We start from the raw sequence: 72,089 nt of genomic DNA on the forward strand, positions 1-72,089 counted from the left end.
GCTAGGTTAATTAATGCACATTTATAAAAAATACATAGTGGGGAGATCCCCCCACATACCACTTTGAAGGCTTTACCGCTTGAGAAAGAAAAAACGCAGGTCATGTCAAATACATTCTCAATGACTGATCATCCAAGTATTGTTGAAAACTACTAGAAGACACAAACAGGTACCCAATTCAAGATTATCAACGTTTTACAACACCATGATGAAAAAGTGGTAGGACACATTTCAAGGCTGGGTGGTTCAAATCTGCAGGATTCCTTTTGCTGTGGGTGCACTTTTTCAGGTGATTGTAGATGGCTGAATTAACTGCTGTCAACATTCCCCATTGCTGCCATGAGTGATAACAAAGAATGATCTGTCAAATTCATCAGTGTACTGTATAAACAGGTAGCATTGCACATTTAATTAACCCCCACACACAAACACACAGACCTGTTTTGGAACTCATTTTTCATTAATATTTAGGTAATTGTAACCAAATAATTTTTTAACTTTCAACTCTAGTTTAAATTCCAATTGAAAAAGTATACATAGCAATATGCTTTTTATCCCTTTTGGTAAGGCCTCCATTCAGCCTTAAAAGCAGACCTTTATCCCAGAGGCTATCAGCATGTTATGCTGATAATGTAAACCTTACTGAGAAATGAAAAAGGTTATTAAAGTGAAAATCTTCTATAGGATGGTATCCATGGATGAGTATGATGGTAGGACACATTGTGGTAAAATAAAATATTCACTTGGATGTTTGAAAACATGCAACAGTTTGTCATGCAATAGTTCTTGCTTAAAACATCACATGGGCATGTTACATAACATCAAAATATACACAAAGGTTCTACATTAATATGTACTTTATAACAACTAGGTGAAAAAGAATCAAGATTTGTAGCTGGTAAATTTACTTCTTCTTTCTGCTTTTCCCGGTTAGGGGTCGCCACAGCGGATCATCTGTCCGCTCATGATTGGCAGTGGAGTTTTACAGTGTCGAGTTGCCAGAAGGCGCACACACACTCATGCTTAGGGCCAATTTAGAGTGTCCAATCCACCTACAGCATGTCTTTGGGATGTGGGAGGAAACCAGAGCACCTGGAGGAAACCCACGCGACCACAGGGAGGGTGTGCAGACTCCACACAGAAGGCACCCCAGCCAAGGATCGAATCAGAGAACCTCTTGCTGTGATGCAGCAATGCTAACCACTGCATCACTGCGACCGCCCTAGCTGGTGAATTTATTTATATGGTATTTTATTTTACAATCTCATTTTGGCTGAAGAAAGTTTCTAGGCTTGGAGCTCTGTGACTGACAGCATGCTGTGGCCTGTTGGTAGGAATTAATTTGTATTTTAAGTTAATATGAACCATATTTTGCAAATGATACACTGTTCAGTATAATTCTATGAGAGATCAATCATTGTCTGTATTAAGAGTAGGGGAGATGTTCTGGATAAGTCAAATGGTTTATTGTAAGAAAAAGCATGAATAAATTGGGAAAAACCCCCTCCTAATGAGTTTTATAGGGCCCATACCATTTGTCCAGAAAATCCTATAACCCATGCATAGCTACATTTATGTACTTTGAGAGGTTTGCACAGTGACACATTTGATAAAAGCAATGATAATGTGAGTTGTAGGGTGATGGATGACTTGGAGCAAACCTAGTGGTCACAAATATGGGTGAAATTAAAACATGATTAAATTATGACTAGTATATCGAAAGGTGATTTTTAATGAAGAAGCCAAGCTCATTTTTATGATTGAGTGTTTAGACCTATTAACTGTTTAGTAGAATTGTGGTTGAAAATGAGGCATATGTTAACCTTAAAAATGACGGAATCTACAGAACAACAAGATGACTTTCTAGATGTAAGCAGCAAAAATCTGCATCTTTATTACAAACGTGATAAATATTTTGTTGAAAGGACAGTACAAGCTCATTTCTAAGGTGCTCAGTTCACAGAAAGTATTCCATTTACATCAGGTATAGAGTCATGCTGAAATAATCAAAGTTGCCACTTTTTTCTTGTTATATTCACTAAAAGTGTAATGACCTTATGGAGAAATTGTAAGATTCAAAAGACATGTTAATATCACTCAGGAATCTAACATCAAATTTACTTTAAGAAAATTACTTTATACTTTCTACTATTTTGCACTGTCTGAATAGAAGTGCATACAGTAGCTATTAAATAACAACTTTCTTTCATTCAAGGTGCTGGAGTTAAGCCTTGAAATAGGCTGTAGATTTGTTTTATTTATTATGACAGTTCTATATGAATGAGTAATGATTCATAAATGATTCATGAAGATAGCTGTTAAGGAAAATTAATTTCTGGAGGCTGGCTAGGGCACAGATGTGGTATTGCATCCCATATTGGATCATCAATTGGAAAATTGTTATGATGCATTCAGATTAATAACTTTAGGTAAAGGAGAGAGAAGGGTTTTGTATATAATGGTTTGTGGGTGATATTTTTCTTTTTTCAGTAAGAAACCTAGTGGATGACAGTGATTACAATTAAGATTTTAAATATCAAAGTTGCACTACATAAAGTCATAGGTATGTATAGGACCTTCATGGAGCATGTGACCAGTAAACATGGATTTGAAGTTACGACTACCTGGAAAACTATCTCACTGACTTGTAAAGGGAGATAGTGATGCTGCTGGCCTAAGTCATGTGGGTACCTTGTTCCTTATCTTAACAACCAATGAAGAGAAAATGTATTTCTTCACTTCAGACATTTTGTCCTCAATATAGAGTAAAGTCATGGTTATGAACATTTGTGTCATAGTTCACAAATGGCAGGCTTAACATAGCAACCATGATACTATTAAAAAAAGATGGCGCAGAGAATGGCAGCCTTAGTTCAGTGCTCTCTAGTATTATGTTTGTTTTTCCTGTTGTCTGGTGTTCAACTGTAATTAAGTATACTCATGAAGAATTGTTAAATATTCGGCAATTCATTTCATGCAACTTGACACCAAATGTTTCATAATGAAGAAATTTTCTGAAGATCCTTGCTGGATGAGCAGCTATCAGCAGCAGAAGTAGACATAGGCATCGCAAAAGGGGGAAGTGAGCTGTTGCACTGGTTAGGCCGAGACACAGAGGTTTTCGAAGGGTACTCCCAAGTTTACTTCTGGCAAACATCCGCTCCCTATGCAATAAGGTGGATGAAGTGTTATGTCTCAATGAAACTCACAAGGATTTTTCACTTTCTTCTGTATTGTGTTTCACAGAAACCTGGCTAAATGAATCCATTCTGGACTCTGCATTACATCTGCCTGACTTTGAACTTTACAGAGTGGACAGAGTATTGGAGATATCAGGGAAAAATAAAGGAGGTGGAATCTGCTTTTCTGTCAATGAAGGTTGGTGTAATGATGTGATTAATTTACAGGTGGAAGCAAAAATGGAAAGCTGGGAGAGTTTCAAGTGAAGAAGTTCTGGAATTATTGTATTAAATGCAGAGCTGAAGTCCACACACAGAATCCTTGCATATGTCCCTGGGCTGTCAAGATGTTGCAAGATATAGTGCAGGCCCAAATTAACTGCATCATCCACTTAGCAAACTAAAGGGAGTCCAATGAGAGAGTTGTTTTGATTCAGTGTGTTCCTGTCTCTGGTAGGATACTTTTAAATGCTGTGTAAATTTAGGAAGTTCATGGCTGAGATTTGTTTTATTAAAATCCCCCAGACTAAACATAAGGGAGTTTGGATAATTCTGCTCCAAGCACATTATCTGATCAGACAGCTTTTGTAGTGTCGCCCTCACACAGGCTTGAGGTAGAATGTAAACATTAATCAGAATAAATGAAGAGAACTCCCAAGGTGAATAAAAAGGTATACAATTAACACAAAACATTTCTAAGTCAGGGCAGCACATTTTACTTAACACCGTGACATCATTGGAATATTTTAATCATGTCTCTCTTGCTTTTTTGCATCTAATTTAAATATAGCATTGTTGATTGCACTTTATTCTGAGGAAATTTCTATATTTGTAAGATAGTATCTTGTGTCTTACAGTGTTTGTATTAAGGAATGAAGGACTTTTATAAAAACAATACACTGTTTAAAATTGTTACTAAATAATAAACTGTCATTTTCCTTGATCACATTCACTATTTTGTCCTTTTGTTGTGTTAAGTTGCTTTTAACTACAGAGCATCTGTTATTACATAGGTGTTTAACTTTTATAAACAGCACATTAGACAAGCTGTCACCTCCTAGTAAGATGCTGTCTGGTTCGATTCTCAGCTAGAGTATCTTCTGCGTGGAGACATGCGTGAATGGGCTGGCAACTCGGCACGTAAAAATCAACTGCCAATCATTAGCGGACTGGAGTTCCGCTGTGGCAAGCCCTAACTGGGAAAAGCCGAAAGACACAACAACATTAGGCAAGCTCTAGTTTCAATAAATGCTACCAAGGTTTGGTAAAGCAATTTTCATATCCATACTCTTTTTTTTCTGTAGGTCTCTACTAAAACACCAACACATAATTTTCTTTTCCAAATAACCTTTTAACTACTATGAATGGATGCTTTTATTGCTGCATATAGTCTCTGTAGAGATAAAAGACAACTTTTCTAGTAGATATACCAGTTCCTTAGTACTTACATTCACTATTCAGCACAATGTAGAAGTGCTTCTGGGTTTATATCTGTGCATAATTACTTTTGAAGTGTTTCAGAAGTACCATACCATTGAACATCTAGATTATGATGCACTAGTACTTCTTACACTGTTTTCTTTATAATTTAGAGCATGCAGTGCAGTCATTATTTTTCAGTGGACACATTTCAGAATTCCCTGACTTATTTATCAGAAAGCCAGTGCAGCAATTTTCTTCAGTAGTCCATTGTGTGGAACATAGACTTTGTGCCGCTGTAGAATACGTGTAGTAAACTTCACATCAATTACTGTTTTACTTTCTTCAGGTACACCATGTTTCATTCTTTGCATATGCAAGCAGTGCTTTCTTACAAGTCCTAAGTAATTTGAAATCACAGTTTCACAGTTCATTGGCTTTCATTTTTCATGTATACAGCAGTAGAGCTTCTTTTTCAATTTTGAGAATTTAGCCCAACTTTCCAATATGCTCTAACTGCATATATCCAGCTTCAGCAATTTCAACACATAAGAACAGTTTTAACAATGCATTTTTCTTTCAGCAAATTCAAACACTGTGTATCTCTCTGGTAATCAATACGTCAGCAATCTAAGATGCCATTCTTACAACATTCAGCAGAATCTGTCATTCTATAGCTGTTTCCATGCAGTTCCTTTAAATTTATTAAGCAATTGTCTTACTAACGTTTCTGGTTCTTTACTTGGATTGTAGCAAAATAGACAGTTGTGACTCTGCTTAGCTCAACTTAAGGATTTAAAACCTGCAGATCTTTCTGACGCTAGCGAACGTAGTTCATGGGATGCAAATTCCATAGCTTGCAACCCATAGCAGAAATAAAATTTTGCCAAAAAGTAGTGGTTCTTTAGAAAACATACATTCATTTCTCTACCTCTGTAGATGAATGTGATAACATATGGAGAGCATCATTCCAGTGTTCTTCACATGGGGAACTGATTTGCAGGGTATTAGCTCTTACAGACATTAACACAGAAATGGAAATAATGTAGCTTGATATGTTTTGACCAAACTTTGCCCACCAAACACTATTATGATCTATGAATACCATGTAGAAACTGTTCCATAAAAAAGGTGTGGTTATATTTATAAGTAGCAGCCACAGTTTTGAGGACACTAGTCTTCATACTGGTGATAGAGTACATCAGCAAACAGATTGGGGAGAACAGATCACCACAGCTGTTGTAAGCAGACAATGTCTCACTACAAACGGACTCTAGATAGAGACTTCAGTTTTGCATTCTTGGCCCTATTATTTTGAAAACACATGGGATGACACTGAGAGCAGATAAGATAGTGATCATGGCAGCAAATGGGGAAATTTAAAAAAAGCTAGAAATTGACAAAGAAGGGAAAACAGAGGAAGAGGTTAACAGCTTCAGGCATCACAGAGATGTGGCTGAGAAGAAGGGAAGTCTGAATGAGAAAGTCAAATTTAGAATCAGAGGTGTTGCTGATCACTGGCATGAAATGTCAGTGGAAATGTGTCACAGAAGAATTTTCAAAGAAATTAAAAACTAACATGTGCAAAACAGTGGTGGAATCAGGACTTTTGTATGGCACAGAAACCTATGTAGTGAAGGCAGAGCAGCTGAGAGAGCTTGAGGTGATGGAAATGAAGCATGTGAGATGAGTATCAGGATGCACACTGTTGAATAGATGAAGTAATTTGAGAACCAGAAAAGAAGCCACAGTAGTCTCAATTAGAGAAGACCAGGTTATCACAGAGGAGTCCTATGCAGTAAAGCAGAAAGCAGTGTGCTAAAGCAGATTTGGTAGATACAGAAAAAAGACGAGGAGAGGAGGGCATCCAGCCAAGAGATGGATGGCTTGCATTAGAGACCTGAGACAGGAAGTCATGACTATCAAAGGAAGTAGAAGAGTGACTTTGAATAGAGAAGTGGTGAAAGTTGACATGACAACTCAAGGTAGAGTTTTATTTACAATGAACCCATTTCCCAGAGCATAAAAGTAAACATACATTGTACAGGTCATATTTTAAATGTTTCATTGGCACCTGCATTTCAGTAATTAGAACTCCACTGGTCAGAAACAAGTCAAAGTCTCTTCAATGCACCAGTACAATTAATCAAACAACCACAGGACTCTCTCTCTTAATAATGTACTGACCTCATTTAGGTAAATCCTCAAGATTTTTTCAGGTAATCCACATTCATTCCATGTCACAACAAACTCTGAGTCTGTACTTTCTAGCCCCACATCCCTGCCCTACTTGACTGGCAAATATGTCTGGTGCTCATATACATACACACATCACATGCACACACACACACACACACACGCGCGCACACACGCACACACAGACAACAGTATAACTATTTATTTTTATTTATTTTATTTTATTTTATTTTATTTGAAGTTTGTTTTCCAGGATAGTCCATTGGGCCAGAAGAACCCATTTTCAATGGAGTACTGGGGAGAAAAGCTCCACAGTATACAATGAAAAAACAACAAAATTTCATTAGTATAAAAATAACAATAGTACAGATAAAAATGCTATCTGAAGGTGCAATTTAGTAAGATGTAAAAACAGAATTAAAGGCTAAGTGGATATTACGATATTTACAAATATGTAATTCCATGATTGCAAATGCATACAACTATAAGAAGATATTTATAGAATGAGTACTTCTGCAGAGGAAAATATGAAGGAGGAGGAAGAGATAGAATTGGGTATATGGGGTAAGGGAGAGATGATTTAAGGGAAGAAGGGGAGTAAGGATGAGAGTGGGGAGAAAGACAGATGGGATATTTAGGAATATAAACTACTGAATCAGACTTCATTGACATATATTCATTGAACTATTTCTTGAAATCAAGACTGATACAGTGCAGCATGGTGTGTTCATAGGTTCATAGGTTGGTACTAGGCTATCGGCCCTAGGGCTTATACAAGCCTAGCCATTACAATTCCCTGGCTATTTCTTCCACACTATTTACTTCCCTGGACCCCTGTCTAGCAGGGCGACTGACGTGATCCCCGGGGTGAATTTCCTTTCTCCCATCCAATCTTCAAGGTTCCTTTTGAAGAGGGCCAAAGAGGTGCTCTGCTTGACATGTATGGGCAGCCTATTCCAGAGTCTGGGGAGTCTCTGGGTCAGGAACCTATCCCTCTGGCATGTTTTGTTTATTGTGATGACAAGGTTTAGATCCCTGGAGTGTGTGGCTCTGAGGGATTGGGATTTCTTTTAGTGTAGCATGTCCAACAACTCTGGGTTTGACATGGCCTTGTATGTTAAGCAGAGATCGCCTCTGAGAAGACAATGTGCTACAGAGTATAGCTGGAGTTTTTTAAGGCGGTCACTGTAGGGCATCTGCTTTAGGCTTATAATTCTTTTAGTGAGGTATTTTTGCGGCCTTTCCAGTTGTTGCAGATGTCTTGAGAGGTACATACCAAATGGGGCGTTGTATTCTATAATGGGTCTAATGAGGGATGAGTACAGTGGGACAATAACCTCCATTTATTTGGATGAAAAGCCCTCTGTGATGACGTGTACCACATCGAAGGATTTTCTGACTGTTGTGGTGATGTGGTTATCGAAGGCGAGACCACTGTCCACCTGGTCCTTAAGTCTCTTATCACACTTTTGGTGTTTAATGTACTGCCACCTATGTGGTACTTCACAGGTACATGTTTTTTCCCAAAGGGGATAACTATACATTTCTTGGCATTGAGCTTGAGCCCATGGCTCTGACACCAAGCATCTGTTTCTGTAAGGCCCTTTTGTAGAATATCCACATCGTTTGTGGATTCAATAATGGCTCCTAGTTTGCAGTCATCTGCGAACTTTATTAGCCAGAGTCCCTTAGTGTACTTCAGAGGAGTAGATGCCAAACAAGAGCGGTTCCAGTACTGAACCCTAAGGTACTCCAGTGTCTGGAGCTGGATTTGGAGTCTGCTACTTTTACAGTATGGGCTCAGTCAGTAAGCCAGTTGGCAACCCACTGAGTGATGTAGGGATTAATGCCCAGCTTAGTAAGTCTATCTATGATTCCAGAGGGGGATAGTCTCAAAGGCCTTGGCGAGGTCCAGATAGGCTGTGTGGACTGCCTTACTCTCATTCACGTCTCTGGAGACTGATTCAAAGAAGTCAGTCAAATTCAGGAGACAAGATCGGCCCTTCACGAACTCAAACTGGGTGGGGTCCAGTGTTTGAAGGTTGCCAATGTCTTTGTTTATAAGTTCCACGATAATACGTTGCATGGTCTTGCAGATCAGGCTCATCAGACTGATGTGGCGGTAGTTCCTGGGATCCAAGATGGATCTCCCCTTGTGGAGTGGGATAACTGTAGCTGTGCTCCACTTATTGGGCATGAAGCCTGAGGTGAGGCTATGATTAAACACGACACTTAGGAGAGGTGTAGTACACAGCCCGGGATGTCATCTGGTCCCATGGATGCTGTATTATTAGCTTTGGAGAGTGCATTTTTTACCTGTGTGGCCATTTTTACCTGAATTTGGCAATCTTCCGGTATTGAGATGGGCCATTTAGGGGGTGAGAGGGGGGTGATGTTGGCACTGAATTGATCTGCCAGGATATTGGCAATATCCTTGGGATCAGTATATTTAATGCCATTCTGTTGTAGCTCAGAGCAGATCTGAGCATCACCATTTAGATTCTTGACATAGTTATAGAATGCCTTGTGGTTCCCTTTGGAATCTTTGGCAATTTTATTTTCATAACTAGCTTTGGAGGATTTTATGTGGGATTTCAGCTTCTTACTGAGGCTGGTAAGGGAGTTTTTTGCATCCTGGGATTTTCCTCTTTTCTGCAACAGTTTCTTCCTTTTGTTGTAAAGTTTGTTTACGGCAGGGAACCACCAGATTGGCTTCCTTTTTTGGAGGAGAGCATCTTGGTTCTATTTGGGATGGTATGATTCATGCATGAATGGATGTGCTCTTACAGTGCCTTAGTATAGGATTCAGCAGTCTAACTTTCAGTTCCTGTCTGCATGGGTGTCAAGAAGTTTGTCATTTCTGACTTGAGTAGCATGAAGTTGCCTTTGGAGAAGTTTTTTATGGAGGTTTCCTTACTGGGGGGGGGGGGGGTGAGAGGATGTGGATGTTAAGGGTGATTAGCTTATGGTCAGACCTGACCAATGAGGGGGTGACCATACGTGTGGAGCATCGATTTCCAATGTTGGTAATGGCCAGGTCTAGTATATTGGACCCCCCTGGTGGGACTATGGCTTAGTTGATCCAGGGCATTGAATTTATGAATTCCAAGAACCGTTGGGCAAAGGTGTTGGTACATGAGTAGTTTTCCCAGTTAATGGCAGTGTAGTTGAAATCACCCAGTATTAGGGTGTTTGGTTGTATCTTAATATTTTCCACTATGTTTAGAAAGGTGTAGTGAGAATCATGGGGCATGGTGGGGGATCTTTAGCAAGCTACAATTTGGATTGCAGTCCTACCTAGTGTTAGTTGCACCTGGAGAATTTCAGATGCATTGTGTTGGGCAACTAGCCTGGTGGTGTGAATATCCTTAGTGAATATGGACACTCCTCCACTTTTAGTGTTTCGGTCCTGGTTTGGTGGCCGAAAACTGTGGTAAGAGTTATAGCCTGGTATTGCAGGGGTTCTCTCTGGAGCCTTGAATCCGGTCTCAGTTACGGCACAGATATTGATGTTCTCCATTTTTAGGAGTGCCTCGAGAGAGTACATTTTGAGACTTAGACTTCTAGCATTGAGTATCATTACCTTCAGAATTTGCATGCTTGTACCTGTTAAAGTGGTGGTTTTGTCCTTTGAAATTTTCCTAAAAAAGGCACTATAGGGATGGCAAGAGCCTTAGCCAGTAACCTGAATCCCAGGGGTGACAGGTGCAGACCATCTCTGGAAAAGCATTGTGGTCTGTCGATCATGTCATCCCAGGCAGACAGATACTGGATCCCCTTTGAATGACACCAGAAGCTTAGCCAATTGTTGAAGTCAATCATTTTGTCCTTGTATTGTGGTATCATTCTGGGTGAAGGCAGGATGCTACTCAGGGCTAGGGTCATACCTGCCTGGGCCACATGATCTGAGAGCTCTTTCATGTCTCTTTTCATGTAGTCCACGGAGGTATGTCTCAAGTCATTCACTCCAACATGGACAATGACAGAGTCATATTTGTACTTGTTGTGGAGTGACTTGAGTGCATGCATTATGTGGCAGATCCTGGCATGTGAAAGGCAGCTGACTGTAATTTTCTGCTTGTTCAGCCTGGTGAGTCGGACATCAGTGTGCATGACTATAGAGTCACCTATGACTGAAGTGTTAGGTATGCTGTCTTGCCTTAGGGGCTGTTGCTGGGTGGCACACTGGAGTTGTGAGCTGTGTGACACTTGTGATTGGTGTTTGTTTGCGTTTCACCTTCGGAGGTCCTTGTTGCTTGAGCAGGTTACAGTTAAGGGTCTCCGCATATGTGGATTTAATGTTGCTATGTGTGGGTGTTGGTGGTGTGGGTTTAGAAGGGCAATGTGTTGCTTGAGGTGTAGTTTGGATGTTAACCTTCTTCTCTTGACTGTCTAGCACAGTCTTGGGTGGAGAGAGCTTTGCTTATAGTTTGGCTATGCAAGCGCATCTCTCACAGGTTGTAGTGTTGGGTGGTAGGAGGAGAGAGTTGTCTGTGTACATGAGGCAATTGCTGCATTGCCCCAGTATGCCCAGATTCACCAGGTGGACAGGAGAAATCAATGGAAGCTGACCCTTGGACATGCCTGGTTTGGTGCTTTTTTTGTAAAGTACAGGAGCTGTTTTCCCTTGCCTTAGCAGGGTACTTTGCAATTATAGGCTGTTTAGTGCCTACGATTAATTTGTCCTTATTAACAAGGAGAGTTTGAGTGTTTGTATCAGTAAGGCTTCCTAGTGCTTTCCAGCATGTATTAGAGCAAGTGCTAATCACAGGAATGCTTAAAGGTAAGATGAAAAAAATGGTTTATCCTAAACACTGCAGTGTGCACTAGATAAGTTAGATGTGAAAGTAGGCAACTTAAGTTTTACTTGTCTAAAAAGTTAAGTTTTAGTGGAGAGTCACTATTTTTAAAACAACAAGATAGATTGAAATGGGGTGGTCACTTTTGTATTCTGGTATTATGGAATACAGTAGGATGGCCAATAAATTTAAATAGCTGAAGGTGAGTGATTTCACAAAATAATAATTTTGTGTTTACTCACACAAGCCAGTGAAAGCAGAGAGGAAATGAGATATGTGGCCAAATTAGCATAAAACACAGGCAACTAGAGTGTTTACATCTCCTTTTACCCAACACAACTTAAATACATCAGTTTGAAGGTTATATATACTTCAGGATGTAGGCATACCTTTGATCTCCTGCAGAAACACTTTGTTGTGGTGGTATTGTAAAAGTTTTTGATTATTGCCAAAATGACATTCTAATGATTTTGTTTTAATGAATGGTGATGCATCAGCTCATCTTCCAGTTTATTGCCATGTTGGTGTAGCTAATTTTTTATTTATTTGACATTTGTTGACTGGGAATATCTGACTGAGCTCTTCTGCCCCTTTTTTCAGCAGAGGCCAAGGGGGAAAAAGCTCCACAAAGTATTGCATATACCATAAAAATGTTTGCAAACAGTACAGTATACATGAGGTAATATACATGCATTATAATGCTTGGATTCCCAGTTGTAGCATGAGAGTTTAAAGGTGCTACTTACAAAAAAGCAATAAAACAATATGTTAAAGTCAATCATATACCTCCAATAACTATAAAAATCTAATAACTGTGATAATATTGAAAAGAAATCATGCATTGGTATATATGATAATTGTGGTTATCTATTTCATTACATATGCTTGCAAAGGGGCTAGAGTTGAATATCAGGACAGTGTATAACTGTGTAAGCTACTGCTCTGTTAGAATATACTTTAGCAATGTAAAGAAATGAAACCGCCAATTGCAGGGTTTAGAAGGTAACTTCACTGGTGGAAGTATACCAGTACAGATCTCAGAGCTCTTTTTACAATGCTGGTTAATGTAACAATGTTCTAGTATATTTGCTTTGGAGATCCCAGCACTAACCCTGGCACATTTGGGCATTATTGACAGTGGTCATGAACCTCCCTTTCCTTTAGTTTGAGTATGGGCTGTCAACAACACAGAAGAGAGCAAGCATTCCTGTGCTGCATTATGAGTTAGGTATCCGCTGTCACTCTGGGTTGCAGTGGTGCAGATGTCAGCATGTCTGCATAATTACAACACATAAGAATTTACGGGAAGTGCTTGTAACGGATCATTTTTGCAGGGTGAGCATGAGACAAACTGAATGGCACTCATTGTTCCCCAAGACTCTTACCCAAGTGTTTGGATAATGAAAACGGTAACACAGCAGCCATGCCAGCATGTCGAAAGTGCTAGCATATATAAATTAACATACTCTATGATTTCAGCTATAAAGATCAGGGTAATATTGTGATATGGAACTGTTCACTGATATGTAGGACAAGACACTGTGAATTAGGCATAGAATCTAAGTATAACAGATTGTGGTGAGTAGTGAAAAAGCATATAAATAGGATCATCAGCCTATTTAGTCTAGTAAAGTTATTATCTGCTTCAGTTAAATCTAACCCTCAGTATTTGAATTTCACTATCCTTGATGTGGTACTATCAAAACCTCCTAGAAAATACATCAAAACATGATCTGACCCAACTCTGTGATAGACCAAATGCCTGTTATCAGTGCTTGGTGTTACAAATGGAAAAAGAAATCAAAATACATTAACATGAGGGAATGACGTCTTTCTAAATCAGTAGAAACAAAACTCTTATTTGAATTAGACTCTATCTGGTAAGAACATTTCTCCCAAGAAAGAAATCCAACAAACATCTTTAAACTGTACTGTAGTCTCATCTACCCTGTAATATATTTTCCCAAATAGAGTTAGAGGATGGAATCTATAAAAGGACACTAACAACCAAGGTCATTACCCATCCTTTTACACCTGCACATCCTGGGAAATCAGCATTAATACAGTTAAAGTTAAATAAAAAGTCTTGGCCTCCCAGGCTAGACTGCTCCCAAAAAACATTAAAAACTGTCAAGATTTAAATCTGTTTTCAAAGATGTCAAATATTGTACTCGCAGCACCAGCATTAGAAATATAATTGAAGACCGAGTGTCAACTGCTGTGAGCCTCATCAGCTCTGCCTTTCCCTGTAGCCCTTCCTAAACTAGACACTGCATACAACCCCAACACCAACCAGCTCCTGGACATGCCATCCTTTTAATTTAACTCAGTTTTGACAAACTACATGGGTCTGATAAGTCTTATACTTTAACCTTTCACTTTGTTTCTCTAAAATTAGTAGCACCCATAACTGACATGCCTGTCACCCACATCTTTGTTCTTTTGTTCCTTGGCATACTCATCCCAATTTAAATGTTCACGTGTAGTTCCACTCACTAAAACTACCTCTGCTACTTATTCACATGACTGAAGACCAACTGCCAACCTGTATAATGCAGTTAAATATTTGAACAATTTCTATATGAACAAGTACTAGGCATTGAATGTAAATAAATACAAAATGTTGTCTGAAATCCATCATGTGTTTCAAAGTGTCTACAGCAATTACTTATTTTTATTCTGTTATACATACTGTATTTAAGACCGTCATGAACAATGTCTGTTTTCCATTGGCACCTCACATGAGCATGCATCTGTCAGGTGTTTGTACCTAAAACCCTTTATAGTAGACTATGTTTTTTGGTGCTTTAACCGGTAAACTCAACAAATGTAAAATAAATAAATAAAAATAAATACAAATTGATTTATTTACTGGAGGCCTTTTTATAGACCTAAACAGAGCCTTTGAAACTGTTGTCTATTCTCTTCTCTTCAGAATGAAGCTGTTTAGTTAAGGGATTGTCCACTAGCATAAATCAGTAAATAAATTGTCAGAAGTGATGTTCATTCTGATGTGTGGTGACTGCCACTCAACAGATGTACTTTCAAAGATAAGATTCCTACAGGGATCCATCCTAGGCCCACATATTTATTTTTTTCGATGTTATGCCCTTGATTTTTTAGATGTCCTTCCATTTCACTGTTGCAGTGTCCATTGCATTAGGGATCCCATGCCAAGGGTGGCCTGACATCTAGCCAGTGTACCAGCCTTTAGGTTGCTTTAAGCTACAGTGTACATCACACTTGTGCTCCTCATGTAGCATAGGGCATAAAGGTGATGTCCGGACGTACCATCCTCAGAACTTCTTTCCTGCTAGTCTGAACACCATCTCTTGATCATTGGTCTGAACACTCCTTCTGTTGCTGGTTCACCAAGCCATTGCAAATAAGTACCCCATTGGGATTATTTTTTACTTGTGTTTCTTTTATTGTTGCTTGGGGGGTTTCATGTCATCCAAGAAGGGTAAATGCCAGTGTGGGAGACAGATTCCTCATTAAGACTGCCATGAACAATGTCTGTTTTCCATTGGCATCTCACATGAGCATGCATCCTGTTCGATCTGTCAGGTGTTTGTACCTAAAACACTTTATAGTAGACTATCTTCTTTGGTGGTTTATCTTGAAACCTAGCTCTTTAAGCTTCATGCAAAGGACATGATAGCAGGGACTAACCACTCTGAGGGACAGCTGTCAGTGAAGAAGAAGGGCAAGCAGCCTAGGATGGAATCCTCTGCTGTTCAGCCTCTACTGGACTCTCTTCCTAGGTGAGTGAATGCCCGGAGGATCACTTGACTTTATCGTTGGATTCCTCTGCCATGACAGGTTTGAAGCCTAGAGGTAATCCAACATTTAGCATGTCCGAGGAGGCATTGTAGATGTCTGCTTCAGACGTTCAGGGGGAACCACAGCTGATTTTTCTCTGGGGGACCTAGGGGTGTTCCTCAGATATTAGTCAGAGAAACAGTCCCTGCTATGATCATTGAATGCCATCCTGAGTCAGAGCTTTCCAAATTTTATAAGTTGGATGTTCCTTTGAAAACAAAAAGCAAAAGACTAAACATATTACTCCTTCTCCTAAGGCTAAGGATTAGCTGTATCCAAACAAACTATTTCTTTTTGGATCTCAAAATCTATTTTTTTGTTATTTCTTTCATAGTAAGAGCCTTCCTTATTCTATTAAGGCTCATTCTACTAGAGCTGTGGCTTTTTCTGGTGCTTTTTTCAAGGGTTTGGATACTAACTCTATTCTTGAGGCAGCTACCTGTATTTCTGTGCATACATTTACCAAGCACTACAAGTTGAATGAAATCTCCAGAGCTAGAGCTGGTTTTGCTCAGGCCATCATTCGTGGCTTCCTATAGGGCTGTGCTGGTCCTTCCTCCTCCCAAGTTTCTTCCTGAGTGTTGGGTACTCTCCTCAATGTAATAAATACTGCAACAGTGAAATGGAAGGGCATAGTACAGTTGTGTAAACTCTTACCATAATGGTAGATGCTTTCTCTTCACTGTTGCAGTATTCACTTCCCTTCCCTGCCTCCACCTGGTCCATTGGTCTTCTGGCTGTACTGGTTACCTCATTTTTTCCTTGGACTGGCATTCCTACTGCGGCTGTCTGTTCTGAGGATAGTATGTTCAGATGTCGCCTTTATGCCCTACACTACTCAAAGAGCATAAATATGACAAATGGCATAGCTTAAAGCAATGTAAAGGCTTTGGTGTACTAGCTGAACATTGGGCCGCGGGGATCCCTAATGTAATGAATACTGCAACAGTGAAGAGAAGGGCATCTACTCTTTATGGTAAGATTTTACACAACTGTATTTTATCCTATTAAAATTGGATCATATATAGTTTTTACTTATTGGGATTTATGAGATGGAAACCTATTATTTTTGGGCATCTCTAACTTTAAGCAAGTAACGCACAGTAATATATGTAAAGGCCAGTGAATATGGCAAACATTCCAGAATTTTATATAAAATGTAACTGGTATTTTTTAAAATTCTAAATAGGTATGGTCATCTGCACAGACTGGTCATTTAATTGGTCATAATGTACAAGTCCAGTATTTGAAAGATAAATATGAGTTGGGTCTGTGATTGTTCCACAGATTAGATGTGAATATGATATGACGAAAGCATTTTAATCTGAAACAGAATAGCTCAAATGTTAGTTTGCCAAAATGACATTGTATAATGTGCCTATGAAAGCAATGTAATTTCTGTTACCATGCAACAAGGCATTTCATAATTGTTTTTCTTTCGGCTTTTCCTGGTTAAGAGTCACCACAGCGGAACTCCAGTCTGCTAATGATTGGCAGTAGATTTTTTTTTTTCTACAGTGCCAGCTCGACACCCAACCTTCAACGAAGGCACACCCATTTACGCATGTCTTTCGAACGCCACTCGCCTGTGGGGAGGACATGCAGACTCCACACAGAAGGTGCTCCAGTTGACAATCGAACGGGAGAACCTCTTGCTGTGAGGCGACAGCGCTACCGCTGCACCACCGCAGCTTCAACAAGGCATTTCATAATAACAACTGTAATATAACTAAATTTCAGTTGATGCACACCTTTATACCCTATGATGCAGGGCTCCATCCTCCACAGCCCCAGCTTATTTATTCTGTCTTTGTAATATTCTTTTACTGAAGCAGGGGTAAGCACTGCCAAGAAAGAGATGCTGTGTTTTCCATTGCTTTGAGGTACTCTGACCTCAGAATTAGCATAAACAGGTTTTCTGGATGCATCACACACACACACACACACACACACACACACACACACACACACACACACACCAGACATGAAGAGAAGTTTATATATCCTACTAATAGTAGAAATTTTCACTTTAATTTTGAATTATATTCAGTCATTTTAGTTCCATTTAATTGTATGGGCATTTTAGATAATATGCAGAAAACAGTAGAATGTTTTGTCTGCCCTGCTTCCTGCAAACCGGATTCACAGAGTCATAGCAGAGGTGTGCACTCATCTAACACACTTCAGTGAAAGTGACTGAAAAACAAGGATGACATATGGATCTCAGTGAACAATAAAAACAAATAAAGATTTTCTATATTCCCTCTTGTGCCATGGAACTGGTGGAAAGCTGCTTATTCTAACTTCATGGTCAGACAGTCTTGATGAAATGGGGAAAAATAAGGATTCAATAATTCTAATGTTGTGTAGCCTCTAAATTTAAATAAGTAGCCCAAGAACAACTGTGATCTCTGATTTAATGAAATCTGTTTTTAGAAAATATGCTAGCTGAGCTACCTTTAGGTGAACTGCTTTTAAAACCAAAATAAAGACATTCAGTCTACTGAGTTTTGTATAAAATGTTTTTTTATTGGAGGGCTAGGCAGTGTTACAGTCAATCTGAGTCTTCAGTTCTTAACTTATTTTTCAAATTGCTCCATAAAAGTAATAAAATAACTGAAGAAATTATGGTCTGCCTTGGATCATTTTTATTTGCCTGCCATCCCCCCATTTCTTGAAGTAGATGGAATTACGTATATAAATATAAATTCATCTGCTGGATCTAAGATGGCTACTACTGGGTTGGATTTACAAGAAGCATTTATTGCAATCATGCTGTGTAATCTAAAAACTGGAAACCATCCTGAGATAGATAAATCTTGTCACATCTGCCAGTATAATTGATTTCATACTGTAAAATGTGCTTACATGCAGATCATCAACATAATGCATGTTATGAGCTCAGTTCAATACATTAGTCTTCATTGTCATTGTAATCAGCCTTAGTTATATGACTTATGAAGATCTTTGGGCACACTAAATTTGTGGACTCTTTGAAAGCGGTCCAGCTGGATAGAAGGGCTAGCTCAGTATGTTGTCCCTCAGTTCTCAACAAGAGTCAACAAACTCACCTTACTTTTCCTCATCAGTACTACAGAAATATTTTAAAGCACCTCAGACCTGGATCCGTGGAGTAGTGAGAGAAAAAGGCCCTGACTAGGATCCAAATAACCTGGGTTTGTACTTGCTAGAGCACTGATCTATCGAGGTAGGGGGGTTGAGATTGAAGTAATTCATCTTGGGGGTGGCGGTCTGTCCCATTGCAGTGCTGATCCCGACATGAGTATGGAGGTCTAGCAAGCAGGACTGCTGAGAGGGCTACTGATTACAATGCACATTGTAGCTAGGGATGTTTAGAGGTGAGTGCATACATGCATTTTTCTAAGAGTGCAATGACTGGAGAAGCAACAAGTCACTGAGGGGAGGAGGTAGAACTGGGGTCAAGGACTAATCTCATCCTCCTCCCAATGCCTGTATCTTACCTTTAGAAAGAACAATGAGGCCTGTGGGTTGTTGCCCTAGCTAGTGAATGGATGGGCTATGGGGCTCTCACTGTGGTCAGAGAATGAGCTGGCTGGCTATCTCTTTGGGGAGAAATGAATGGCTCAATAGAGTTTGTTGGATGGTACTACAGAAGTGAGAGGTATTGCTACTATGAGTAGATCTTATACTGTGGCAGCCCTGTGTCAAGGAGTTTACTAAAAGCCGCACTATACTCTCGCTGCGGTCATCTTACTGTTGCAGATTTTACAGTAGCATTTTCTACTTACTGATGCACCTTTTTACAATTTCTTTGCTTTGCCGTTAATTTCATACTCCATTTCGAACATGTTTTTTGTGGTCTCTGTTTCATATTCATGTATTAGTAGACAATGTTTTGTATTAAAGTATGCTGTATGGAAAAAGTGTAGGCAGCTTGAGTAAATGAGAGATGGCACCTTTTTTTCAGTTTTGCACATTGTCAAAGTGGCAGTATGTTATTAAAGTTGCTGTAGTGACTTCTCTACCCTATTCATTTAGTGTCGAAAGATATCATGGCAGTTCAATATTTTTTGTGGTGCAATTCTTCAAAAAAAAAAAAAACTTGATAGCTAAACTAGAACTTTAGTTAAACAACAGCTTCCCGTTGCATGCAAATTGTGACAGTTCTCTGATTTATTCTTGTATATTTCAGAAAAATAGCTACACATTATTTACTTTGTAAATTACTCATTTGGAGAAAGTTTTTACTTTGATCTCTAACATGCATCCAGATGGATTTCATTATAACTCAGAAATGACAGCATCATTTCTGAATTTTCTGAGTCGCAGTGTTTGAGACATTCCAGTTTTGCTAAAGGACTGCATGGTTTCATCATACCCCCTTGCCACTATTTCCATATGCCTCGTTACTTAGAAAAAATGTATTGTGACGTTTAAAGATGTCTGATCTTTGGTGGTCTTCATGCACTGTAATTCAATATCTAATGTAGACTGACATGTAAAAAAAAACAAGTGCTATTTGAAACATGCTTATAGATGTAAAAGTTTTGGATTATGCAAGCTGCATTCTGTTGATAGTGTCCAGAAGTCGGATATTTTATTTACTCACCAGATTTTTGTGAAAATGGATAGCTTTGCTTACATGCGTTTCGCCTCAAGACGGAGTCCTCTGTGGAGTATCATACAATTATGTACCGTGCAGTGGCCTTAGCAGCATGTATCTATTGTTAGGTTTTGCTGTCTATGTCATTAGTTATATATGCATTATCACTGAAGAGAAAAATTGTGGTATAAAAAAAATGCATGTTAATTGTGCATCCTTTGTTACTTCACATTGTGATGCTTAGTAAGTGCTGCCTTCGTGCATACTCTGTACTGTACTTTGTTGCGCACACTTAAGTGTGGGTCTGTAAAACACCTGTCAGTAACTGTCTGTTACTTTAAAGGCTGTAAAGAACAGGATGATTTAAATATTGTATATAAAATATGGGTATCGCTCTCTTTTTTCTTTTTGTTCCAGAGATCTTATGAAAGGGTATCAAGTGCATAATCAGTTCCAGGATTGACAGGAAAATATAATTTGCCAAATGGAACATACCATTTATTTTCTCTGTGGATTGTATTCAGAACTTTGTTCTTGACATTTGGGCAACACTCTGCTTATGACTAAAGGACATTTAATTGCTAGCTACATGCTGATTGTGCAATGTTTTGTGATACATGTATGAATTATTTAAAAACACAAGATTTGGAAGCAGTTATTTAAGTGTATGGAATGTAAGTGATATTAAAATTGATGCTGTGTACCTTCGTTGAAGGTTGTGCGTCAGGGCCGGCAACTCGGCACGTAAAAATTTACTGCCAATCATTAGCGGACCGGAGTTCCGCTGTGGCGACCCCTAACCGGGAAAAGCCGAAAGATACAACAACGTCATTAAAATTGATGCTGTGATGATATTAAAATCCATTTAACTTTTGGAAACATTCTTTGTTCATTTCTAACGAAGATGAAGGATGCTGCAAGAGGTTTGGTTCATAGGCATATACTAGGCTAATGACCACCAGAGCCTTTATGAGCCTAGCTGTGCAACCCAATTGTGTTCCTACATATCATGGGCATTTATTAGGAGGGAGATTGTTAGTTAGGAAGTTTCTACAGTTATGCGGAGGTATGTTAGTATGAGCGTTACTGTCTGCCTATGTCTATCAGAGACACAGGGGACAGACCCTGGGGTAAATTTCTGATTTCCTGTCTATTGGTCAATATTACACTTAAATAGGGTTAGAGATGGACTCTGCTTCACATGGATGGGGAACCTGTTCCAGAGGACAGGGATCTTCTGAGACATGTATCTGTCTCACTAACATGTCTTATTTATGTCACAAGCAAAATTTAAATCCTTGGATCTAATGGTTTTGATGCTGTTCATTTTGTGGATATGCAAAAGGTCCACCAGCGCTGGATATGAGGATGTCTTGTATGTCAGGCATAGATTACATCATGTGGTTCATAGGTTCATAGGTTCATACTAGGCTATCTGTCCTAGGGCATTTACAAGCCTAGCCAGAGTGTGTTTGGCTTTCGCCACCCTTCTTAGATTAGTTGAGTGTGCCTCTGTATAGTAGGTCACAGAAGATAGCCCATTTAAGGTTAGTTTACCGTGCCTCTGTCTAGCAGTGACACAGAAGAGATCCCAGGGGTAAATTTACGATCTCCCATCCAAACGTCAAGATTCTTCTTGAAGGGGGTCATTGAGGGGCTCTGTCTGACATGGATTGGAATTTTGTTCCAGAGTGAGGGGAGCATGTGGGATATGAATCTGTCCCACCAGCATGTTCTATTTATTTCTGTGCTGAGGTTTAAGTCACTGGAGCATGTAGTTCTGAAGGATTTGGATTTCTTGAGGTGGAGCATGTCCATTAATTCTGGGTTGGACATGGCTTTATACGTCAGGCACAGATCGCCTCTGAGTAGGCAGTAAGCAACTGAGTAGAGCTGGAGTTTCTTTAGCCTAACTGCCTAGGGAATCTGTTTGAGTCCCTTGCTCCTCTTGGTTAGGTACTTTTGGGGTCTTTCTAGTTGTAGCAGGTGTCGGGAAAGGTACATCCCAAATGGGGCATTGTATTCAATTATGGGCCTGATGAGTGATGAGTAGAGGGGCACAATGACCTCTCTTGATCTAGATTTGAACCCCTTCGTGATAAGGTGGGCTATATAGAATGTCTTTCTAACCACTTTGGCAATGTGATTGTCAAAGGAGAGACTGCAATCTACTTGGGTCCCCAAATCCCAAATTACTTCTTCCATACTTAATGGATTACCACCTATGTGGTAATTTGTGGGCACTTTGTTTTTCCCAAAGGGGATGACTATGCACTTTTTGGCATTTAGCTTTAGGCCATGGCTCTGGCACCAGTTATCTGTCTCTGTGAGACCTTTTTGGAGGATGCTTGTGTCAGCCGGCGAGTCGATTATGGCCCCCAGTTTGCAATCATCTGCAAACTTTGACAGCCATAGTCCTCCTGTGTTAGCCTGTACCACAGAGAAATATATACCAAACAAGAGAGGTCCCAGGACTGAGCCTTGTGGGACGCCACTTGTAACTGGTTTAGAGTCTGACATGGCACCTGCAATTCTGACCATGTGGGTTCTATCCCTAAGCCAGTTTGCAACCCATCTTGTGACATAGGGGTTGATATTTAAGCTGGTGAGCTTATTTATGATGCCCAAGTGGAGTATTGTGTCGAAGGCTTTTGCAAGGTCAAGGTAGGCTGTGTGGACTACCTTCCCTTTGTCTATGGCCTTGGTGACTGTTTCAAAGAAATCGACCAGGTTCAAGAGGCAAGATCTGCCCTTAAAGCCGAATTGGGTAGGATCCAGTGTTTGGAGGTTCCCAATGTCTTTGTTTATGAGTTCCATGATGATACACTCCATAGCTTTGCAGACCAGGCTAGTTAGGCTTATAGGGCGATAGTTTCCAGGGTACGTTGTGGCACCACCTTTATGGAGTGGGACCACTGTTGCTGTACGCCATTCTTTGGGTACATATTCTGTTGTAAGGCTGAGACTGAACAGTGATTTTAAGTGAGGGTTCAGTTCTTCTTGGAGCTCATGTAAAACGCAGCCCGGGACACCGTCCGGTCCCGTTGATGCTGTGTGTTTTGCTTTGGAGAGGGCAGCTCTCACCTGTGCATCTGTGATGTCAGGGAGGCTACACTCTGTTGGGATAGTCATTTGCTCATTTGGGGGGGAGGGGGTGGAGAAGTTTGCACTGAACCTGTCTGCCAGGATGTTGGCAATGTCTGTGGGTTCAGTGTATTTTATTCATTTTGCACTAACTCAGAGCATATTTGGGAGTTTCCACCCAGGTTTCTGACATAACTAAAGAAAGCCTTGTGGTTATCTTTAGCGTCTTGTGCAATTTTTCTTTCAAAGCTAGCCTTAGATGATTTTATGAGGGATCGTAGTTTCTTGCTAGTACTGATCATAGTTGCCTTCCCTTTCAGGGATTTTGCTCTATCATGTAGTAGCTTCCTCCTTCTGTTGTACAGCTTATTTATGGCTGGGGTCCACCAGACACGTCTCCTGCCTTTGGAGGAGTGTGTCTTGGTTTTATTTGGGATAGCATGATCCATGCATTCCTGTAGGTATCCATAGAATGCATTTGTAAAGGATTCTGTGGTTTGGGCCGTATTTTCCACTGGCCCTGGGGCTTTGAAGGATTCCAGCTCAGTTTTGAGAAGTGGGAAGTTTGCTTTTGAGAAGTTTTTGACCGTGGTTTCCTTTGCTGGGGGTGGGGATGGGATATGGATGTCCATAGTGATTAATTTATGGTCAGATCTTACCAATGAGGGGTATACCTCTGGTATGGAACATAGAGTCCCCATGTTTGTGATGATCAGGTCCAATATGTTTTCCTCTCTTGTGGGAGTGGTGACCAGTTGTTCCATAGCATTTGAGTTTATAAATTCTAGGAACCGTTGGGCTAGGGTGTTGGGGCTTGAGTAGTGCTCCCAGTCTATGTTTGGGTAGTTAAAGTCACCCAATATAATGGTGTTTGGAGAGATCTTCATATTTTCCAGTGTCTTCAGGAAAGCCGAGTGGGGTTCCTGAGTTTGGGAGGGTGGTCTGTAGCAGGCTACAAACTGGAAGGCAGTTTTGCCCACTGTTAGTTGCACATGGATGGTCTCAGATGCTTCATGCAGTGCCACTAGCCTGGAGGTATGGGTATCTTTAATGAATATGGATACTCCCCCTCCTCTTGTGGTTCAGTCTAAGTTTTGGGGCCAAAAAGCATGGTATGAGGTATAGTCTGGTAGTGCTGGGGTGCTCTCGGGAGCCTTGAACCAGGTTTCTGTTACTGCACAGATATCAATATTCTCCATACTGAGGAGAGCGTTGAGTGCGTGCATCTTGAGGTTTAGACTTCTGGCATTGAGCAGCATTACCCTTAGTTTCTTTTTCCTTGTGTTGTCTAAGGAGGTGGGTTTGTCTTTTGAGCCTTGCCTAAAAAAGGCACTATGGGGGTGGCAAGAGCCTTGGCCAGTATTCGAAAACCCAGGGAAGATTGAATCTAGAGATAGGGCTTTAAGGCAATGCATATAGGATAATACATGTATACCCTTGATTCTCAAGTTAAAGAACCTTTGTGGTCATGCCAACTGTTGCATATATCTAGTCAGGTAAATGCTGAAGGGGAAATTATACTCAGTGATGGGTCTTTAAGGGCTGAATAAATTGACACTGTGACTTCATTGGACCTGGATGCCATGTCTTTTTTTTTATGTTGTGTAAAATAGAATGACTTTCTTACTAACTTGTCCACATGCTGGTCAAATGACAGATTATAGTCTACATATGTTCCCAGATCCCTGACTACTGGGTCAACTCATGGGGATATTTTATTGATGGAGTAATTAGCCTTGGTGTCAGTTTTCCCAAAAGGCACTATAATGCATTTTTTAGCACTGAGTTTCATCCCATGACTTTGGCAGCAGTCATTTGGCTGTGTTGGACATTCTTGTAAAATGTTTGTCAGGGGGTTCTATGATAGCTCCCAATCTGCAGTTGTTTGTGAACTTGTTCTGCCAAAGGTCATTGACATTACCTTTTACCTTTGAGAAGTAGATGCCAAATATGAGTGGTCCCAGCACAGAGACCTGAGACACCATGCTGGAGGCTGGTCTGTTAATAGAGGTGGTATCACCAATCCTGACTTCATGGGTCCTGTCTGTGAGCCAACTGGCAATCTAGTAAACTATGCAGAATGCCTTAGCTGGGTCCAGGTAGGCAGTATGCAGCATTTTCCTCTCATCCATTGCCTTGGTGACCTCAAAAAAGTCCACCAGATTTAGTAGGCGTGACAAACTGGATTGGTTCCAGCAGAAGCATAGCTGGCTCAGCCAGTGCCCTGTGCTGGTACCATGAATCATCACCCCACCCCTTCTACTGTTCAGGTGAAGAGGGGGAAAAAAGCACTTTACTGTATCTGTATTAAGCCAATCTAGCAATTGCTTAGGCAGTTTATACCCTGCCTGTACAGAGTACTACAGTGCTCAGATCTGACCGCAAATGCAATATTGGCTTTCAATATCAGGATCAGCTGACAGCACCCTCCAAGTCTTTGCACCTGGGGCAGTTACCACACCCTAGCTACACTAGTGGATTCCAGTGTCTAAAGGTTGCCTATGTCTTTGTTGATCATTTCCATGATAATTCATTCCATGGATTTGCATGATAGACTAGTCAGTGTAATAGGTTTATAATTTTTGGGGTCAACTGAGAGAGTCCACCTTTGTGAAGAGGGATGAACTTTGGAGTTGTCCACTTTCAAGGCACAAACAGTGTTTTGAGGTTATAATTGAAAAGAGACTCAAGTGGTCCTGATAGGTCACGTTTCAAGCTACATGAGGCATCCCATGATATTATTGGGGCCCATTGTGGCTGTGTTTTAGGTCTTAGTGAGAGCTGCCAAGACCTCCTCTCTGTTAATATTTGGAGGGGGGGGGGGTTATGCTGAGGTATTTCTTGGGAGAGGTGGGAGGGAGTGGAGGGTGAAGTTTGCGCTGAATTTGTCAGCCAGCAAATTCACTATGTCACTCTGCTCAAGTGAAGATAGCACTACTGACCACCAGTTTGGCACACCAATGTATACTGCCTTTGAGGTTTTGGACATGACTTTAGTAGGCATTGTGGTTGTCTGTAGCCTGCCAGACTATGTTGACCTCAAACTTGTTGGACTTAAACTAAATGGGAAACTAAAATAGAGAGCTCCTATCATTATGAGAGTTTCTCTTTATGATTTTAGCCATGACCTTTTTTCCTTTGGACCCTGTCAAGGTTAGGATTTTTTTTTTGGGCTTACTTCTAATAGGTACAGGGTTTCTGTGAACAATTTCACATAGGTTGCTGTGAACTCAGGGTTGGGAGATGCACTGAATTTTGACAAAACATCACTTAATAGGATGTAGTTTGCTTTGGAGTAGTTTTTAACTGTTACAGGGTTTGCTGGGGTTACCAAGATGATTTTTGTTTCAAAGGAGACATCTTTGTGGTCTAACCTCACCAGCTAGAGTCTGTCACTGTGTGTATGTATGTGTGTGTGAGGGGGGTGTAGTGCTCTTCCATACTATTGTGAACCAGGTCCAGTATGTTTATACCTCTGGTGGGTGTGCATACCAGCTGGTCAAGGGTATTTGTGTTAGTAAATCTTTGAGGCAGTGTACGTCTCCCAATCTATAGAGGGGTAGTTAAGTCTGTCATGAATAGGATATTTGGTTTAATGGTGTCTCCAGTAAGTCTAGGTATGAGCTATAGAATTCTAAGGACATAAAGGATGACCTATAGCTTGCCAGGATATGATATGGGACTTTGTTTATGGTGATTTGCACAAGGATAAATTCCAGGGCATTGTCCTGTTTAACCAACCTAGATTTATGCTTGTTGGTAATATGGGTTGAGCCTTGTCCACCTTTTGTCTCTGTCTGTGCAGCTGATAATCTAAATGTTTGAAAGGCACTGAAGCCATGCACTGCCTGAGTACTATCTGTGGATTTAAACCATGCCTTGGTAATGGCACAGATGTCTATATTCTCCAGACTGTGGAGAGCTTGTAGGGTATTGAGTTTCTTGTTTAGGGTCCTAGCATTGAGCAGTAACACCTTTAAGTTTTGTTTGGGTTTTATTTGCTATGCCAGCAAGTTTGTCAGTTTGACATTACATAAAAAGGCTCTAAGAGTGTGGATAAAGTTTTAGCCAGTATTTGGTAGCCTAGTGGATCCAGGTGCAAACCATCCTTTGCAAAGCAACATAGTTTATTAACCATGTCCTCCAGTGACAACAAATATTGAATCTCCCTGAAGCCACCAAAAACTAAGCTAGTTATTGAAGTAAATCATCTTTAATTTGCACTGTGACATCATCCTTGGTGGATGTAGAATAATGCTGAATACAAGGTACATACCTGTCTGAGACACACATTGAGAGAGATCAACAATGCCTCTGTTAATATAGTCCAGGGAAGTATGTCTGGAGTCATTAATGCCCACATGGACTATGACAGTATCATACTGGTATCTGTGGTATAGTGAGTTCAGAGTGCACATAATTTGGTGGATCCTGTCCCCAGATAAGCAACTAACCTTTATCTTCTCCTTGTTCAGTCTGGTGAGTGGCCATCTTTGTGTGATATAATGGAGTCCCATGTGACAACAGTCCTGGGTAATGCATTTGTTTGACTTATGGGCTTTGCTCTTGGTGTTCCATTGGGTGTACACATATGTGTGGTGTTCAGTGTTTTAGAGATTGCTGAGTATGAGTGTTGCTGTTTATAGGCTTAGGAGGTCTTCAGGGTAAAAGAGTGCTTTTTAGTGCCTCAGCTTAAGTTGGTATAATATGTGTGTGTGTGTGTGTGTGTGTGTGTGTGTGTGTGTGTGTGTGTGTGTTCTTGACAACCTTGTTTGTATGTGAGAAATTTTATACTATAGGTGGTATCTCACACATACTGCATTTATTTCCTTAAGGATTAAATGGCTGTCTGTGAACATGAGACAATTGCTACATTGTCTCATAATGCCATATCTACCAAGCTGGCCATGGTGACATCTTGAACGTGCTTATACATGTTGTCTAAACCTGTATTTGGGTGGGTTACTGTAGTTTATGGACTGGGTTACACAGACATCTCCTTGGGTCTATATTACCATATCGAATAGGAATAATCTCGAATGCTGAGATTAGTGAAAACGCAGGTAAACAAACTTGCTATTGTGGGGGGCTGCATCCCCCACACCCCCTGCTAAATATATATTCCAACTCCAAGGTCGCACTACAGTGAGGAAAGAGCAAATATTCCAATCCTCACTGTACCTTGACCCCCAAAAAACAAGTTCATTTACCTGCGTTTTCACTAATATCCGTATTCGAGATTATTACCATTCAATATGGTAATATAGACCCATCTCCTTGGGTGGTATCAGGAGTTTGGCACTAGGCTAGGTTAGATGGTGCTAAGATTCCACAGTAGTGCTGTTTAATGTGCAAATTGACTGCTCTAATTTTGTCTCCTTATAATGGCTTGGTTTTAGCACCCTAAGTTGCAGGTTTCAGTTTTAAGGGTAGTTTTATAGAAACAATTTACTTTCTGGATGGTTGTCTCTGTACAGGGTACTGCTAATGTCTTGATTTAAAAGCACTAATAAAGATTGCTTGTGAGTGTAATACTACAAGAACACATCTTAACCCAACTACCTTGACAAGGCAATTTCAAATGTTAGGGACCTTTAGAATGATTTAAAGGCAAAATGAACAAATAATGCAAAAATAAAGCAGCAGCAATCTGAACAGTTAACTGAAGTGCAAAACAATAAAATAAATCTCTTATCTGCGAAGGATGGAGCAGGATTAACTCAGGACCCCCTAAAATAGTGGTAAAAGCACCTAGCAGATAGGAGCGCCAGTAAAATGAGCAGCAGACAGTTTGTAGTAAGGGAAGATTACTCAAGTGCAATACTGGTTTGATAGTTGCTGCTTGTTGAAGGCTGGTAATATATAGGTGTAGCTGGGATAGCAAACTTTTAGAAATGCTACAAATTTGACATTAACTGTATTAATAAGGTAATATATGTATAAAAATACATTATTTCTGACTCATATTTTCACATCAAGTTCCATTGGAATGAATCCAGCTCATGTGTCAACTGACAAAATATATAAATGAAAGAAATGTCTTATAATGGAATTCTTTCTGACATGCGTATTAGGTAATAGACCTGATTCATTAACTGCTGGTAGAAACAAATTAACAGAAAACAATGAATGAGTTGTATTGATGCATACATTTTAGGAAACAAGCATTCTGAATGAATTGAGTACTTTTTTTTCTGAAAGTGCACTTAAATGGTAGGAAATCATGATAACTGAATATAAATATAAAGACAGTTACAGATATTTGTATACTGGAAGCATATCATTTCATGCGCATCCCATGCCCTACTTTTGCTTTGGGATTAGTACTGGAAGGAATTCCATATGAATCTCTGACTGCTTGTTTGTGTTTTGGTATGGCCTACTACTCGTTTATATACACTAGCTAGGTTCTTTTCCTATAGCTTGCCTTTTCATGTATTGAGTCCTCTTTCTGATCTTCATACCAGTATTCCCTTTCTGTAGTGGATCTTCTGATTTCCCATGGTTGTCTTCTCGCTTTCTAAAAATTCATGCTCTCTGTCCTCATTCATTCTTCTTCCATTCCCTCAGGGAACCTTTAATGGGGCCATAGTACTGTCCATATCCATTTTCCCTTAAAATTGGTCTTCGGTCCTGCACCTGTCTTTTCCCCCTTAGCCACTTCGGTCTTTTCTCTGACTTACTCCCTTCACCTACAGTAGTCGTTTCTTTGACCTTTATCCATCTCCTTTAGTAACATTGTTCTCTGACCTTTCTTGTTTTGTTAATGTCTCCTCTATTCCTGCCCATTGTGCCTCTTTTAATGTTGCCCACACATCAAATTTTGTCTGCCACCTTTCTCCTATTGTTTTCTTTTTTCCCACAAAATCCCTGATATATCTGATATTTTTCCATCATGTATGCCACTGCAATCACACACACCTTTTTTTTTGTTTGTCCCAGGTCCTGTATTGAAAGCAGACTGCAGAGCCACCATTTGCTGAAGAAGCTACTATTTGTACTTTCTCTTTAACTAGAACAATACAAAGCATTCTTCTCTGTAATTATTCCTGTTCTATTTCTTTGGTAAAGAACATGTAACCAGTCACTTCCACTGTTTCATTTTCTCTTTTTACTCTTGTTGCGGTTATGCTCCTGTCATTCTGACATTAAAACTGTCTGCTGGCCTTCTTTTCTTGTAACTGCATTAGCTTATTCCTTCCTTGGTTTCTTTTCTCATAGTTTCTTTTTGGATTTTGTCCATTCCTCTTCCTTACTCTGCTTTCATTGATTAAAGTGTGGCATTTTCTCAAAACCCTCTCTACCCTTACTTCTTGTTTTCCTATTCTTAATGTTCTGCTCTATTTCATCAACTTTCTTCCATTTTGTAAAGAACTTTCTGTGTTTTGGATTGTCTAATACAAGCTGTTGAATTATGTGAAAAGTGTTTACTTCTGCTGTTTTGTGTAAATCATCAGTAAATCATCATCATCCAAGTTTCCTAGCACTTTGAACACATTTTAGCCTGGTTTCTTTGTGGCTCCATTGCTATGTGTAGATTACCTATTTGCTTGTTTTTTTACAGGAAGCCAACATAATCACTCCTATTCCTTCTTTTAATGACCTTGGCTCAAATTTACTTTCAAATCTACCTGAAACTTATTTGCAATTCATTAATGTGTTCATTGTTTTTTAGCAGAAGTAATGTTTTCAACCAAACTATATATTGCTCATTTTTTCTTTCCTTGTATATTTGTTTATGTTTTGGTTTATCCTTCGGCTAAATGAATTTGTAGGTATGTGTTTTTATTCCATTGTCGCAGGCACTTCAGTAATAAATAATTGGAATAAAACTGAAATTGAAGATGCTAGATTAGTGCTCCTGGATTTCGGCACCAAAACACTTCCTCAAAAGATTCCATGCTTGCTGGTTGCATGTAAATAATTGACAGTTCCTTTATCCACATTACAGCTTCCTCCTGGTCAGTTTTGTTAAGTAATTTGCACTGACATGGAATATACATGTGACAACATTCTGCCTATTGTAACCACCCTGGTCGCATCTCGGCTTGATCTGAGCAGTATTAATTTCAAGCTTATCTCTACATCTAGTAGCATCTTTATCTCCTCCCCTTAATACACCTCATTTTCTATTAGAAACTTTATCTGTCTTCTTCTTGTTTTGTTTTATGCCATCTCCCCATACCTGGATGCATATTCTAAACCATTCTCACTATAAGGCAGCTTATGGAAATGCAGTCTTCATTTGATATGTTAGACCTTCCTCACCCAGCTCACGTATTTCCATTCCTTTCTTCCCCAGCATCTCCTTTGCTTCGCTGATGAATTCTTCTTTGAAGCCCCCTTGTATGCATTATTTTTCTGTATCTCCTCTGTATCATCCTCTCCAACCCGCTTACTTCTTCCATGCTATATCCAGCAGCTACTAGAATGCTAATTCTTGTCTCATGACATTCTCAGTCTTAAAATGTGTTGCTTGTGTTGTTTGAGAGTCCCTTTTTAAAAGCACTAAATGTGCTACTTTGTTTCTGTCTATGCTGTGTTTTTAAAAATGTCACAACACTACTTTGTACTGTCTAATCAAACTTGTTCCTGCCTTATTGCACAGTCTAGAAGTGCTGTGAATTATCTCTTCTCCATTTGGATCACATCCTTGTCCTACACATAATCCCCTGGAACTGTCTGCTCACACTGTACAAGGACGTTTTATAGCCCACACTCCCTTGGTAAAGATACTGATTGTACTTGTTCATTTTTTTATCTATGGCATACCTCTTCGCAGTTATCCACACTGACTGCAGTTTTCCCAAGTTACTACTGAAACTGCTGTGTTGTTTAGTTAGTATCTTCTCTTATAGTTACTGAAAAGTGTTGTTTTATCGTGCATGGCCTGACTTGCTCTTTCTGTTGTTGCACCTCCGATCCCCATTTTCCTCTGCTTTCTATGTCCTGTTCCTATAATGACTTCCACTCTTTCATATAGCACACTGGAATGGTATATAGCTCTTCTTAATCATGGCATGTATCTCATTAGTTTGAAGGTATATAACCCATCCATATCATGTCATGTATGTCACTGGTTTCATTGTACATAGCTATTCTTTATCATATATGTCATTGGTTTGATGGTATATAGTGCTTCCTTATGTCTTGTATGTCACTGGTTTGATGGTATATAGTACTTCTTTATCGTGTATGTCAGTAGTTCAATGGAAGAAGTGAACTCAACCACACTCTTACATTGATGATGCATACATTTCTGTGTCAGAAAATTCTAGTTTGAGCAAATGTTTAGAAACAGTATGTCATCTGTAGTAGAGTGTGGTATGTACTAAATGCCATCAGATGCATTGCATGGTATATATTATGTTCTCTGAGTTGGTTATATTAAGATATACTGTTTGTTTTTGTTTACAACATAAGCACACCTATACCTACTACTTAGCTCAAGTATACATACCCTGCTATACTTGGAAAATACCCCTGTCTTTATTTATAGCAATTTGTCCATTCACTTCCTGATATCCACATTATCTGGAGAGTCACAGGTTGACCAGAGAAAATCTAGGAAGCCACCTGACATATAGCATAGTTCCATTTCTGGATAGTATGAAAGCTCATCCCAGGATGAGCACACATTTGGTTTGGAAAATCATCAACTTTCAGATATAAGAGAAAATCAGACACCTTGGAAAAAAAATACATGGACACAGTTAGGACATGCAAATACCACACAGAAGATACTCTACAAAGGAACCAAACTGGAGATCCTACCTGTTTGAAGAAGCAGGTTTACCCACTATAGTACTATACTATCACTAGCTCTAGCTCTTAAATGAAATGCTGAATATAAGCTCTTGCTGAATCCCTTAATTAACCCACTTTTGACATTTGAATGTTAGAATTTTTGTTTTCTTATTATCTGTTTGTAGAAATAGTCTGCAGTAAAATAAAAAAGCTGAATGTCCCACTTTTGTATAAGAAATAGTTTAATAGTATAAATATCTCTATTTAAAAAGTAAGCGTTCTTGTTTGGCTTAAAATTTATTTTATTTATTTTATTTTATTTTACATTTGTTAACCGGGCTAGTCTGGCTGGATACATGTCCATTTTCAGCAGAGGCCCGAGGAGAAAAGCTCCACTATCAGACTAAGACAATACATGAGGAATACTTTACTAAATATATCAATTTTTTAAAAACAAAAAAAACAAAAATGTACAGAGACAAAATACAGTTTGCCTGGACTAATTTAAGTAGGCAACAAATAGAGTTCACATAATGTGGGTGAGGAGTTAAGCTCAGGCACAAAAATATAAAGTTGAGTTAAGGATATATGTAGTCAAGCTAAGTAATTTAATCATCGGTCAGTAGGCTAGAAGACAGATTAGGTAGTTAGCAGAGGGAAAGAAACTGATGGTAACAAGTATTAAGAAAGCAAGTTAGAAGGTAAGCAGGTATATAGGTAGTAAAGCTATGGGAAAAAGGGTAGAAAAGATAGATAGAAATTGTGGATAGAATATGTAGTTAACTGTTATGAAAGTAAAGTTGAAAAGGAGAGTGAGGAAGCAGGATAGAGATGACAAGCTATGGTAGTAGGATAAAGATGGTCTAGGTATGGCTGGAAAGAAAATAGAGAGAGGATGACTATACGGTGAAGTAGGCAGATAGGAGAAAAGAGTGAAGGTCAAGTAAGGGGCTGAGGATGTTAGTCTAGGTAAGAAAGGGAGTGGAAAGAATTGCAAGTAGCAGACTGTATATAGTAATGAACAGTACTATGCTCAGTCAGGATTGGAGCAGGGCATAGCCAGTGAGTTAGTAGGTGGTTTTATCTGTTTTTGAAAAGGTGACAAGATGTTAGGAGGTCAGTTCGATGGGAAGTTTATTCCAGTAAGAACCGATAGTGTTTGCAAATAGGGAATCACCAGATTTGTTATGAGATTTCAAGGTAGTAACTAGTAGCTTGTTGGCTGATCTGAGTGTCTTGAGATTTTTATAAGGTGTGATGAGTTTATTTAGTATGGGTATATTGGAGGGTAATGAAGAATTTTGAAAGTGATGATTAGTTGTTGTAGGAGGCCAGTTGAGTTTCTTTAAGTTAAGACAGTGGTGAGTTTGGAAAGGTGAGCCAGTGGCAAATCGCAGTATTCAGTTTCTGAAGATTGCGTAGAGATGAGGTGAGTTTTTTATTGACAGTTTTGATAGTTAAATCAATGTGACAGTTTGATGATAGTGCCATTAGGAGTTCTGCTGGGGTAGAGGCAGAGCAGATGAGAGTAGAATCATCTGCATATTGTATGCATGTGGATATTGGTAGGGAATTGGGCAAATTATTGATGAAAATGGAGAAAAGTAGGGGCCTAGGATAGATCCTTGTGGGACACCAATAGTAACAGGGAGTTGAGTGGATAGATGCTGTCCCACAGGACAGCTTGTGAACCACTGTAATGCTTGAGAATAGGTATCAAGGAGAAGTTGATGGTTGACCATATCAAATGCTTTTTGAGAGGTCCAAATAGTGCAGATGAGAATAGGTTTCTATTTCGATTTTTAGTTATGGTGTCAGAGAAGGAGAGAAGGGCAGTAGTAGTGCTGTGGTAGGGTCTAAAACCATGTTGAGAGTCTACAAGCAGGTTGTTATTTAAGAGATAGTTTAGTAGTTGATGGTGAATACAGCGTTCCATTATTTTGGATAGTCTAAAATTAGATAGTTCATTAGAGTTTCCACCTTTATGGAGTGGAATAATGTCAGGAAGGAATTTTGGATTCTGTTATGGTTCTGTTTATTAAGATGGATACTGGGTAGGCTATTTCTTTTGCAGCTAATTGAAGGTATTCAGCTGGAAGTTTGTCAGGTTTCAAGTTTTAGTGTATAGGTATTGTTAGGGATAGGGGTAGTTTGGAGGGAGGGGTGGAGTCATGGTGCTTGCAAGCAGTTTACAGTTTGAGAAGAGAAAATTGTTAAAGGTTGGCTGGCTATGATGTTAGGTTTTTTTGGCTAAGCTGCTAGGTGGGGTGGTGTTGCCTGGGTGGAGTAGTTTATTAATTCCTGACCAGAATTTTTTGGGTTTTGGTTTTGGTTTTGTTGGTATTGAAAGTTGTAGTTTTTTTGTCTAGGATGACAAGTTTCTTTGTTTTGTTTCTTAGATGTTTGAAGGTTTGATGGTCAGTAGGGCTTTTTAGTGGATCTCCATTTTGACCATGATTTATTTCTCGCTCTCATAGTTTGTTTAGTTATAACAGAGAGCCAAGGAGCTGCTTGGATCTGATTCTGACTAACCGGGATGGGGCATGTTGGTTTAGAATTTGTAAGAAGGTGTTGTTCATCTATTGGGAGGTATTTTAGAGTTGACCAGTTATATTCTTTGAGTTCAGTTTGAAAGGATGTTAGATTGATTTTGTTTGGTGATAAAGGTAAGGAGGTGGTCACTAATATTGTCAGGGAGTATACCTGTTTTATAGGAGAGGGGATTGTTGTTGGTCAGTATCCAGTCTAGGATCGTTTGTTTGTGGGTGGATTTATGTATTCTCGTAGGGGAGTTAATGGTTTGATGAAAGTTAAAGAGGTTAAGGTGTGGTGGGTTTGGGAGATATGCAGGAGTTCCAGTCGATATTAAAATCACCTAGGAGTATGGTTTCCTGGGGGAAGGTGCTAGAAATCCAGCTTAGGATATTTTCCAGGGTGTGGAGGGGATGTAGGAACATATTATGTTTATAGCTTTGGTTTTGTTAATTTGGAGTTTAGTGGAAAGAATTTCAGCATTTCCTGGTGTGGGGGGGGGAGGAGTTAATTAAAGACACCTGAAGTTGGGATTTGAACAGGAGGGCCACTCCTCCACTTTTTTATTAGACGGTCTTGTCTTAAGGTACTATAGCCTGGGGGTGAATTCATTGTCTTGGTACTAGGGCCAGGTTTCTGTGAGACAGATGATATCAAAGGCATAAAAATCAATTAAGGCATGGAGTTGTGTGACTTTGTTGTTAATGCTACGAATATTAAGATGAGAAATAGAGGGAAAAGGGTGGGTTAGAATAATTGGTAGTTTGTTTTAGAGGGCTTTGATTTTGGAGGTATTGGGGCCAGGGTTTGGGTGATATCTCCATATATAAGTATAAGAGTTTGGGGTGGTTGCAGGGGTTTTGTATATTTGACTGGTATTAGAATGAGTCTTTTAGAGGTTGTGAGTAGGTAATGGTGGGCTTTATGGTAGAGAGGGAGGTAAGGACAGGTAGCTAGTATATTAATATGTGATTGTTTGGGTAGGGGAAGTGTAGTTGTAGTATGTTTGGTTAAAGTAGGAGTTTGGTAAGTTTTGATTTTCATAGGAGGGGTAAGGGTGTAGTAGTAAAGTAGGATGTTTAGGAGAAGAAGAGGAAAGAGATATTTAAGGGTTAAGGGCATGTTTTTATAGAGTATAAGGTTAGAGATTATAGGTTTGCAGGGAATAGGAGGGTGGTGTGGTTGAAGGAGTGAGGAATTAATTGGTGGATATGTAGGAGAGAGGTTATAGGTTACTGTTTAGTAGAAACATATAGTCAAAAGGACAGAGGTGGTAAAATATGTGAGACAGAATAAACAGGGCAATTTTATAGTTTACAGAGAAGAAGTATAGTTTACAGAGAGAAGTAGTCAGGATTAGTGGTAAGAGACTGCCATCTAGTGGACAAATGGAGAAATGCAGGTTATAACCCACCTGGGCAGACCCTGGACTGGATAGGCTGAGGGAGATAGGAGCTAATGTAAATCTGGGATCTGGATGTAGAGGGAGTGCAGAGATACAATAGAGTAAGGGCTTGGCTGCTGGCTATTCAGGCAGGGGAGCACACTGAACACCTAATTGGGCCTAAAAGCAATAAAATACACAAATTAGCAGCAGATGTACATACTTCCTTGAGTCCTTCTGGGATAAGCTGGTTCAGTACATAGACTTTACTTGGTTAAGCAGCAGGATGAACAGCTGGTAAAAAATGGTTTGCCAGTGTTTTTTAGCAGATGCTGCATACTTCCTAGAGTCCTTCTGTGATAATTTGATTCAGTACAGAGTGATGTACTTGGTTAGGCAGGTTGAACTGCTGGTAACAATGGTTAAAGTGGGTAGTTCAGGATGGACAGGGCAGCTGTGAATGGTCAAAGTTTACAGTAGGAAAGTGTGTGATGCAAGTAGCAAGAGGAAAAATCACGGTATCGCATGGTTTGAAGACAAAACCTATAGTCCAAAATATATAATGCAACTAACAATAGTACAAGTCACAGTATCACACGGTTTGAAGACAAAACCTATAGGCCAGAAGGTTATACCATCCAAGCAATGTCTGGAGAAGACAGGACAGATATGGCCTTTTACAGTTAACTAAAGATACATAAGTATAGCTAGGAAAGTAATACATACAATAATTCTATTACTAGCCTCTGGATTGCAAACCTACAGAGACAAAATGGAGAACCTGGCTTCCTATAGGGGCAACAGTTAAACTAGTCGGCGTAATAAAATGCAATAGTAAGGCAGGACAGTCTTACACAGCTGATTCTGTGTTAGTATAACAAAATAGTGCAGCCAAACAACTGGGTTGTGTATGCTACTGAGATACTACAGTCAATTAATTATTGACTTGACAAAAAGGCAGGCAGAATCAGTTATGCGAATTACTTTCAAATAAATAATACAAAGCGCGGAAAAGACACAAAGACAAAATAATAATTAATCCTGTTTACAATAAGCAATAAGCAACACATTCTATATACATGCAAGAGCTAGCATATAGCATATGGAGAGTAAAAGTAAACCCTTAAACCCGACGGCGTCTAACAACAGAATGAGGCTATGAAAGAGATAAATCATTCTGCATGAGTGGAATGCAGTGTACTGCTGTAAGTAGACATACGTGATGGAGGCATCTTCTTTGGATGACAGCATCTATTTAATATCTATTTTAATAAAATATCACTGCAGCTGGAAGTTCTTAAGGCATACAGTCATGGTGTTGGAATTTTCATTTTCTTTAGTTAGCTTAAAAATTCATCATAAAACAGACATATAAGAAATAAAAAATAGCAAGTACTTCATCACTTCAGAATATGGAAAATGCATAGAAAATAAAACTATTGACTGCCAAAAGAATAAATCAGTAATGATTTTGTTTCTTTATTGGGTTAAAGTGGAAGCGGCAAATGCCACCGCCCCAAATTACAACAAAACGAAAAACAGTACAGTGACAGTTAAAGACTATAGAAACACAGATATTCCTCATATAATATTCTTTATACAACTGAATTATAGCACAGTTTCTTTTTAAACCATCTCAGAAAATAAATGTTATTGGAACTAGTGCAAAAAAGTTCTAAACATTAAAGCACAGTGTATAAAATGGCATAAGAATTTAGGCCCCTTGTCAGGAAGCAGTCTCATTCTCAGAGAGAGAGTGCACATGGAGCAGGGAATATTTCCCATATCCACTCCAGCATGCTCCAGGATTTGAACTCCCTCCTCTTGTGTAGAAGGTCTCTTTTAGCTGGACCAAGCAGAAGCTCTTTCCTCCCCTACAATATGAACTTTGGGAAGGGTTTGAAGACAGGTGGTCTTTGTGGTAATGTGTTATCAGATTCTGTTTTGGTAAAAATCTTTGTAATGCTATCCAGCACTGCAGTGCTGTGGAGTCAGAGTAAAGCAAGTTTTTTTTTTTCACTTTGAATAAACAACCCTTTTGTTTTCACCTTACTTTAACAGTTCTTATGCTGGCTTTTAATATGTTGCATGTTTGTGTGCTCTGACACATCTTTCATTTTCACCAGTGCAGAGCTTCCCATGCACTCACAATCCATTTGTATGTTATAACTGAAAGTAGACACTGATAAGTAATTGGAAAGAAATATATAATGAAAGCATAATAAAACAGTAATTTCATTCTATTCTATTCAGAAAAAAGCTGTTTTCAGCATGTTAGTTGAAGCATCAAATTGAAAAATGTTTATGTACTTATAATAACCATTAAGCAGTCACTATGTTGTAGTTATCTTCTAGGATTGTCACAAAAGTAGATTGAACAAGATTTTCAGTACCATGACTGTTTTCTTCTAGAATACATTTTTATTTGTCGATGCTCTTTTATTATGAGTACATTTCAGCAAAAGGAGCATAACACAATTTTTACAAGGAAGTAAGAAGCATTTTGATGCACTTGATACTTCTGAGAGACTTAATGCAATACCTACTAGTACCTACCTCATTTAAAGAAAACTGACACAAAAGTTGCAATTGGTTACATTGTGTGTTTCTCAAGATAAAAAAGTGCTTAAAAGTCGCAGCAGAAGAGCATAGTACTATTTATTGTTAGATAAAAAGTTGTAGTTGAGTCTGTTCCAGTAACATATCTTGTAAACTCCCCTGCAGATTCTGTTAAACGCAAAATGAATAGTTTGGAATAATTCTGATACCTCTTTGATGAATTTGCACCTTCAAAGGATAAAACATATGAAAATATGAAAGCTTTGAGAAGCTAAAAAAAGTCACACCCATGCACTGAACACACAATCAGAATGCAGGTGTTTCTTTTCATTGTATTCTGTGTTGTATTTAGCTGCATCAGAATGAAAACTGATCCATCTGCCTTCATCAAGTTGCCTACATTTAGCAAGTTATAAACAAGCCATAATGTTTTGTAAACAAAAAAACTGCTCAAACATTACAATTAGAACACTGAATGTCCCAACACCAAAGGGTGTTTTTTTTTTTTTCAAATGGGTGAATCTGCTAGGGCACATAGTACTAAGAAAAAGAGATGAAAATTAATGAAAAAGAAGACCATTTGGATTGGTCTCAACCCTGTAAAATAAACATACACGCACATACAAAATTTCCCTCAGAATGCTAATTTCTCTTGTACCATGCATTATATACCTTTTCTTTAATTTGAGAGTTACTTATGTTCTTGCTACCATTTCAAGTAGCAAATCATCTTCCCTGCTCACTATACTTCAGAATGCACTAGTTGTTTACTACAGGATCATGACACAATATCTTGAAAGTAGGATATAGCAGAATTGTATTTTCTATGTATAGATAATAATTAAAAGTTCTAGCTCTTAAGTATATCACACTGCAGAGAAAATATATAGCTGAGAACAATAATAATAATAATAACAATGTTAATAATAGAAACATTCTACCACTGAGGTCTAAAACTTTGTAATTTTTCTCATGATATATGTTGATTACTCAAGTGTAGTAGCGTGCATATATGTAGTGTGCAGGAATGTGTAGTTATGTGTTTATATTTTTAGCACAGTAAGACAAAACCTAGCACCCATCCTGTTTTGACTTTTTAATAGTATGTACGTAAGGTCAAATGACATTTCATTTTCACAGGGCTGAGCATTGTGTAAAACTCTACTACTGTACTTTTTTTTCTATGCACAGCAAGGTGCACCAATCCAAATGTATACAAAATCAACAGTTTTGCATTTGAAATATCTTGCAAATGATGCATGTTATGTGCATAATAAGTCTGTGTTTTTGTACTATATTTTTCCCTGAGAAAATAGAAGATGCTCATGGAAAAGAGTCCATGAAGATGTGCAGATTCGTTTCAGCCCTATGATAAAGTATATGAGGCAAAGTAGCAGAAATGGCGTGTGTGTAGTATTGAAACGATGAAAAAAGTCAGCATGAATGTTATAGCATCAGGGTGATAAAGATTCTCATTAATGGTTCTTTGTCAGCTTCAACCATTTAAAAGGTGCACATTATTAGAACATTCTGTTCAGCTTATTTTGCTTTTCTTACCCAATGTTTTTATGTTGATTGAACAAGAGAGAATCCTGGATTTATAAAACCTATCTCCTTTTGCATATTTCCCTTTTTGCCTGTTTGTCCTCTTCTTTACTCTCTATGCATTCCTATGAAACCCCCCTGATGGCCATAATTTAGTACAAACTTTCTGTAATAATAAACATCAGACTATTTTTTGTTTAATGTCAGTTTGCAGATGCAGATTGATTAATGAGTCTCCTGATAACATAAAACTGAATTCATTAAAATAAAGCACCTTGTAACACAAAACTGAATTCATTAAATCAAAGCACCTTATGACAATGAAGTTACAGTGGAACTTGTGGGTGTATGTGCCTTGCTGCATTACTTAGCTCAAAGAGTATTTTAAACCTACAAGTCTTATGTCTTTCCAAGTCTGAAATTGCAGAACATTGTTTATTTTTGGCAGTGAATTAAATGATTGAATTAACAGTGATAACAAGTCCCAATGTTTGCGTTACAGATCACATTTGTAAAATGTAAGCTGTTTTACTGTGCATTATTGTGTTGTATATTCTTATGTGTACAGATCTGAATTCTTTGCTAGATGTGCAAGAAACATCCATTACATTCAAACCTTGAAAAATTACTTGGTTTTATTGTAGAAATCTGGTTTTGTGCTCCTTCAAATTAAAATAATATTCTTACTGGAAATATGTCACATGAGATACTTTGGAGCATGATGACTGAATTTCAAAATGTCATGTCTCAGAGACAGGGCTGCATTATGTTTTCATTGTATTTTCATACTTATGCCTCATACGTAACCTAAAGCACCTGGATTACAGTGATATCCGTAAACAAAAGAAAAAATTGTACCCACAATTGCAAACTGTACATGCATATGCACATAGACATATCTGAGCAAACTGTGTGTTACACACACACACACACACACACACACACACACACACACACACACACACACACACACACACACACACACACTACAAAAGATGGAGAGACACCCATTTTATGATATGTCAAAACATACAATGTGCAGTATGAGGAAAGCATTTCACAGTGAGTAACTACTGCCTTCTTCATTAATCTGTTTTATTCATCGTGTTGCTGGGTTTAAAATGTGGACTGCCACTTATTATAGCTTCTCTTTCCATTTGCTTCAGTGTAATGATATTTTTCTCCCTTTTAGATACAGTGATACTTATTTTGTTACATTACTGAAATGCTACACTGTAGGAATAAGACTGAAACAGAGCTTGGCAGTAATACAGAACCCATTAGTGACCTACTTACTGTCTGTAATTGCTAGTAAGTGCAGCCTGTTTGACAAGCCAAAGTCATTTTTTCTCTTTGATAGCAAGGATTAAGACATTGTAATGTTTATTCTACTCCTAATCAGATTACACATCTTGTCTAAAACCCTTCTGTGTTCACTGGAAACTTGCTACAGGAATTCATTCTAGTCTTTCCTTGTCTTTCTTTCTGGCAAGTCCATCCTGTATATGTCTCTGAACCTAAATGACCCCACCTTATATCCTCCACCTCCACCAATGCACAGCTGTGCAAAAGGGTCCTTGAGGGTCCTTTTTCTTTTCAAGACTGCCCCATGTGGTTTTTAAAATGGTTCAGCCATACTTCATAGTCCTTATAGCACCCATTCTGTTTTTAAATGGTTTGTCCAATTTAATTACAGATACTTTTAATGTAGTTCTCCTGCTTTTGTATGCTCCTTCAAAAAACACATTATGAGAGAGGGAATGAAGTAGTTCTGGATGGATTAAAAAATACAGAGGTATTCCTTTAAGGGATATTTATGTCATACATTCTGGAGGCCATACTGGTCCTGCAAGCCCCCTTTCTGTCAGATCAGTCTCCTTCCTGCAGGTAGTAAGTGCCTTCCTATATGTATTCTATCACAGGTACAGTATCCAGCACCTCAGAGCCATATTTTGTTGGTTCAATTATTGCAATTTCTGCATAACCTCCAATAATGTTCTCACAAATGTGTAAAAGACAGTTCTTCTACTTTAAATAGCAAACCTACAAAATGTCTTTTGATAATGAAATCCATAGCTAATAGGTATGCACGCACACACACACACACACACACACACACACACACACACACACACACACACACACACACACACACACACTTGTTATATGAACATATGTAATATGTACATATATGCAATTATACACAGACATAAAAACACATACACACATCTGTATGTTTGTGTCTGTATGTATATAAACATGTGTGTGTGTGTGTGTGTATGTATGTGTGTATATATATATATATATATATATATATATATATATATATCTTTGTGTGTCTGTGCAGAGAGATGTATTTATATGTAAAAAAAGACTAACGGCTAACTTTTCAACAATGGTTCTGTATATCTTATACAAAGATGAAGGATGTGTATACTAAGTTTTTTTTTACCTTTGCGGTGGTGTGTCAGTGAGTACTGCAGTCCTTAACCCATGGACTGTGTTACTTGCTATGTTGTTTAAAAAAAAAAAGGATTGGTTTTTGATGTCTTAAATTTTCTTCTGTGATTTTTTTTTTCAGCCTGCTCCTACAGAAAGGACATACCATTTATCCAACCCCAAACATTCCTAATCCCCAGAATTTTAACACTGAAAATGGTGATCACAGATAGATGATCATATCATTGTTTGATAATGCAAAGGTGTTAAAAAATCTCCATGTCTCTATGGATATTGAATGGGTTCCTAAAATCTTGGAAGTGAGCTTCTCAGGCTTGGAATGTAGAAAACATAGCATGTATGATATTTTCCTTTTAGGAACCAATGACACACACACACACACACACACACACACACACACACACACACACACACACACACACACACATATGAAACACAGATTTGTATTTTCAAGCTTTGATAGATGAAACATCTTTTTTTAGTTTTTGATTAAATGAACAATATTTATCTGTCACCCTCTGACGTATACATACTCAGCAAGCATTTTTTATTTTGTAGTTAAAAGTCATCCAGCTAATATTTTAAATAAGGTACTTGGGACCTTTTAATTGAAATAGAGCTAAACCATACCCACTGTCTACCCTGATCTCATTTGGATGTTAGTCGAGTGAGATTATAGTCGCTGGCATTGGATTAAGTAATTTTCAATGTCCTACTTCATCCCAACTACCTTGTTTGGCCTACTTCTGAATTATTTTTCATTTATATTGATATGACACACATATTAGTTGATTAGTTCTGGACACAACAAAGTGGACATACTTTTGTTGTTTGTCCAAAACATGTAATTAGAACTCAAAAGCTAAGATAAGACAGGTCTGACCTTCAGCATTTTGTTACCTTAGACTTTATTTCTGTAACTGCTAAGCAGGTATTACTATATGTGGACTGCATCTACTCTGTCCCAATACTGTAGAACAACCCACATGTGATATAAATCATTAAACGTGACTAGGACATTGCTATCAGTATTGTACTTAACATCTATGACTGTGATTGAATAGCTGGATGTTCTGCTGTGTATCCAGTTACATTGCTGTAAGTTACTGTTAAAATTTTTTATTTTATAGTTGCCAATGCGCAAAAATGGGAAAGGGGGTTGAGAATGGATGGATTTGCAGTATATAACAACAATTTTGCTAAAGTTTCCTTTTTCTGAGCAGAAGTATTTTTTTACTATACCAACTCGTTACTCTCATAAAAAGTAGAAAAGGTGACAGGAAAAAAAAAACAGTGGATAGTCTTCCTGGAGATGTGAAACAGCAACTGCTAAGTCTTCTAAGTGTACTTGTATCCATATAGCGAAAGTACAACAGCAGGAGTTGCTATAGGGTGTGTGAATCAAAGCTTTGTGTGGTTACTATGCATTTTTCTGTCCTTTGTTGGTTTCTTTCACATATAAACTAATCCTGTTGATTATGTCTTTCTTATTATATAATGATATATTTATAAAAGAATGTAAAAAATCAGAAACTGCAACAGTGAAAAATTCATTTTGGACTATTGATACAAAGATTCTTATTTTAGTGGTTCAACCTTACGGCATTCCAGAGTTTTCACTTATGCAAAGCACATTTGTCAGGTGAATTGCTTCTTGTGTCATTAACACCGCAAACATTTTATACTGTAGACATCTCTGAGAGGTTTTTTATTCAGTACCATCTTTCTTTCATAGTTCCTCATTCATTCAGAGCATAGTTAATTGCCTCTTTTCCAAGTAACCCTTTTGTTAGCATACTCAGTTCTTGCCCTTTTATGGCACTGAAGAACACAGTGGGCAGAATGCAGCAACTGGCAACGTTGAATTTTTTTTTTTTTTTTTTTTTTTTTTTTTTAGTGAACAAGTGCAAAATTCTGATCTACTGATTTTAAATTGAGAGTGGACATTTAAATATGTTCTCTAAGTGATTAACTTCAGCTCAGTAGTGAACATAAAAGCATTCATTGTAATAGATTCAATTGGCTTAAATGAATCACCAAGGGTATTTAATATCTACAGTTTTCTTTACTTTTAAGTAATCCACAGATATTCTGGGCGTAAACATGACATTTCGTAATCTACACACATCCATATTTAGCACAATGTAAATGTGCTAACTTGTAGCTGAATATTTATCATTATAGGCTACTGTCTTTGTTGAAAATCCTTTCAGGTATTAGAAGCGTTTTTAACTAGCTTTTGCTAGGCACCCCTCAGCACCTTTAAATAGACAGTCCCAGAGATTTTTTTGTTTTATTTCTGCTCTTTGTTAACACTTTCATTCTGGCTTTCTCAGCATGTCCCATCTTTGGCTGCAGGGGTTGGGGGAGGGGTGCTTACAGAAACGTCAATAGTGTTAGCTAAATTCCATCTCAAATTGCACTTGCACTCACAACAGCTCTCACTGAGTCATTCATTAGTTTCACCTGTGCTTATCATCAAGCCTTTCAGGAATTTTGTTTCCTCACTTGTTGCTAGCTTGCAGGAAAGCATATGAGCAGTGCAAAGCTAAAATTTTAGAGTAAGGGGAATCTGTCAAGAGATTGCTAAGATTTAGTATGGATTCACTAAACTGTACTCTTTTAACTATACTGCTCGCAGTTATGCTATGCAGGATAAATAAAGGAAATAAAGAGCTGCACAATTAAGATAAGCTTTGTGAAAAGTTCATAAAAAGTAAACACTGAGTCTTAGCTAACCACCCCCACTGCAAAAACGCACCCAAAAATGTAATAACCTGTTTCCCAGTAATCAGAGACTGAAAGCTTTGACAGGAACCGAATATTGTTAATTATGTTCACCAGAGGAAAGGAGAACAGACCTACATAAAATAAATTGAAATGAAAAGTGGGGTTGATGATGACATGGTAAGCGGATGTGACAACTGTATCAGGACAAGTTTTTTTGGGTCAGAATTTTAGACTCTTTTAGACTCTTTAGTTCCTTTAAGATCAGGCCTCATGTTAGAGTCTTACAGTGGCCAATGCTAGCAAGCAAAGACCTGCAACAGAAGAAGAAAGGCGAGCAAAGTTATTATCTTCCACTAAGTAAGACTTACAATTGATCCCTAGAAAATCACTCTGCAAATCAATCCTCACTGAAATGCAAAAAAAAAAATAACATGTCCCTAATGACAAAGATGTAATTTTTTTTTACTGAGGCAAGTCAAGTTCCTACTCTAGCCCTTACATGGGTGTAATCTCCACCCCCACACTTTTATTTACTAACCCTACCATCACATGCAGTGGAGAAGGGAGATATTCCCCAAAAATATTGCACAGCAGTCTGAAGAAATCACTGTTTATACTTCAACACAATTAAGCAAGCAATTTCTGATGAACCAATCATTGAGCAAACATGGGTTAGTCTAACACCTGACGTACAGCAGTGTCAGGGGTCAGATGGAGTTGCTGCAACTGTGAGGATAAAATAGTGAATGGTTGCATAATAAAGCAGATAAAGTTATATATTAAGTTGTAAATATCTGGTAATGTTTTAGTTTGTACTTGCTATTGTTGGGTTAACACTGTTAAGTTACACTTTATAGACAGCCTAAAGCTGGGAGTTATGAGGTATGATTCCACTGACTTTTTATGGTATTTTGCTATGGAAGACTGAAGCAGGTAGATATGACATTTGATGAGAGGCCATGGACCTTGGAGTTAGGGTTATGCAATTTTAACATCCTAGGTCTGCCATGCTTTATTTGCTTGTTAAATTGGTAAAACCACAGGGCACAAGTACCCTTTTTCAGAGGTTGCCTACCAGCACCATCTGGTTAAGTAACTTGCTCAGTCACACATTTTGCATGTTGAAACTGAGGAATTAAACACATGATGAATCTCTTTAACACTTCATAGCCTTAACTTTGTAAGCTAAACAGTAAAACTGATAAACTTATAATTGGAAAGTAAACTGCATAAATCCCAAACAGAGTAATAATGCATAATCCATTTATACCCAGGAATGATCAGCATAAAAGAACATATATCGACTGGTTTGAGGCATAAAATTTTAATGGCTGTTTTTTCTGTTTGGTTACCTTAGGCAGTAAAGTATTTTTGCTTATCTTCTATAAACGTCCCAGAGTCATCTTTGAAAAATAATCACAGTGTATATATATATATATATATATATATATATATATATATATATATATATATATATATGTGATTCCTTTAAGCTACCAAATACCAAGTACTGCAAAAGACACCTGATGATCATCAACTTGCCAAATATTACTGCAGCTGAGCTGGAGTCAGTTCTAAAATAAACTGTGCTAACAGGACTTTACTTTGCTACCTTCATCTTTCTGTACTGAAGTAAAAAAAAAAAAAAATCATGAGGGCTAGACCATTTTCCAAGTCTGTATAAATCACATTTAATTTTGATGCCTCACTAAAACATTTTTGTGTTTTAGTATTGCAATACAACAGGATGAGGTGAGAGCTGATTCCACACATTTCCATGACTTCTGAATTGATTACAAAATTTTGTATCCCATTTGTTGTTGAAATAACTTATGAAGTCTGTAGTACCATAATCAACATTTCATATAAAAATATAATGTATGAATGAATAATAATAACTCTAAAAAGTATAGAAAACAAAGCCATAAAGCTGATAGTAACTATAGGAAACCAAATCCCAGAATTAGCCCTTTTTCACTTGTCCGTGGTTACAACACTACTTGTGGTGGAAAGACGATAGAACCGAATTGCTGAAAAGTTAATTTTGGCAAGTGGAAGATCAAATTAGAATATATTTTTGTATTCTGCAGTTATATCTTTTATCACAGGGTTTGATTTACAGTGCTCTCAATGTTAATAAATACTTTGCAATAAAATGAGGGGTAAGAATGGGGAAAAGCCCCTTCAGCATTAATCAGATGAAAATACTCTTGTTTTATGAGGTAATTTTCTGTACAGTCGTAATAACTGACATGTGCTTCTCTAACATTTCTTCTTGCCATTGTTAAAAAGTTTGGGCATTTCCCATATGCATGCAATCATATACAAGACTTGGAGAAATCCTATACGCAGTAGTGGCTTGCTATTATTCAGGTCATATAATGCTAGTGAAGAAAGGTTGAACAATTAGAGAAGCAATGAAGTGGATGGAATCTTGATTAGTTTTCTTTACTAAAATGTAATCATGGTAGGAGAATACCGGGAATGTTAAAGGTACACCATACATTGTACTGGGTACTGCATGTCAGATCTTGCTTTGTAGCCATCAGTTAATTAACCTACAATCATGGGTGTCTGAGAGAAAATTCTGGCCCTCAATTACCTACTGCAATGCTTCACATATGGAGAATTGTCAAGTCGGGAGGTAGGAACTATGTGGTACAATGCCGTTTTACTTATAGGGAAGGTATACAAAGTAGTATGCTGATTATAACACATATAGGGAAGGTATACAAAGTAGTATGCTGATTATAACACATATAGCTACAGGAACGTTTTCATGGACTTTCTTACAACTACATTTCATGATTTTGAAGGCAATGCATGCCCTTTACTTGAAATTTGTTTCCTATGCATTCCAACACAGAAGCAGTACTGCCTTGCTGATGGTTTATACTATGTAGCCACCATTTTAGTTTGGTGCATCTGTAGCAGTACTGCCTTGCTGATGGCTTATACTACATAGCCACCATTTTAGTTTTGTGAATTGGTAGCAGTACTGCCTTGCTGATGGTTTATACTACGTAGCCACCATTTTAGTTTGGTGCATCGGTGTTAATTGTTAAGTCTAAGTACAGTTTAAGTCTTTTGGTTTATATTTTATAGCATGATTCAGCATTTGTTTTGGCACAAAAGGAGTATAGAGAAAGTTAAGGTAACTCATTACCTGCAGTGCTGTTAATATAAATAACTTAATATAAATAATTTGATTTGTTTTTGTATACAAGCTCAGTAAAAACATCACATGACCAGCAGTAAGTTAAGGCACTGATTCTACTTCCATGGATAATCTTTGAAAATTAAGTATCTTATCTTTTTTACTGTTAGACAAAGAAAACTGCTGCAGTCAATGCTGAAAATGAACAAAATTCATTGGGAATACCTTGTGCCATTCATATATAACAAAACGGGCTAGATTATGATTAGACGGAAATTCTTTAGTGACTGCTGTGTTTTAATAGTAATATAATTCCATATTAATATATATATATATATATATATATATATATATATATATATATATATATATATAGCCTAGTAATATACAAACTGTGGTTTTTACTTTATCTGTGGCTAAGAGGTGTTTATTTTGCCGGGAACTTCATACTTTTTGGATGTTTTATATATATATATATATATATATATATATATATATATATATATATATATATATATATATATATATCAGAATGAGAAAAAGTCAGGCACTTTTTGGCAGTGGTCTGGAAGGAATTTGAATTGTGTATATTTTGTTGGATGGATTGTAAAACACTCCAGAATTGGATCTGATCTATAGATCATATTATTGTTGTTGTTGAGTTTATTTTTACTTTGTTTGCTACAAGCAATAAGAAGATCTATATGGTTGTTTCACATAGTCATCCTGCAAGACATCAAACAGCAACAGTAATTACCTTATTTCTTCGTGGCAACCCCCTCCCCCAGTAGTCTGATTTGGCAGCTCCTCAACCCTATCTGTTTATAATTAACTCTGAGACTGCACTGTCGGGAATCCAAGGGTAGAACTTGTTTCATGGATTGTTCATTATTGACCATTCCATAGTTTTTGACTCCATTTAGCCAACCTTATTGTTCCCTCACTGGAATGGAATTTGGAAATAGTATTATAGTAAAGTCTATGTTGGTTATGTGGTACCAGTGAAGAAGTAATAGGCTGAAACAAGCATAGCATAGTAAATATGAGCTGACCTATGTACAAAATAAATATTTGCACTTCTTACATAGTCATAATATACGCCAGTAGCATGTTTTAGTTCAAGCTGATAATTAAATAGCACAGATGCAGTACATTTTAAACTGTAATATGAAAATTACTTCATGCCCTCTGCCAAAGTGATTGAATTCTTTGCTAATACCTGATTTGGTCAGAATGTAGTTACTATACAGAGCCGAGTTTCAGCATGTTTATTTTTTAAGCAGTCTCATATGAATTTGCATGTGTTTTGTGTATATTTTGTAGAACTTGAGAAGTTCTGCTTGTCTTGGCCATTCTGTAATAAGAGTTCCAGGAGTCAATTCTGATTAACATTTTTAATCTACCTACTACTTTCTTATCTTATTGCATGGTATACTGAATTTAAATAAAACACAACTTATATTTTGTGCTCTTATTTTGAATGCAAGGCCAACCATTTCAAGCACTAAAATGATATGAGCATGTAGTTCTACAAACGATATTTTGATGTTATGCAAGAATTAATTAATTTAAGAACCATTTACAGAGACAATGCCAGAAACTGTTATTTGAATTACAATGCTTTTCTTACAAAGCATTTTATACTCAAAACATACATTTGTTAAGAATTATTCTGCTTCTGGTGAAATAAATTTGTTTCTATCACAATTGCAAAAGCATTTTTTTTTGCTCTTTATTTTATCTCCTTTTATGAATTATTTAAAAATGAAAGGTTTATATTTGACTTCAGCATCTCTTTTATAACTATCAGTAAAATAAGTGTGAATGTGTCTATATGGGTGGTGGTACAATTACTTCAAAAAAGGTAAATACTTTTTATAACCAATTTAAAGTTTACTACATGCCAATTGAAGAGATATGTAGTCAGACCATTAAGTATCTTTTGTAGATGCATTCAAATTGTGTTTTAAACCATGACATATAAAGATAATCATGTATATGTTTCAAAATGATAGGTATGTAATCTGTAGTGGTAAGACCCAGACCTAAAGACAGTTTATCCACACATACAACCAAAACAACAATATGGACTACAGCAAATTGCGAAAAACATTGTAAGCATACATCACACATTTTGTGGAATTATATCCTTCCATAAAAAAAGATTTAAGTGCCAGAAATGTGGGGTAAACTGGTTTGAAACTCATATAAGTTACAAAGTTAATTTGTTATGTTAAATGAAGTTTCAATTTCTGTTATCAGCATCTGTTTGTATTTGCTTTATCTTTCCATCCCTGGCTGCACAGTATTGTCAGTGTTTTTGAAAGTTTTTGACAAACTTTCTTGTATCTAAAGCTGTGACGCAATGTGTACTGGCTAGTAATTAAACATATATTGTTAATTATCCACAGAAGCATATATAATACAACATAAACCTGGATATGCTATTGCCATGACGAAGGACCCACCCTCCAGGTCCTGTAATACCACATTCATTTACAATCATCCATTGACTCATCTGGATTTTTCTTTGTCATGCCCCAAGAAAGAACTCCTGGGAATGCCTTATTGCTATTACAGGGCACAGTTTCATAAGAAGAAAGTCACTCACAACTTTATTTTCTGAATGTCTGGCAAAATGATAGATGCTCTGATATGAAACAACACTTCTGGCAACCTTTTCTGATCCAGAATATGTAGACACTGCTCAGTACCACGACAGAACTGAAGGTTGACAGGAATCATTTACTTTGTTTATGACTAAAGTGACTAAATGGTGTACTACTGTAAGATGGAAATCGATTAAATAATGATTTTGAATCAGTGTGCTATACTACAGACTTTCTCTACCTCTTTTTCTATTTTTGTTTGGAAATGTGGAAGTAAGATCCTAATGTCCATCTTCATTGTGTGTTCCTACTACGGAGCATCTTCTCTAATGTTATATTTGTTTCAGTTTATAGTTTCTGCAGAGGTAGGTGGGGCTAATGTGCTGTGGTGGGGGTAGCATTATGAAATCTGGTGTATAATTGCTGTTTTTAACAACCTCTATTTAAATGTTTCTCTCATAGTGATGATTGGATTAGAAAATAATTTATGATACTGCATAATAAAATACAGAACATTTAACATGATCACCTATGCTATCAAAGTGTGTTTATTGGTCTGTTTTAATTAATCACCATCCAATACATGTAATCAGAATAACAACAGGTTCTTACTCTCAAAACAAAGTACAGGCAGATATTCTGAACTCATTTCTCTACCAGCTATTTTGCAAATTATTGAAATAATGTTCAAGGAATATAGTATTACCATTTTTATTTATTTAGTTAGTTATTTTCTTATTAATGTGAGTAGACCAACTTAAAATGAATGGAAGGGGTGTCAAAGCATAAAAGCTTTAACAAGAAAATTCTTGCCTACACAGGGGTACTTAATTTGAAAACACTTACCTTTCCAATGTACTTGTAACCGGGACATGAAATATTAACTAACCATATTTGATAAAATATACTAGATGATATTGTGTACATAGGAGTGCATTCTTTCACCTTTGCTTTTAACTCCAAGGAACTCGGCTCATTTTAAGAGGCAGTAACCCACTGTAGGTAAGGGCTCCTTCTCTCTTACACTCATGTTGGGAAGCTGCTCACACCCAGCCTTCATCTTCAGCACAATAATGCACAAAAATGTGTTTATAAGTATCTGTATTAGAAAATAACCACATATACTATATGTTTTATTACTTTCAGTGTATGGTTAGTTTTGTTCTGCATAAAATTACCCTGTACAGAGTTCTTCTTGTACAACTAAAGCATTGTATGCAGTCCACAGTGTTTTATATGCATTCCTTGTATTCAGCACACTTTGAGAAAAAAAATCACTCCATATGATAGCAACTTTCAGAAATAACTGCTTAGCAAGAAACCAGTACCCCAACTTGTTAATTTAATCATCTGAAAGTATGTAAACATTAATGTATATTGAAGAACTATATATTGAAGAACGTGTCCTTTTCTTGTTTTTATTTTAGGGAAGGGCTGTTCTGGAATACTAATGCCAAATTTTATATAAACATACAGGCAAACAGAGGGACAGTACACCATACAATAAAATAAAATACAAACCACTGAGTGCAGCTTTGAATTTATTTCAGTCATGAGCTTATGATGAAAGCATTTATCATTTGAGCTTAGCTACTTAGTTTTATATGTTTCATCATGGTACTTTGACTGAAACACTCTTCATTTGATGAGCTGCCAAATATATTCTTTTTTCTGTAATTCATGACAAATACTCTAACCTTATATGTTGTTTGCAATGAATGATGTAATGGAACAATTGGTGGTAAACCTTAACCTTATTACTATGAAATGCTTTGGAGGACAGGAAGGATTCCTACCCTTCTGAAAACAACAAAATGTTAGTTAAATGCTTCAGACTTTTATATAAAACACCTCTGTACCAAATATGGAGCACAAAACATACAGCATAGGTGATATTTTAGAAAGACCACCTGTGTCAAACCCTTCTCAAAGCAGAGCATGTATTCCCATCACAGAGAGAATGTGACCAGCAGGAAGCTCATGCTGTCACACATATACAGACAGCTACACTGTGGTCCTGGACCCTGTGCCTTCCACAGAGGAATGTGTGTGTACCGTTATCAAACAGGGATTACCCTATCCATTTTTCTCTTTTTCATTCTTCCGTTGTTGAGCTCTCATCGATAGCAGACATCCCTTCCAGGCTTACTCCACTGCTACTCTGTAATGCAGAGAAGGTCACCACGGTGTGCAGGAGGATAAGGAGAAACAGGACACAGAACCGAAGCCGACTGCTGGCCAGACGGGAACCCGCTGATACCAGAAGTGAAGACCTGTGCTGATGTGATATGGAATCCATGGATTTGGTAGATGCACTGTGGTCACTCTCCGGTGATGGATCACAAGAGCTCCATCTAACATCGCAGCACTCTGGTCCTGCAGTACTTAACTGGCTGCCCATTGGCCCTGTGGGTAAAGATAAAACAAAGATTAAAGGTTAATGACTGGATAAAAATGGTTAGGTCTCAGAAATTAAAGTACTGTTGGCATTTTAAAATTCACAGTGGGGTGCAGTATGCTGCCAATAATGGGTGGAGAGGGATATTATTTTTAGATTGGCTATTTGGCCAAATGTGGAATTATTTCATTTTATTCAACATATAGTTTATTTTTTCACATGTTCAGGAAATATGTTGGAAGATATACCATAGTCATAGATGGATTTGAATCAAATAGAATACATTGCATTAAAGATTGATTAAACTGATGCTTGTGACCTAACATAAAATTGTTTGGAGTTCTGATGTATCTGTTTCTAGTCTATATTGCTACATGCTCCTTTTTCAAATACTGATACTGGTTCTGTTTTTTTTTTTTATTTTTGCCTTCCAAAAACAGGGCAGCTGTCTACAACTAAGCACTTAAGAATGATGCTTTGTTTACCCTGTTGTGATATTTTCTGCAGTACTAATGTTCTTTTAAGCAGTCACCTTTCAATTGGTACTTTTGGCATGGATTAACTATATTCAAGACTAGCTGTCAAACTTTGATTTTATACAAACATAAGCTACAGCAAGACTTCAAACCACATCAAAAAAGGAATATGAGCTGGAACACCACTGATTGGACATGCATTTCTTTTATTACGTTCTGGTACCTCGGCTTCTTGCCTTCTGTTGGAACAATTTAATATTCCAAGTATGTCCCTATGGGTTCCCTTCATATGATCGAAAGTTCATATGAACGAAACCTGGAAGATCGGGACCAGATGTTCAACACTGTAGAACATCGAAACCCCAGAAGTGCAAAATTTAAAATCCCAACATTACGGGATTGTGTTTAGCACTTCTGGTGTTCCGATGCCCATAAGTATGCATGTGTAAGTGCCTGTTTGAAGGGTAGTGGTGTGTATAAGTGTGTGTTGTGAGTGTGGTGTGTGTTTGTTTGGGAATGTAATGTGTGGGTGTGAGTGTGCCTGGTGTGTCTGTTTGTGCGATGTCAGAGTTATGAGTGCGAAATTTAATTTCAGACATTACGGAACTGTTGTCCAGCAGTGCTGGTATTGCGATGCAAGTAAGTATGAATGTGTAAGTGTGTGTTTGAGGGGTAGTGGTGTGTGTAAGTGTGTGCTGTGAGTGTGATGTGTGTTTGGGAATGTAATGTGTGGGTGTGAGTGCACCATGTGTGTCTGTGCGATCTCGGAGTTTGAATAACAAAGAAGGGGGGTGTGCGGGGTGGCTTGCCCCCCTGCCTATACAGTTTGTAGTATTGTCTGTTAGGTACTTTGGGGTTGTGTGTGTGTGTATGTGTGTGTTTGTGATGTTTGTGTTGATGTTTCGTGGTTTTGGGTTTCATTGTTGTGAATGTTCGGTGGGGTTTCATTGATGTGGTCTCATTGTTTTGGGTTTTGGTGAAGTGGGCTCTCATCATAATGAAGTAGATCCGTCCCTATATATGCAATTCTTTCCATCAATTATTCAATTAATTTCAAATAATGATACAATTAAATAATTAAATACCTTACTAAAAAACAGCCTTTAGAGTTCAAACAGGCTGATAGAATACTTTTAAAGTCACATTCATTACATCCATATTGCACAATTTCTTCAATCAATAACAAATGTGCATACATAAATACTACTGCATTTTCATAAATATTTTAAATCCAACTAATATTAAATGCTTTTATAATAATATATGTTTATTCTGTCAGCATTATGTATATACCTCATGCACCAAAATCTAAACTAACAATATACTTCAATGCACATATGACATTTAATGAAGTTTTACTTAGTAAAACAACTTGTAAAAAATTACCTATGACAACAGATTGCACTATCCTTTCTACCAACCATACCAATGAACACACTTGTAATTTAACTATTTCTATGATTTTTTTCATTTCTCCATGTTCTTCTATACAAAAAAGTATAAAAAATCTACAAATACAAAAAAATACATGTTCCTGAAAAACTCATCAGTGCAAAGTTACTAAGATATCACCATTGCACTGAATAATTAAACAAGGAATATAAATACAGAATACATTCTCAAATATGTTCATTGATATAAAATAACTTTAATTTCCCTTTTGCACTAATAATTCTCATAATATTGTGCTACAATACTTTCAAATTTCCCTAAATTCAATATTCTAAAAATGAATGACTTTAACAGTAATGTGCCCTTATGTGCATTCTTAGTGTGACCTGAATTTTTATGCTTTTACGCAATTGTTCTAAATATTCAAATTATTTTCCATATTCATTCCCTGAGGATATAAAGTATGAAAAATTAATGATTATTCGATTCTCTAGTCCGTTTAACTGTTTTTTGAAATCCCCATTACTGAAAGTCGAATGTGCCAAAATACTAAAAAAATAAGCTCTTCTCTAAACCTTGATGTTTAGACAAGACGTGCATGGCAACTGGACTCTCAGGTTTTCGTCTTCTCACATCCCCCAAGTGTTCCATAATTCATACTTTGGCCTTCCTGGTAGTTTGCCCAATATAGCAGGAAACTGGATCAAAGTCACAACCTATAATGTAAATACCTCCGCAGCTGTCACAATTATAATATTCACTCGCCCTATATAATTTACCATTAATCTTTTTACCATCTAAATTTTTAACTGTATTACATACAAAGCATTTTCCACAGCAATGGGTTCCAACAATTTTGCCTGTTGTGTCTGAATGTTTTAATTTTAAGCCTTTTCTATGCAACAATTCTTTTAAATTGTTATACCTGCCATAGGAAAACACTATATGTTTAGGAAATAAAGAGCCAATGGAAATATCCTCTCTTACAATTTCCCATGCTTGCCTGACAATTTTCTCTAAAATAGGGGAAAAGTCAGGGTATTTTGAACAAAAAATATTTTTTCTTCCACCCTTCCATCCTCTCCATCATCTCTGACTGTTCTTCCATGATGGTTGGGAACAACTCTCCCTCTGACTTCACCAGTATCTGTGACCGTATTATTTGCTTTTTGCAATATGCGGTCATCATATCCTCTATTCTTTAGTCTAACATATACCTCATCCAAGTTAATTTCTTTTAAATCAACTTCAGAGGTATTCATAAAAATTCTTTTAAATTCATCATATGGTAGTGAATCAATCAGATGGGGGGATGCATACTAGTAGCATGCAAGAAATTATTGACTGCTGTGGGTTTCCTATATGGCTTGTGCTGTACCCTTTTATCAGTGTTAGTATAGAACGTGACATCCAAAAATGAAATGCTTTCCTTACCAATTTCCCAAGTAAACCTCAACCCATGTGAATTATTGTTTAAGGTTCCCATAAATTCTACAAATTCTGCTTGGTCACCTTTACAAATAAATAGTAGATCATCTGTGTATCTCTTATAGTATACATTTCTCACATAATAATCCTGTAATATCATGAACTGATTTTGAAAATCACCCATGTAGACTATAGCATATGATGAGACAAAAGCTGCCCCCATCGCCGTCCCCCTTGTTTGCAAGAAAAATTCTTTCTTCCATGTGAAATAGTTATGTGTAAGACTGAATTCAAGTAAGGTCAACAAAATATAGAATGTGGCCCATTGCCTCCATACACCATCTTCTATTAATGTTAGAATACAAAGCAGTAAAATCCACTGCTGCCCAAAAATAATAATCTTTCCATTCCAAATTAAACAGTTCATGACAAATCTGTTGAGTATTCTTAATGTGAGAGGGTATAGTTGTTAAATATTTCTTGAAACGAAAGTCCAGAAAAATATTTTCAAGAAAGGACCTTATTCCTGAAATGATTTGTCTCCCCAGGGGTTTGAACACACTCTTGTGAATTTTTAGGGACAGCATACATGAACGGATGTTTGGGTGTCTTAACAATCAATTTTTTTAAGATCTTTGTGTTTCAAAAAAAACAAACCTTTCTCCACGTTCCAATATATCCTCTAACTCTGACGACCTCTGTAAAGGATTATATTGTAGTTTAACATAATACCCTTCTTCAGATAGTATATTTGAAACCATTTCATCATATTGTGCATTGCTCATGACTACCCAGTTGCCTCCCTTATCAGCCATTTTGTGATCTGACTTCCTGCAAGGCTAACCATTCTTCCTTCTTTAAGTTATAAGATTCAAAATTCTTTACAAACTGACCATAACTATTTTCCACTTTTTTTGCACACTAAATTTTAAAAAAACATTAATAGCTTGACTACTCAGGGGGCATGAAACTGCTATCTAAAGTAAATTTGGCCATTTCCAAACATCCATATCCCATGAAAAAAGGCTCAGATGAAATATTACTTTGTGAATTGTCAAGTAGATTCCCTTCACTCAAACCTACATGTTTCAAATGGTTTACTATCAAAAGGACAAAAATCACGTCCATGAACGGTGATTTCCACGGCAAATAACATTGACTCATGAATATGAAGTAAGTTGAATGATTGCAGCAATGCCGACAAATTCTTTGACCTTAAGATGGAACTCTCCCATTGACATACATGCTGTAACTCCCTGCCCATGTACGACCTTCTAAATGGATGTACTAATGAATGTAGAAATTCCGACAGTCACTCCTACCATGGTCAAGGAGGTGGCTGTCGAGCATGTTACTGTCGTGCTTTTGATGGTAAGCCATTTCAAACATTTCGTTATCATAGCTGCTTAAATTCAGTAAGTCATCTTCATCAGGATTCACTACCACCCCCCCACCCCCCCCATTTACAAGAGACATATCTGATCTAGCTTGAAAAAACACTTTAAGGTTTAACTTGAGGCAACATTTTTTAATATCAGTAACCATATCAGCTCGTGTTCCTTTTTTGATGTGGTTTGAAAACTTTGATTTTATGTAAGCACACTGAAAATCTAAATGCCCCCATCTGGTAAATATCAGCTCATTTTCCAACTTGTTTAGAGTTGCTTATTGCCACATTTGAATATGCACCTATTCAAGCTGTGAAATACACTTAACTCTTTGCGCTCATCTTGGACAGTGAGTTATCTACAGTTGACCTCCATGTCAAGTTTGTCTTTTGCAAAAAGTAATTAATGTCTTGGCATGTCATACAGGACTAAAGCTTTTATGACTGGTTATATCAAAATAGGTAAACACATGCTTTCCTGCAGCCAGCCACCTATGTAATTTCCATGTACCAGCTGACCTTCTCACAACCATCTCAAATAAGCATGAACTAGCATATAGTAGGTCTGTATGTTTTTTCTTCTAGTACAACTTTCCATTCTTATGATTGGAGACCATTGTACTCAGTTAAGTATCTGCCATTGTCTAAGACAGTGATACACTACAAGATTTCTATATGTCTTTGGTCCACTGGCCCCTTACTTGTACAAGTCAATACATTTTCCAAATGACAAGGATACTCAATCAATGAAGTCTTCGTAGCAAAACAATGGAATAAATGTTTTCTTCACTTAGTGAACCATGCCACCCAACAAGGCGTCTGAATTACTGTTGGATCTCACATAGCCAGCAGCATGTATTTAAGTGTGGAATTACTTGCATTGCTAATTACTGGCAAGCTTCCCTTCTTTTCCAGTTTACATGCAGTTCAGTTCTACTGAACTTCTGTTTCAGATCCTGTCTTCCTACACGTGTTTCTTCTCATTCTTTAAGTCATGTGGTTCCTAAGATGCATTGCTTCCCTTCCTGTTTTCGCTCCTCAGAAGCACTCTCTACATCCTCCTGTCACTCTCTCCTGCTTTTCTGTTGCGCTCATTATCTCGTCTCTCTTTCTCACTCCCTATCTCTTTGTGTGGTTTCTGCAAAGCCTGCAAGATGTCACTTCAGTTAATTTGAGGTTATTATTCCTTGCTTTTGGTATATGTAAGCTGCTCCATAATTGGTGAATATCATAGTTATTACTGTTGTTACTCTGCTATGTATCTTATATTTCTTGGATACTGACAATGGCCATGGTTTACACATTTGCATTCTGCTTGCATTTACTGAGTAAACAACACATTTGCTGTTGATGCAGTTGCTATGCTTTATATATACTAGTATTATGAACTCGTATCTGTATCTCGTGTACAGCATGATTACTTTACTGCCATTCTTGTTTCTTGGTTAATTCATATACCACTGACTATGCACCAGACATCTTACATTTCAGGGTAATCTGGGGGCTACAACCCCCATACCTTCTTGATATATATTATTAACTCCAGTGTTAATCAGAAAAGTGCTTTCACACAGTCAGTCTGAAAATCTGAATGAAATGGTGGGATTCTACACTAAGTAATTTCTGTATTTTTTAATCTGAATGACATCAGTATGACACACATATTTTCAAGGATAGCTTACATGCACTCATGTCTTCCAGGTTTACAGAATATAATTGACAATCTTATCTTGGTCTACAAGACATTTAAATGGACAGATGCTTTGAATAACTATGGCTATCTAGGTCACATGACAGGCATGGCAAGACAAAAATTAAAATTGAATGTGGAAAAAGTTCAGCTGTCAAGCAAGGTTATATCAATAAGCAAAGTTGTGTCTCACAAGTAGTTAGTGATATACCGACTCTCCGTGCTTGATAAGGAAATAAGCGAATTTAAGGATCAGCTTAAGCATTGATACTTGTATGTTCTTTGATTTTTATGTGTTCCTGAATGTAACTTTTGCTAAAGCAATGCATTTATTTATTCTGGCTGTTTCCCGTTTATCTATTTATAATTAGTAATGCAGTCATATTAGCATTAAATGATAGTTTGCTCTAACTTTGATGGTCTCTTTTTGCAATTGTTGCTTGTAAAAAAATATCGTTCTTTAAGTCACTGTAGAAGAAATTCATATTCCTTAAGGCAGAGTCCCCTCAATGATAAATATTTTAGCACAGAGGTGTGCAGGGTTGAAATCCCTTGCAGTGGGAAAGCAGGATCTGAATTCTAGATGGGGTTCATAAACATGTTACAAAGTACAAAGAGGACGCTTTTGCCAGGATTGTCAATATGCCCTCAATGATATATATTTTAGCACAGAGGTGTGCAGGGTTGAAATCCCTTGCAGTGGGAAAGCAGGATCTGAATTCTACATGGGGTTCATAAACATGTTACAAAGTACAAAGAGGACACTTTTGCCAGGATTGTCAATATGCAGACAGATGCAGAGAAGTAACAATTCAAAGTCCCATGTTATGCTCCAGTGCTCTGAGCTCAATAGCCCAGCATTATATCTATGCAAATGACTGAATAATGACATGCACATTAATTGGGTAGTAAATTGAGGACCTAATGACATTAAAATGTATGCAAATTTAACACAGTCATGATTCATAGTATACACAAAAAACGCTGCTAGCTGTATAAATGGAACGTGCCACCAACACAACAAAATAATTAATCCACCAAATAAAACAACCAACTTTCCAACCATAAGCAGAAAGTAATTCCAATTGTTGATTCAAAAACAGCTTTATTCTCTTCCAAACAGCATAGAATTCAAGAACGTTAGCGCTTTCATGGTTGTATCACACCACTTCATCAGACCATACAAAAGCTACTAAAACATTAATAAATATAGCATTTCATAAAGTCAGTTAGCCTATCACAGCACAGAACCATTCATCAACTTAAAGGAACAGTAGACATATATATTCTGTAACTAACAATATACCTATAAAACTAATGTTTATGCTACTGGACAGCCTATTTACTCATAACAAAAGCTTTGATATCATTATTACTCTATGTATGTGTATAAAAAATGGGAAAAAATGGAAAAAAAAAAATATATATATATATATATTATTTCTTTGTTGTTTATAGCACTTTGTGTACTGTGTATTTTTTCTAGCTAGTTTCACTGTGTGTGACGTATTAACTGGAAATTGTCCACTCTTATTAAGCATCTGTTGGGTTGTTTGTTTATGATAACTTGTTGCAGTTAAACTCTTTTTTTCTAGTGGCTCCTTTAGCTGTTTAAAACTTTCATTTAAAGGCTCACTGCTGCTTTTCAGCTGTGAGTAACATTTCTGCAGTTTGTTCTAAGTAGTGGGGATATTTGTAGCATTTCCATATTCAGGCTTGTATTTGGGCCTAGTGTTTGTGGAGGCTGTGTGTCTGAGCACATAATTCAGGGACATCTTGTTTTAGCCAAAGCCATCAGGCATTTCAGTGAGAGAGAATTGTTTGAGGTCATTGGCTGACTGAGGTCTCCTGGACTACAGCTTAGACTAAGCACCTCATTGGTTCTTTTGAGATTTCTTTCTTAAAAGCTGTCTCAGGTTTCAACTTTCTGTTACCTAAGAAGCTCAGTTGTGAGTGTTCAGCCATTTTACAGTGAGCTAATCGAAGAAAGGACACTCAGCAAACTCGAGCTACAATATATAACATTAAGTATCCTGTTTTTGTTTATTTTGTTCTTTATTTCTTTGTTGTTTATAGCACTTTGTGTACTGTGTATTTTTCTAGCTAGTTTCACTGTGTGTGAGGTATTAACTGGAAATTGTCCACTTTTATTAAGCATCTGTTGGGTTGTTTGTTTATGATAACTTGTTGCAGTTAAACTCTTTTTTTCTAGTGACTCCTTTAGCTGTTTAAAACTTTCATTTAAAGGCTCACTGCTGCTTTTCAGCTGTGAGTAACATTTCTGCAGTTTGTTTCCCACCCTCCCCCCCTGTTGGAATAGTGTTTTTATAGTTGGTGGCTTTGCAGTTGCCCGCCCCTAGTGTAAATTTGATCTGGGATCCCCCTCCCAGTCTAGTGTCATTACCTCATTCTACCCAGGACAGGGAGAGCATTTGAGAAGGCCAGTCAGCTTAGTTTCTGCTACTCCCTTCTCTCTTTCCAAAAAAAAAATGTATCTGCTTTTACTGTATTTGTGTTTTTTCCTACTTTATTTTGCTTTTGCGTCATCTTAAAAGTACTCAATTGTATTTATTACTGCTTGGTGTAACTCATTCTAAGCCTTTTAGTTTAAGCACCTGGGCTTCAGACCAGTTTTACATTAGGAAGGTTTGTGGTCTGCACTGTAGTGGCAGAACAGGTAGCTTACATCCTTCTAAGTTGGGAACTGCTGATTGAGGGCTCAGTCTCTGTTATTCTAAAAGTGTATTAATTCTGGTATAAGCACTTGGGCTTGAGGCCAGTTATCTTACATTAAGAGGGTTCGTGTTCTGCACTCTTGTGGGAGGAGAGGCTGGACTCTGTCCTTCTGAGCTGGGAATTTCTGGTTAAAGCTTATAGTGCCTGCATATTTGAACTGCTTCTTACTGAAATTGGTACACCTTGTTTGCTGTAGCATAGACTAGATCCAGGCCTGCTGAATCTAGCTTTGTTTGTATAACTTGAGCACTAATCCAGGCATTCTTTAAAGTATTCAGTTGTATTTATTACTGCTGGTAGTAACTTGATTAAAGTGTAGCTATCATTTCTAAGTCTTTTGGATTAAGCACTTGGGCTTCAGACCAGTTGTTTTACATTAGGAAGGTTTGTGGCCTGCACTGTGGTGGCAGGACAGGTAGCTTACATCCTTCTAAGTTGGGAACTGCTGATGGAGAGCTCAGTGTCTGTTATTCTAAAAGTGTATTAGTTCTGGTTTAAGCACTTTGGCTTCAGGCCAGTTATTTTATGTTAAGAAGGATTGCGGTCTGCACTCTTGTGGGAGGAGAGGCTGGACTCTGCCCTTCTGAGCAGGGAATTTCTGGTTAAAGGCTTATAGTGCCTGCATATTCTAACTGTTTCTTACTGAAATTGGTACACCTTGTTTGCTGTAGCATAGACTAGATCCAGGCCTGCTGAATCTAGCTTTATTTGTATGCTTGTTGTTTGTTTATTTCCTGAAACGCTTAATTCCACCTAAAACACGGCCTTTTAGCACTTCTGTGGATCCCTAGTGATATCTGCATTGCTTACTGTACTTATTTCCTTGTTTCACTTGAAAGAAAGTTACTGTTTGTCATTTTTGCATTTAAGTTACCTGTAACACATTGCATTTAAGTTACCTGGCACTTGCTCACTAAAGCAATTATATAAGTCAGCTCTAAAAAATTAAAAGCACTACACCCTCACAAACTCCCCTTGAGTACCTTGTTCCCCATTGGCCCTTTTTTCAATTATAAAGGAATTCCCAATACTATTCTAGCATGTCCAAAGGTCAGTTGTCAATCTCCTCTCCGGTCCAGCTGGTGAATCTGGGAATCTTGAGGCAAAGTTACAACTGCCTCATGTACACAGACAACCCTCTCCTTCTCCCAACAAATTCCAACACATGTGAGAGATGCAACCATATAGCCAAACTGGAGGCTAAGCTCTCTCAACTCAGTACTGGCATAACCAGTCAGGAGGAGAAGGAAACCACACTCACTACAATTCCAGTCTCACGTAGACCTACCACGACAACAAACCAAACACATAAACACACAAAAACATACTCGGAGGCTCTAAATAAAAATCTGCCTAAGCAGCAGAGACCTCCAAAGCAGACACCCAAGCAACCGCTACCCCAAAACAAAACACGTGCAACACATAGCTCACAAAGCCAGTGTGCGAAACAGTCACAGCCCTTAAGGCTAAACAACACACCTGATACACTTGTAATAGGTGACTCTATCATCAGGCACACTGACGTCCCGCTCACCAGGCTGAACAAGGAGAAGGTCATGGTGAGCTGCCTGTCGGGCGCTAGGATCCGCCACATAACACAAGCACTCAGGTCACTCCAAGGCAAGTACAAATATGACTCAGTCATTGTCCATGCTGGTGTGAATGACCTGAGATGTACCTCCCTGGACTACATGAAAAGAGACATAGAGGAGCTCTCTGAGCATGTAGCCCAGGCCGGTATGACCCTGACCTTGAGTAGCATCTTACCCTCACCAAGAATGATGCCACAATATGAAGACAAGATGATCAATTTCAACAATTGGCTTAAGTGTTGGTGTCATTCAAAGGGGATCCAATGCCTGTCAGCCTGGGATGACATGCTCGACAAGCCATGATGCTTCACTAGGGACGGCTTGCACCTGTCACCCCTGGGCTTTTGGATATTGGCAAAGGCTCTTGCTACCCCCATAGTGCCTTTTTTAGGCAAGGCTCAAAAGACAAACCCACCTCCATAGGTATCATAAGGGATAAGAAACTAAGAGTAATGCTACTCAATGCCAGAAGTCTAAACCTCAAGATGCACGCACTCAAAACTCTCCTTAGCATGGAGAACATCGATATATGTGCAGTAACAGAAACCTGGTTCAAGGCTCCCAAGAGCACCCCAGCACTACCAGGTTATATCTCATACCATGCTTTTTGGCCCCAAAACTTGGACCGAACCACAAAAGGAGGGGGAGTATCAATATTCATCAAAGATACCCACACTTCCAGGTTGGTGGCACAGCACGAAGCATCAGAGACTATCCATGTGCAACTAACTGTGGGTAAAACTGCCTTCCAGTTTATAGCCTGCTACAGACCACCCTCCCAAACACAAAAACCCCACTTGGCCTTCCTGAGAATACTGGAAAATATGAAGATCTCTCCAAACACCATTATATTGGGCGACTTCAACTACCCAAACATAGACTGGGAGCATTACTCTAGCTCCAACACCCTAGCCCAAAGGTTCCTAGAATTTATAAACTCAAATGCTATGGAACAACTTGTTACCACTCCACAAGAGGGGAAAACATACTGGACCTGATCATCACCAACATGGGGACACTACGCTCCAGACCAGAAGTGTATCCCTCACTGGTAAGATCAGATCATAAACTAATCTCACTGGATATTCACATCCCAACCCCACCCCCTGCCCAGAAAACCACAGTGAAAAACTTCTCTAAAGCAAATTTCACATGCCTCAAAACCGAGGCAAAATCCTTCAAAGCCCCCGGGCCTGTGGAAAATACGGCCCAGACTGCAGAATCCTTTATAAACGCATTCTATGAACACATTCAGGAATGCATGGATCTTGCAATCCCCAATAAAACCAAGACCCGATCCTCCAAAGGCAGACATCCTGTCTGGTGGACACCTGCCATAAACAAACTATACAATAGAAGGAGGAAGCTACTACATGATAGAGCAAAATCCCAAAAAGGGAAGGCATCTCTGATCAGTATTAGCAAAAAACTACGGGAACTCATAAAATCGTCTAAGGCCAGCTTTGAGAGAAAAATTGCACAGGACACTAAGGATAATCACAAGGCTTTCTTTAGTTATGTTAGGAACTTGGGTGGGAATTCCCAGATATGCTCAGAATTAGTCCAAAATGACAAAAAATACACCGAGCCCACAGACATTGCCAACATCCTAGCTGACAGGTTCAGTGCAAACTTCTCCCCCTCTCCCCACCAAAAGGGCAAATATCTATCCCAACAGAGTGCTGCCCCCCCCCCTGACATCTCAGATGCTCAGGTAAGAGCCTCCCTCTCCAAAGCAAAAAACACAGCATCAATGGGACCAGATGGTGTCCCAGGCTGCGTCCTACATGAACTCCAAGAAGAGCTAAACCCAAACATAAAACTACTGTTCAATCTTAGCCTTACTACAGGATATGTATCCAAAGAGTGGCGTAAAGCAACAGTGGTCCCTCTCCACAAAGGTGGTGCCTCAACGGATCCTGGAAACTATCGCCCCATAAGCTTGACTAGCTTGCTTTGCAAAGCTATGGAAAGGATCATCATGGACCTCATAAATAAAGATATTGGGGACCTACAGACACTGGATCCTACCCAGTTTGGCTTTGTTAAGGGCAGATCCTGTCTCTTAAACCTGGTCGATTTCTTTGAAACAGTCACCAAGGCCATTGACGAGGGGAAGGTGGTCCACACAGCCTACCTGGACCTCGCAAAAGCCTTCGATACAATACCCCACTCAGGCATTATAGATAAGCTCACCAGCTTAAATATAAACCCCTATGTCACTAGATGGGTTGCAAACTGGCTCAAGGACAGAACCCACATGGTTAGAATTGCTGGAGCCATGTCAGACTCCAAACCAGTTACAAGTGGCATCCCACAAGGCTCAGTCCTGGGACCTCTCTTGTTCGGTATATATTTCTCGGCGGTACAGGCCAACACTGAAGGACTGTGGCTGACCAAGTTCGCAGATGACTGCAAACTGGGTGCCATAATCAACTCTCCAGCCGACACAAGCATCCTCCAAAAGGGCCTCATAGAAACAGACAACTGGTGCCAGAGCCATGGCCTCAAGCTAAATGCCAAAAGTGTATAGTCATCCCTTTGGCAAAACAAAGTGCCCACAAATTACCACATAGGTGGTAATCCATTAAGTACAGAAGAAGTCATTAGGGACCTGGGGACCCAAGTTGATAGCAATCTCTCATTTGACAACCACGTGGCCAAAGTGGTTAGAAAAACATTTTATATAGCCCACCTAATCATGAAGGGATTCACATCTAGATCAGGGAAGGTCATCGTACCTCTTTACTCATCCCTCATCAGGCCCATAATTGAGTACAATGCCCCTTTTGGGATGTACCTTACCAGACACCTGCAGCAACTGGAAAGACCCCAAAAGTACCTCACCAAGAGGATCAAAGGGCTCAAACAGATGCCATATGCTGCCCGGTTAAAGAAACTCCAGCTCTACTCAGTGGCATGCCGCCTGCTCAGAGGCGATCTGTACCTGACGTATAAAGCCATGTCCAACCCAGAATTAATGGACATGCTGCACCTCAGAAAATCCAAATCCCATCGAGCTACGTGCTTGAGAGACTTGAACCTCAGCACTGAAATAAATAGGACATGCTGGAGGGACAGATTCATAACCCAGAGGCTCCCTTCACTCTGGAATAAAATCCCAGTCCAGATTAGGCAGAGTCCCACATTGACTCTCTTTAAGAGGAATCTTGATGAGTGGATGGGAGATCATAGGTTTACCCCAGCTATCACTTCTGTGTCACTGTTAGACAGAGGCACAGTATACTAACCTCAAAAAAAGGCATAGCAAAATTAAATTAAAATGGGTGGCGAAAGCCAAACACACTCTGGCTAGGCTTATAAATGCCCTAGGGCAGATTGCCTAGTATGAACCTATATATATATATATATATATATATATATATATATATATATACTAAACCTCATATTAATAAATATACATAAATCAATTAAAATCAAATACACATTTTCTAAACTTGATCAATATTACAGCAACAATAAGAAATATATATATATATATATATATATATATGTAAAAAAACAAACTCAAATGGAAGGAGTAAGTCCAAATAAATGAAGTTTCACAAAGCAATATAAAATCCAAGCTGACTCTCCAATAAGGATGCAACCATTTATTTGTTAAACAAGAACACAAACGTGAGCGCTTTCGCGGATCACAATTCCGCTTCCTCAGACGTAGCACCATACATTTCATAGCCAAACACTTATATAGTAAAACCTATTAATCAATTATTAATAATATTCTGGATTTATTTGATTAATGATTTATCAATTGTTTTGATTGTTAAATGATATTTAAATATATATATATTTTTGGTAGAAGTTTTTTTATATAGTATGCCTAGTTTGATAATTGAACAATTAATAATTGATTAATAGGTTTTACTATATAAGTGTTTGGCTATGAAATGTATGGTGTTACGTCTGAGGAAGCGGAATTGTGATCCGCGAAAGTGCTCACGTTTGTGTTCTTGTTTAACAAATAAATGGTTGCATCCTTATTGGAGAGTCAGCTTGGATTTTATATTGCTTTGTGAAACTTCATTTATTTGGACTTACTCCTTCCATTTGAGTTTGTTTTTTTACATATGTTTGGTGGTACTCTGAACTATCATTGGGACTCCATATTGTTTGTTCTTGCATATATATATATATATATATATATATATATATATATATATATATATATATATAGATGTCTATAACCTATACGTACAACACTACTAATTCATTTAAAAAGGCTTCTGTTTTTTAAGATGGGTTTTATTGGTATTCTATCATTTCGCCCCATGCCTCTGTCTGCCCTCAACCTAATGATCCATCTGGTCTCAGAGGTTTCAGTCCAATTTATTAAATCACCTCCCCTCTCATTTTCAAAGACCTGTTCCAACACCTGAAACTTAAACATATGTGCTGGATCAGTGATGGAGACATGCTTCACTAGGGCATTGGTAGTAGTATTTTTTTAATATTCAGCAAATGTTCATGTATACAAAATCTCAACTCCCTGTTGGTTTTTCTAACCTAGAAGGATGAGCATACATCACAGACTGCTAAATATATCACATTCTTACTGTTACAGTTCGCTTTTACCTTAAAAGTAAAGGTCTGTTGCATATCCGGGTGTAAAAAAGCATTATTCAATGCTATGAATGAACATTGATTACATTTTGTACATGCTACAGTACCCATCAAATCATCACAATGACCCCTAGACTCACATTGATGGCATGCCATTCTTTTTAAGGACTTTTTATTCTTAAAGAGGAAACTTGGTCTATCTCCTACTAATTCTTTTAGCTCTGAATCTTGTATTAAGACTGGCAAATACTTCCTAACCATATCTGTTACTATATTAACATTGCTGGAATAATATGTAGGCACTCTTACTAAATGCCCCATACTCTTTCCTTTCTTATGAGTATGTATTTTCTGTTTATATGAAAAATATGCTTTTCCCAAATCTCCTCTCTTAACTATACTCCCCTTCATTAAGTTGTCTGTTTTGTTGTCCTTATAGCCTCTCTCATATAGTCTCACTTTTAAATTGTCTATTTCTGCATTGAATTTGGTATGGTATCTTCAGCCTCCAACCTAGAAGTTGTAAGAACCTGCCCTTTGACTATATTGTTAAAGATGTAGCCAGGGTGCATGCTACTTCTATGGAGAAGAGTATGTCTGTAGCTTCTTTCCGATATGTACTTGTTGAAAAATCCCCTTCTTCATTTTTATATATATTCACATCTAACAAATTAATCTGTTGACTAGAAAACTGTATCTCAGACTTCAAAAACTGTGTACTAGCATCCATCTCATGATGGCATGTTTCGAGTTCTTCGTCATTCCCTTTCCACAACAGGAAAAGCTCATCCACGAATCGCCTATAAAAGACGATTTGACCCCATCTTCCTGAAACAATCTGCTCTTTCTCCCACTTCAACAAAGTTTAAGTTACATAATTGGGGCTATTCCATTTTGTTAATAGAAACATTCCAGAAATCTTTCAACTTTTGTCTCTGAGATGACAACAACTTTGGAAAATAGAGCCATTTTGTCTTTGTTGTACTACTGACAGTCATTCCCTTCTATATTCATGAAGATCTTTATTCTATCCTTACTGATCAGAGTTAATAAGGTAAGCCTCAAGATTGTCCTTTCAAATATGCTGTTTTAACAGTGGCACAATACTTGGGGTAGCCATAAACTTATCCATAGTGACCATCCCTTCAGCTGCAGCTGCACCTGCTATGAACTGTAGTAACTGGTCCACCATTGCCATCTGGGCATATCAATTCACATATAAGTGCACTCAAAAAAGTCCAAACACAAAGCACAAGACCGTTTTTTCTTTAGGGAAATTACATGCAAGTGGACAGTGACAGGTGTATTCTATGGACATCAGCATTAATAACTTGTGCTAAAAATACCTATCCTAATCCATGAATGAGAAAAATTAAAACCACTGGAACCACCAGTCTTATAAAAATGCAGTTTATTACCTACAAATGCTATTATTTGCAGGTTCTATCAAACAGAAAGTTTTGTGGTTTTAATAAAAGTATTACAAGTAACTTTAACTCAGTCATTATCAATATTATACTGCTGGGAAACAGTGTCTGTTGGTAGAACTATCTGTATTTTAATGCCAGAAGCCATTTCCAGTTTTCCTTCCAAGTCTTACTTCACTGTGAATCTCTCTCTTAGATCCATTGCTATAATCACCAAGATGCTTTTCATAAAGGGTAAATGTTGTTTAGTCAAGATTTTTTATATTACATTCACTAGCCCATTAACAAAACCTGCTCTCATTAATATAGCCAAGACTCTTTTTTTTTCTTAAAGAAACAAGTACAGAAAGATCACTCAGTTTGCAGTAAACTCTATATATCACTGTTATAGACCTTATTTATTTATTTACAATGAGCCCTTTATCATACTTTTATTCCACAACTTATTTTATACATTTTTGGTTCAGTTATACTCTTTCAAATGGTTAGAACCATATGCTATGCTGCTGCATCTATAACTATAGCTATAGCTATTTCTGTATCCATCCAGCTCCAGATACAGATTTTAAACCCAATCAGTTTCATCGGCCTCCATGAACAGCCTCCATCGTCCATAGTTTACTAGAAAAGTAGATTGCAGGCCTTTCTAAAATATCATATATGCCTACATACAAGTCATTGTCATCAGTTCACCTACTTAATGATTTTTAGATGTGTGAGGAATGTGAAGAACTAGGAGACCCCCCCACACACATATACACACACACAGGTAGGACAGGTAGGCTCTGCACAGTAGGTGAGGCAACAGTGTTACTCAGTGGGCCACTATGCCTGCCTATACAAATATATCTTTGTGTGCAGGGATGCAGCTGCCTTATATAGCTGCGTGATATGGCACCATTCAACTTTAGGAGTGAAAAAAAGATTCGGTCTCTGATATTGCACTAATCACTTCTCTACTAAGGAGGGGCAACATTTCCTATGCACCCATCACCCATTGTGATGAAGCAAAAAAGAAAAAAGGTTTTCTCTTAAGCACTGTAGCAAGCATTCCTGTAATGTGGGTGAGGTAACCCCTTTTTATTGAGATTTTTGCAGTGTTTGTATTGTCTGAAGAAGTGCCAGGAGGCACGAAAGCGCTCATTAGTTTGCACCTGAATAAAAGTTTTGTC

The sequence above is a fragment of the Protopterus annectens genome, chromosome 15.part0, assembly GCF_019279795.1.
Source record: "Protopterus annectens isolate FY-2018-M chromosome 15.part0, PAN1.0, whole genome shotgun sequence".
NCBI classification, from domain to species: Eukaryota; Metazoa; Chordata; order Ceratodontiformes; family Protopteridae; genus Protopterus; species Protopterus annectens.